We start from the raw sequence: 72,089 nt of genomic DNA, 5'->3' as shown, positions 1-72,089 counted from the left end.
TCTCCCATAATTTTCTTTAGGAAGAAACTTGGGACTGCTGTCTTATATAATTGTGGGACAGTTTCTGTTACCAGCTTACTGTAGTAGGAAGAATGTAACAATCACAGTTGTCAGCTCTACCTGTGAAAAGGTGGAAGAATTGCAGTTTAAGTTGATAGAGAGAGATCTTGTGCCTAATTTAGAGATTGAGTGTCAGCTCCTTGGGGCTACACCTCCAGATGGAGTCAGGGTAGTAAGGTTTTTAAGATGGCCAGCTAGGAGACGATGATGATGATGATGTGATGATGAAAAATAATAAATGATAAAAAAAGTTGATTTGGCATTGAATCAATATACATGAAGTGCAGATAATGAAAAGAACACATAGTTCGAAATAACAATTTCAGTTGCCAAGGATAACACAAAAAAGCATGTAAGCTTATTTCCATTGTGGTCTGACATCTACCTTGCAGGACTTCCACTTGCAGTTACCAATTGTTGGTCCCTGCAGTTTTTGTTTTACTCATATATTCTGGTCTGTTTCATATTTGGTGGCATTATGTAATATTTCTTGTTAGTTTTGCCACTTGTTGCGTGTAATTACGAATTGTAACTCATTTTATTTTCACTATGTGAAATGTTAATCAGAGACCAAAAAATAACCTGCAAGTGTTCCTATAATGTAGACATCAGAGGGAGTCCTCTCTCAGGTGCCCATTTTTCAAAACATTTCAGTACCCATCCATCTGGAGGTACAGCCTTACATGACTGAATTTCATTCTCCAGACTAGGCCCAATATTTTTCTCAGTCAATTTTATTTCATCCATCTTAGCGACTGATACCCTCCTACTAATACTCAAAGTTGGTAACATGGTAACATAGAAACATCATTGAAGAAGATGAAAGCTTATAAAGCACACAAGGTAAAGGAAGCATTGAGTGCTAAAACTATACATGACTTTAAGAAAAAACTGGTTGCATAAAGATACAATAGCGGTCACTACGAGCATAGCTCTCTTCCTGCAAAATACAACTAGGTAATAAATACATCAATGTAATGCAGACAGCAGCACAATGTTTCTTTCCTGAGATTAATAAGAGGGTCCAAGAATCATATCCAGTTTCCCATCAGTGAAAGTCAGTGCAATATTCATTATGTAAATCAAGTTTGTAGTACTAACTGTTCAATATCATTCTTTAAAACTGTTGGAATGTGAAGTTGTCCTGCCATCAGTGTGAATTTGCAAAATAAAGTAAAAAGCTGTCAGAAACTGTCTTAAGACATGTCTATATTTACAGGCATTTGCTAACAGATACTGTATAGGTATTTTTATCTTAAAGTAAGTATATTTTGCATTCTTCCCATATAAACTCTCAAAGTTTTTACTAGTGGAATTTGTATCATCCATCAGTGCCATTAATTTTCTGATGATCAAGATTGCTTCATCAGTAACAATAGTGAAAATATTACATTGGATGTAGGTAAATTATTAGAGCATGCACTAAACCAGGTGTCATTCCAAAATTTCTTCCAATTCCTGTCTCTTTGCTGAGTGACGTATGGTCATAGATGATTGGGGCAGTAGATTGACTATCTTACCTCCCTCTCTTTCTTTGTACAAACACACACCATTTGCCACTTATAATAATGTATAACATATTCTCACATTGGTACTTTATGATTATTTTATGTGATGTACTAGATTAAATGAAACTGACTTTTGAGGATTTTGTCAATAAGACAGTTTACATAGATATTTTGATTTATTATTATTTTTTTAAGTTACAAAAGCTAAAAGTTTATCAAGATTTAACCTCACATGAATGCCACTTCTAACATTTGTACATGGTTGTCTTAGTATGGGAGTTCTCAATGGGTAATAGCATTGAAGTACAAAAAGTTAATGTTATCTCATTTTTATTCCCGTGCAGTTAATGAGATTTGATTTACACTAAAGAGATTAATGTTCTTGTGTCTGCAGCTCCTGACGGATGAAATGGTGGATGTGTTCATTGTGGATGCACACACAGGACCAGATGTGGAGGCACAGCTCCAGAAGTTTCGTGAAGAAATTAGAAATATAAATGCCACATCTGCTACACATCCCAACACCAACGTTTCCGTTGTCACTTTTAGGTATTCTGCCAAACTGTACGTGTCATTGGGAAGTGTAGTGTTTGGCTCACTAGTGTGTTGCAGTATGCTATGTGTGTGCGCTGTGTTGAATTGTGGATAAATCACTACCATCTCCCCCTCCCCCCCTCTCTATCTTTCCATCTCTCTCCCTCTATATCTCTCTCATTTGTTTTTCCTCTTTTCATCTCTTTTCTTTCTTTTCTCTCTGTCTCTTCCTCTTTTCCTCTCTCTCTTATATATATATATGTATATATATATATATATATATATATATATATATATATATATATATATATATATGTGTGTGTGTGTGTCTATATATATATATATATATATATATATATATATATATATATATATATATATATATATATATATATATACACACACACACATACATACATACACATATACCAAGGGCTCTTTCCATACATTACTCATCCCAAGGAGGGGGAGAAGATTCTTCCTGGCTTGAATAAATTTTCCGCTACACTTACGTGATGCATATAGAACCAAGGAGCTTAATTCTTATTCTATCTCTGCCCCTACTCCTGCTACTCTGCTTATTTTGTTTTGTTTTTTATTTCCATTGCCATTTCCCTCTTGTGGTGTACTAGAAGCTTTATTGCCCTTTCCTATTCTTTCACTGTTTATTTTCATTCTTGTGGGACTCATAACAGGTGGTGGTTCTACAAAATGGATATCGGAGAAAAACACCTCTGCTGTCTGTTTTCAAAAACTGTCAACAACCTAGATGGAGGTGCAGCCTCAAGTGGTTGACACTTAATCTCTGGATGAAGTCCGAGATCTCTCCCAGTGAACTTAACACCTTCTGTCACCCTTTCACATAAGTAGAGCTGATATGTAGCAACTGTTCCTCTCTTCTTGCTGTTATGTCATTAACATACAAGTAGAAACAGACCCATGTAAACACAACATAGACAACATTTTTTCCCAGATAGATCTATGGTAGAATTTGATGACCATTGCCATACACTGTGGGACTGTGGGTTTTCAGTCATTGAAGACAAGCAGCACTTATTATTATTATTGATTTTTTATCTGTATCCCATTAAGTTGGTGACCCTTCCCTTTCCATCCCCTCGTGCAGAAATGGAGAAGACAGGGAGAAATACCTTCGGGCTGCGTCAATTTATTTTTCACACATACTCCCACAATCCCCCCCTCCCCCCATCCCCCACCCACTCCCCCTCATGTATCACAGTAAAACCCATTTATTGCCCCTGCCATCTCCTCATTTAGTGGATCAAGGGTCATCCCTTGCCCCCATGAAATTGCTGAGACCACAACCAGTGCTATGTGGTACAACACTTCTCCAGTGATACATTATCTACACAAATTTGAATAGTATCATTACTGAAGCTTGTAATACTTCACATATCATGTCACACTAAATTTTGTCCTCTTTTCTATGACTCTCATGTAGGACATTTGTAACCCTGCCATAGAAACTTGGAGGCTTTAGCATGCATGATCTTTCCAAACAAAAACCAGAGTATATGTTGGGCTTGTTGCTGTGTGTGTGGAGATATTGTTAATTTGTTTACAACAACAGATTTGTTTTGTCTTTTATTTGAAGAATTATAATTTGCTTTTTGTGCACTATATGTATATATAAGATCTTAAATTCTCAAACAAATGAGAGAATGATTTATAGCTTATGTTTTTTTTTTCTTCTTCTTCTTCTATATACCAAGAGTCTTTTTCCCCGTATTAGGAGGTTAGCCAGTCAAGGCATGCACTCACCTTGAACCCTTTCCACTCCCATCCACCACCCATTTGTTTCCCTCTCGTCTTAGCTCTACACTGCTCAGGTCAGAAGCAATGCAGCAAGACACAGCACATCCTGAGAAGGGCCAAACACTTCATTTACACAGGGACCTTCCCTTCTCATCCCCTCACGTGAAAAATAGAAAAAACAAAGAGAAATCTCTTTGGGGTGCATCAAATTATCATCCATACACAACCATTCCGCACTTACACCTATCCCCTACCTTCTCCATCCCTGCTCAATAGCCATTCCCCACTTTCTCAAGAGTATTTTGTCTTGTACACACATATACCAAGGGCTTTTTCCCCCTTACAAGGGAGGTAGCCAAAGTCAAAGGCATAAATCCACTCCGACCCATTTCATCCCCACATACTCCACTCCCATTCTCCTCCCCTGTAATAATAAGGGTAGTGGCCTGGAATTCCACTTACTGGAAACCCATAGACCCCCTGTAATCCACGCTGACTGGCAACAGCCATTGGGACTCTCTGGGGAAAATCAGTGTTGTTTTAGTGTGGGGCATTTCTATGTCACTGTCCTACAGTAGTAGGAAGAAGGAAGTAGTTGCTAGTTGACATTTCTCCTCATGTGAAAAGTTGGAGAAAACAAAGTCAAAGTAGATCTTGGGCCTTATCCAGAAACCAAATTTTAGTCCCTTGGGACAGTACCTTCAGATGAAGGTGAGGATGTTGTTGGGTCTTGAAGCCCAGTAGAGAGATCATTCTCTCTGATGTCCATTGCCACCGACAGGTGCCTGTTATTTGTCTCTACTTGTACTGTAACTGGACAGCGTTGAGTTTATATTCTTGTAGTGCCCTTTGAAATGTCACCATAAATTATTGCTGGGTCATTACAATCATTATGAATACAATCATTATTTTTTCCCCCCATTTTAGGATCACGTAATGATTTGCTTTCTTTTTCTTTTTCCTCTCTTTGGTTATATTTGTTTCTCTTCTACCTTTGGTCAGTTACGTGCATCAAATAAATTCATGTTTTTATCATTAACATTCCATTTGATACTTAATTCATTTCTACAGTGATGAGGGGCTTGGCCAGGATACGCTAAGTGAAGATGGCGATGACGCAAATGGTGGATTTGCACTTGTCATCAATGGACATTCCCTTGCCTGGGCCCTCAATGCCAAGTTTGAAAAGCTCTTCCTTGATGTTGCTAGCCAGTGTAAGGAAATATTTGCTTTGATGTTTGTTATGTAACTAATGGGAAATCTACATAGCTAGCTGTAAATGTTGGACTTTATCAGAAAATTGCCAAGTAGTAGTTAAGAATGTATTTAATAGATAATTTAGCCACTGAAAAAGTTATCTATGCTTTTTTATGAGTTCCTGAGAAACAAGAAGTAAAAAAATATATGAAACCTTTGAGCATAGAATTAAAGTAAATACAGATTTAACAAAGCATATATTTACCAGTAACTTATGGCGCATACAAATTATGCATCTAAATATTATCTTAATTGATAATGATATTGCAGGCCGAGCAGTCATCTGCTGCCGAGTGACTCCTTTACAGAAGGCATTGGTGGTGGATCTCGTCAAAAAGTACAAGAAGGCAGTAACGCTATCCATTGGAGATGGAGCCAATGATGTCTCTATGATTAAAAGTAAGGAGTATTGTTTTTGTCTTGGTTCTCAGTCAGGGATACAAGGATCATTGATTAGGACCTCCTTGTGGTGGTCCTGCAAAATGAAAGAGGATCCTCTTGTTGCTGTCCGTTTTTGAAACCTGTCAGCCTTGCAGCCTCAAAGGGACACCACCTCTAAACTGGGTTCAAGATTTGTCAGCTTTGGCTGTATTTCTTCCACCTTTACACATACAAAGAGCTGACAAATGGCGACTGCTCTTCACATCTTGCCACTTCCAGCAATTGAAATAAACTGTCCCACACTGATACAACATAGACAGAAGTCCAGAGTTTCTTCCCAAAGGGTCCTTTAGGAGGGCTTTAGGAGACCCCAAGGACCATTGCCAGCCACACTAAAACACAGGGCAACAACAATTATTATTATCAGGGATATGTGTTCATTTTTCAGTTGTCTATGTGTTATGCCCCATACTGGGGTCCTGACTTCATATGATAAAATGAAGAATCAGAGATCAGTGACAAGTACGAGTACTTGCTTATGGTGGAACTGCCCATTTTCAAAACCTGTCAGCTCCCTCACCTCCATCAGAAGGTGCCTGACACTTGGTCTCTTTATCAACTGCAGCAGCATTTCTTTTACCTTTTCACACGTAGAGAGCTGGTAACTAGCAACTGCTTCCCTTCCGCTATATCAGCCAATGGCATGAAAACAATCCCACTCAGACAACAGTCTAAAGTTTCATCCAGGAGAGATCTGCGGGAGGGCCGTAGGATTGTTGCCAGTCATTATGGGTCTGCAGGTTTTCCATGTAGTGAAACTCGAGGCAACAATTGAAGAATTGTATTTATTTATTTACCAATTCACATCAATTGATCAATTTACCAATTCACATCAATGATTCACATCATTTGCTATGTGGTACAAATTTTCAACTTGGAGATTCATGTTAAATGTGATGAAAATGAAAATTAAAGACTGTATACTATAAACAGGTAGATATGATTATATAGATATGTACATATATGTTATAGTACCAGAGGGGGGTCACCAATTTAATGAAGTGGCCTTGCTGTGGATGTGTTGTGTCTTGCGACACTGATTCAGACCCAGGGCAGTGGACAAGATGCAGGGATGACCCGTCATCCAGGAGGTGCCAAGATAAGAGGGAGGGTAGAGGGTGGAGGGGAGTGGAGTGTATTAGGGATGGAATGGGTGGGAATGGTTTATATGTCTTTGTTTTTTGGCTACCTCCCTTGTAACAGGGAAAAAAGCCTTTGGTATATGTATGTATGTATCAAACTTATACAATGTGGGATTTAATTTCAGCTGCTCATATTGGTGTTGGAATATCTGGTCAGGAGGGAATGCAAGCAACTCTGGCCTCAGATTATTCCATAGCCCAGTTTCGCTTCCTTGAAAGATTACTTTTGGTCCATGGGCGCTGGTCATACTACAGAATGTGCAAGTTCCTCCGTTATTTCTTCTACAAGAACTTTGCCTTCACTTTGTGTCACTTTTGGTTTGCCTTCTTTGTTGGCTTTTCGGCTCAGGTAAGGAATGAACATGTTTGATTTATGCGATGGCTTTAATGTAATGCACATTATGGGTCTTTGTTGGGCTAAGAAGGGAAGAATTTTATTTTCATGGATTCATGTTTGTGTTATGTGATATAGCTCCTTGTGTACAGAGAGATTTGTTATGAATATTTTTATGCATAATGATCTCTTAATTTGTATAGAAGCCTAGTAGTTGAATCGACTCCCTTTGCATCTGTCTATGGTTATCAAGTTTTGCCCTTTCAAGTTTTAGATATGATATTTGAAATTTCCTCTTTGAAGACTGAGATATTAAGAGTTACTTGTCAGATAAATAGAGCTTAATATGTTTATTTCTAAGGTACCAGTTTGGTAGTTTTTAACCTCTCATGCCCTTGAGATTCCTCTAAATTCACTGAAATTGTTTAACTTTAATCTGACAAGAATCTTTTGATTAGCTAAATTCATCCTAACTTGTAAAATATTAATTAAGAAAGTTTTATTTTTAACTCTTGAAAGGAGTTCCTCAAAACAGAATCAAATTATTAGGCATTAGCCATGACAAAATCCTTGGATGCATCATATGCTCCTTAGTACACAGGAAAAGATTAACGAGAAACGAAGTAAAACATTAAGATTTACTTGATTAGCAACCAGATGTCATGAAAGAACAGTATTAGGTTTATGTAGTCACCTATGAAGAACCAATAATGGGTTCCTGTTGGTGGTGGTCGTGCAAGATGGATGTCAAAGAGAATCATCTCCGAGTCACATATCTTTAAAACTTGTCAGTGCTTTCAGCTCCATCTGGAGGTGTAGCCCCAAGGGGCTGGCTAATGGTCCATGGGCCATGCCTAAGATATCTTTCTCTTCCTACTGTATTTCCTCCACCTTTTCACATGAAGAGAGTTGTCAGCATGCAACTGTTTATCTCCTACTGTATGCCACTGACAAAGACGTGTCCTATACTAATACAGCATAGACTACAGTCCACCATACCTCCCCAGAGAGATCTATAAGAGGGTTTGGGGACTTGACAACTACTGTAGGGCAGTAGGTACCCAGTTATTGAAACCGAATTTATTATTATTAAGACTTTGAGGACAAGGGTTTTCTGTAAAGCTTGATAAAGCCACTTACCATTACCCAGTATTGTAGTTTGTCGCTGCTGAACAGGGGACAGTAACCTTGGGGACAGGATTGTGGCAAAGAAGTGGTGTCATGCAGATAGTAAAGTTTCAAGGATATGTCAGTACACTCAGCTGTGTAGGAGAAACATACAGAGGAATTCCTAGTACCCTCACTCCATACTACTTAGTCTCCTGCAATACGTGAACACAATGGTGACGTTCTTATCCCCCACCACAGTGATATGGGTGGGGAGGGGTGAAGAGATGGAGACAAAGTAACAGAGGATATCAAGCAGGGAACAGAAAGGAGGGACAACGATAGTAAAAATACAGATCATTGTTCCTCTCTAAGTAGAGGTTTTGCTTTAACATAGGCAATCAATATGTGGGTGTGGTATATAGGGTTGCTCCAGAAACTCCCTAAAGTACACTACCCTTTGACCTGAACAGTCCATAATGAAAGAGGGTCAGCATTACAAAAGATTACAAAGGTGGAGCATGCCGACAGGAGACCTTTTGGTCCATAACTAGGTCAGATGTGGAAAAAAATAATAATAATGATAAATAAAAGGAAAATAAATAGAAATGATGATAATATAAATAATAATAAATAAATAAATACATAGGTATAGTAAATAATAAACAAACAGATAAATAGAAAATAGTGATAAATTGACAGATAACTAATAATGAATAAAAATCAAGCAAATAATAATAAACAAACAAATAATAACAATTAAATAAACAAATAATATAAAATAAATGGCAGTCATTACAGCATCTTCCTTAGGTGTTTATAACATTGTACATAAGGACCTAAGGAAATGTACCAGAAAGGTAGGCTACGTGCATCATTACCCAACACCAACGGGAAAACAAAATTAGGTTTACCTAGACCAAGACACCAGCTGAAATTGTAACATGTGACTGGACAAACAGGTGACTGAGATGGAACCATCAAAGGACCACACTGGGACAGGTCACATGCGATAGTTGACAGAGGGAGAAAGGGAAAAGGACCACCAGAACACACTGAGTTAGACTCAATGTTAAGACCCCAGTATTGCCCTTTGAGAAGGTCCTTTGTGATAAACTTTAGGGAATCAAAAGATCATACTTCCATCTCTAAGTTTCCTTCGCCATCAAAATGCGGAGTGTGTTGATTATCAGTGACATAAACAATATTGTCAGGAAAGTGTTAAAGGTGTGGTCGCACAATATCAGCTTGTTAAGGCATAGCTTTGAGAACCATAACCATACCATATTTTTGTGTTCTTTTATCACATGTGTATGGTACCTAATTTTTTTGGCTTGGCTTTTCCTCCTTGCAGACGGTGTACGATCCCTTCTTTATCTCGACCTACAACTTGTTCTATACCTCACTTCCAGTGCTGTGTCTGGGTGTTATAGATCAGGATGTAGATGAATATAACTCTAGACGTTGGCCCAAGCTCTTCACGCCTGGTCTCAACAACCTTTTTTTTAATAAATGGGTGTTTTGTGTCAGCGCAGTACACGGGGCTATTACCTCTTTCTTCCTAATGTTCATCCCTTTTGGTGAGTCATGGACCTTCTAAATGTGAACCCATCTTTTCCTCTGTGTGTGCCCTGTTGCAACTCACAACCAACTTGATTAGGAACAGCTTCTCCTCATAGTTTTGGTAAAGATTACAGTCATGTCAGTTATGTATTTTGTGATACATAGAAACCAGGATTCTGGTTGAACCTGTCAGGTTGGCACATGTTGCTGGGCAGTGAGTTTTCACCAAAGGCACAGTTCTGCACTTAAGCCCAGTCCTGCTCTTCCTTGGTTCAGGCAGAGGATTCATCACCAGTAAACATCCACAGCTACTCCATTTAACCATTTTAACTTAAGATACCATATCTACAACTATCCTGGCCTCAGAAATTAGTGTCAAATATAAATATTAAATTTATCAAATCTCTCCCGCATTATCTAATCTTTGAGTAATACTATTGTCAGTCCTTGATTATGACATGACACTAAATGAAGAATTTTTGTTTTTTTCTAGTGTAACAGCATCTTAATAATGCAGCTAGAATGACTTTCACTGATATCCATGTCTTGTTAATTCTACAGTCTGATGGCATTGGACAAATCCATCGTAGTGTCTCCTTTTCACATGTTAATTATCACAGTGAAACAGATGAACAGTATATTTCACTGGATTTTTATTCTTAGATCTCCTCCATGCCCTACTTTCTTCTTTCACTCTTTTCTCCCTTTTTCAGTTAATCCTCTTTTTTTATGCTATGGTTGTCCTTTTGTTATGACGTCACCTGTATAGATGTCAATTTCTCGCACTTAGTACATGTTTTTTCCACAGGGTATGAGTGGTGTATATGCATATGTGTAGTTTTATTTATCTTGTAAAGAAACCTTTTTGTAATGCACAGACATGGGAAAGATGGCACTGTCTGGGTGAGTGTTTTAATGTGGGACACTTGAAGGAAGAAAGGTGTCTACTTGCCAGTGCCTTACAGAGAACACACACAGCTATAACACGTTTAGAGATTTTTTTTTTATAAACTATTAAGTCTCGCAGAATTCAGAATGAGGATAACCAGACTACCAAGGGTTTCTCTGTTCATCAGAGAGAGACTTTAAACAAATGTTAATGGTACATATATACATATATCAAGGGCTCTTTCCCTCTTACCCGGGAGGTAGCCAAAGTCTAAAGGCAAAATGGTAAAAAAAATATATATAAAGAAACACAAACCCCAGACAGTGTGACTGCTGCACACCATCATTTTCCCAATGAAATCACAGTGTTTGGGCTATGTTATTATTATTTGTTTTCATCTTATGTTTTGGGTTTAGTTTGGCCCAGTGGTTGTGATGAGGCCTTTCAACTAGCAAGTATATATATTGTTGGAAACATCATAGAAATAGTGTTGGAAGAATAGGAAAAGGTAAAAGTAGCAGGAGAGAGTAGGTTTAGTTATAGGGAAAGAAAGGTACTAGTGTTAGGAAAGATTGTTGTTATCCTGAATCAAGGAATGTGGTAAGTTAGGAGGAAAGATAGGAGTTAAGTAACAAAGAATCATGTTGAAATAATTGACCCACTTCAACTCAGGCTGTGTACAATAATCACTCGGCTTCAGTCTAGATTCTCATGTTCACTAAATTTTAATCATAGTTTTGTTGTGCAAGTGTTAGTTACCTAAGTTTTTAGTAAATGTTATATATGCATCATTAAGTAAAAGCGAGAAGATACCAAAAGAATATGGCAGGTTAGCTTCATATGTGGGTTTTATGGTTGGTTAGTCATGTTAGAAGGAAGGAGTCAAACTTATATCCATGGAATAGTCTACATATTTCAGCTGTCTATCATTGTTTGTGTGAGTTTCTTACGAGTTTTGTAGAACAGCAAGAGACCATGATTAAAAATACTTATCACTGGTTATCGCTGGTTCTGCTAAGAACTTTATGGTGACTGATGTCAGGTTGAATAGAATTAATGTGAGAAAAGATAGGTAGAGATTGTGTTGAAGTTCAAGTAGTTAGTGAAAACAAGTTCATTGAACAAGAAAAAATTGAGGGATTAAACTTCATATTAGAATTTATGTAATTTGACAGAAAAAAAATTATCGGGCAGAAAATTAAATACCCTGCTAATCTCAGGTTTAACATGAAAATAGACTATCTGAGTTATTTTTGGAAGAGTATGTTAGGGTCGAGTTTGTTTTAGAGCGAGAAGATCAGAGGAGACTAGATTATACATTAGTAGAGGGATTAGAGTATGGTTTTGGGTGTTGGATTTAACAACATAAAATAATGAGTTGGAGGCCTGGATGGACAACTTGGACCCAGACAAACCCTACCTTTTATTTAGTCACAGCCTTGACACATCCACCGTGTGTTCTCTCCTCCACTTCAGACACTGTACGATCCCATGTTTATCTCGGTGTATAACTTGTTCTACACATCAATGCCCGTGCTGGCGCTGGGCATCTTCGAGCAAGACGTCAATTCGCTGAACAGTATCAAGTATCCTCGTCTCTACACACCGGGACTCAACAATGCTCTCTTCAACAAGCGAGAGTTTTTCCGCTCTGCCTTGCATGGATTCATAACTGCTTGTGTCCTCTTCTTCATCCCTTATGGTAAGTGCACTAGCACCTGCATACATGTGCACACACTACTAGGCAAATACAAAACACACACACACATACACACACACAAATTGGACAAAACAATAGTGTGTGCAAACACCATACAAGAATTTAAGAACAAACTAGATGCTGCGAGATACAAAGACGGGTCACTACCAGCATAGCTCCACTTCTCGTATAATAAACTAGGTAAATACAAACACATATACATACATACACTGAATGTGACAAAAGCCTCAGGACATGACAGGATCTCAAACTGGTTATTTAAAGAATGTAGGGAACAACTAGCGGACAAGATTCAGAGTCTTATTACATGTTCATTGAAAGGAGGCATTGTGCCACTTGATTGGAAAAGGGCAAACATGGTGCCAATTCACAAAGGTGGAACATCACTAAATTATAGGCCAGTATCACTAACCAGCACAATAATGAAATTACGTGAAAGGATTGTGAAAGATCAATGGACTGAATATCTTGAAAAGATGAACATTGTGACAGACCATCAGTTTGACTTCATATTTAGAAGGTCATGTGCATCAAACATTTTAAGCTTTTACTCAAGAGTGATTGATGTGCTGCGATAGAGAGAGGGCTGGGTGGACTGTGTGTACCTGGACCCAGAGAAGGCATTTGATAAAGTACCTCAGAGTTGATTTATGTGGAAATTGGAGCATGTTGGAGGACTGAGAGGCAAACTATGAGGAGGGATTAAAGACTTTTTGAAGGAAAGATACATGAGGACAATAGTAAAGGACAAGATGTCAAGCTGGAGAGCAGTAACGAGCAGAGTACCACAAGTTTCAGTGCATGTTAATGACATGATGCCAACATGTTCGCAGATGATGCGAAAATCATGAGAAAAGTGAAAAATGAGGACAGTAGAATATTGCAAAAAGATCTAGATATTTTTTCATGGAGCAAAGAATGGGAAATGTATTAAAAGAGTGCAAGTTTTTGCAGTGTATAAGTTTTGCATCAAGGCAGTTCTTTCGTGTGCTAGGTAGGAATATTTTCTTTTTCTTTTAACACTGTAACTTGCTACACAGTTTCTCAACACACCTGGGTTTAGCATGATTTTACAATGAACAGAACAAGAGACTCAGCAGATTTATTAGATTTATTAATATGTAAAGTTCATGTTTGAAAGGTGTAGACATAATTCCAGACATCCAGTTCCATGGCGAATTAAAAGGTTTGTGTGTTTATGGTAAGTTATGGAGAATTGCTTTCTATGGTAATAATCACTTTAGTGTGTTTGGACAGTGTTTAGTGGATTGTGTGCAATGAATATGTACTTGAATTATTACCTAGTTCAATTATTTGTATATATTATTCATTTTACAATATTTTATATAAATTTCACTGTTGTGCACAGTTGATGGACCAGCATTTCTTCACTTCACTATTTTGTTCAGACACAATTCTACACAGTTTACACATGCACCACTCAGTGTTGATAAATACTGATTAACTTTTGTTTAGGCTTTAGTAATACACATTGTGTAAGTTTCAGGATTTTTAAAATATATACCAAAATTTTATAGATGACTGTGTGTATATCCTTGTATGCATATATATATACATATATTTATATATTAAATATAAAGGGAGCTTGCTGGTTGAGGGGGTTAGGCCGTCATTACTTGCGGCGAAGGTTGAGGTGAGGGCAGTTCGAATCCTGCCACTGGCGAAGTTGAACCAAGGGCATGGTTCATAAAATTTCACTCTACAAAGCTCTCTGTGAGGGGCACCATCCTAGCCTCCCAATAGGGGGGGGGGGGGAGTGTGTGACATTAAACCATATCATCATCATCAAATACAATATATCTATGGGAGACACCAATGACAGGTACTGTAGTGGTCCTCCAAGATGGACTGGATAGGTGCCCATTTTCAAAACTTGTCAACCCTCTCACCTTCACCAGGAGATACAGCTCTTAGGGAGTGACACTTGGTCTCTAAATTGGGCCCAAGATTTCTCTCTGTCAATTTCAGCTGAGCAGGTTAGGGCGTCGTTACTTGCGGCGAAGGTCGAGGGGATGACGGTTCGAACCCTGCCACCGGCGAAGTTGAACCAAGGGCATGGTTCATTAAATTCCACTCTACAAAGTCCTCTGTGAGGGGCACCGTCCTAGCCTTCTGATAGGGGGGAGTGTGTGACGTTAAACCATATCATGTCTTACACCATTTCTAACATAGAGAGCTGACAAGATGCAACTGCTTCCCACCTGCTACCACTTTCAGCCAGTGACATAGAAACAGTCCCACACTAATACAATACAGAAAACAGTCCAAAGTTTCTTCCCAGAGAGATCATTGGGAGAACCCAAGGACCATTGTCAGCCACTGTGGGGCTGCAGGTTGTTTTTCTTAGTGAAACTCCTGCCAACAATTAATTGATTGAATTATCCATGGGGCCAATGATTGGAACCTATATAATATAGTCCTGCAAGATGGACGTAAGAAGAAATCATATTGTTGCCAATCTTCAATTTCAGCTCTGATATATCTGTTACTTTTTTATACTATTTAATGTTTGTTAAATCCTGTGGGGTTCTTTGGAATGAAATTAAAGTGTAGTGAAAACAGGTTTCTAGAACTTAATCTGTATTCCAGAAGAACTCTGTTTGACAATCCCTTATAAATACAGGTGCATATTACAATGCTGTGGATCAAGAAGGAAGAAGTATGGCTGACCATCAGACGTTTGGGAGCGTAGTAGCAACCATCCTCGTCATCGTCGTCACAGTTCAGGTAACAATACAACTTCTGAAGTTAACTCTGCAACCTTCAAGTATGAGTAATCATATTATGCATTTTTGATTATGTTTAGTGTTGTTAATGCAGACAAAGGTAAGATTGGGATGGGAGGTAAAGGGTTTTGTGAGTGTGTATGGCTCTGTAGGGAGAAAGTGAAGAGGAGTGTACATACATACATATACCAAGGCTTTTTCCCCCTTACAAGGGAGGTAGCCAAAGAGGAAAAGGCATAAAATCATTCCCACCCATTCCACCCCTGAATACACTCCACACCCCTCCACCCTCCCTCTTATCTTAGCACCTCCTGGATGACGGGTCATCCCTGCACCTTGTCCACTGCCCTGGGTCAGAGGCAGTGTCGCAAGACACAGCACATCCACAGCAAGGCTGCTTCATTAAATTGGCGACCCCCGTCTCCGTCCCCCCAAGCATAAAAGGAGAAGACAGGGAGAAATCCCTTCTCCCCGTCTTCTCCTTTTATGAGGAGTGTGCTTTTTGGATTAAGTGAGTAGATAGTATTGGCAGGAAGGTAAATGTAGTATTTTTGGTAGATCTCACTGCTAGAGTAGATGATGAGCTGATAGAAATACCAGTAGTAAGGAAATATGGGGTGTCAGGTAAGAACTATAGAAGAGGGTTGTTAGAGATGTGTTTAGAAAAGGAGTTGGTGATAGTTGACTGTGTGTATTTACCTAGTTGTATCTTATGGGAAGGAGAGTGCTTGTGGTGTCCTGTCTCTATATCTCACAATGTCTAAATTGTGTGTGTGCATGTGTGTATGTTTATAAGATCTCAAAATGTTTTATTATCCATCACCAGATGCAGTATTGAATAGAGTTTTTCGTGAATTTCACAGATTTGCCTGGATACTTCCTACTGGACATTGTTCAACCACATAACCATATGGGGTTCCCTTGTCTTTTACTTCCTTCTGCAATACTTTTACAACTACGTCATAGGGGGTGACTACGTGGGCACTTTAGCTAAGGTAAATGGAGATTTCACATTTTTTTTCTTTCTCTATTGAATCACAGAACATATGAAAACATTGAAATTAAGCTTTAGATATTTGAAGTACACATGTAACCATATGTATATGTTTACAGTATATTGATTTACATAGAAATTTAAGGTCAGTATGGATATTTCAAAGATTATGTGTGATATTACAGGCTATGGGGGAGCCATTATTCTATTTTACAACAATGTTAACAATGGTGGTGCTGATGTTGCCTGTCATGGCCTGGCGCTTCTATTGGATAGACGTGCAGCCTACATTGTCAGACAAAGCACGCTTCAAGCAACGCAGGGAAGCCAAAATGGCTAGTAAACGATCTGAACATGATATGATGCGCACTCCTTCTGCAAGGAGGTAAGCCTTGTTAAACCTTTTAATTTGAACCTTTCACTCATATTATCCTTGATGATACTTCACAATATGTTTATTACTTGTCAACAGTCACTCCTGTCATTCACTCACCACTCCTGACACCATACTCACCATACTTCCAAATTCCCCTTTTCCTTTCAGTTTTATTTTCATCAGTGCTAACACATCCATCTCTCTTCTCACCCTTCACCTATCCAACACTCATTTGTTTTCTCATTTATCTTAGTCAACTCATTTTGGATGAAGGACCACCCCTGTCTCCTGCCTAGGTCAGAAGCAGTGATGCAGCACCTCCACAGCATATATTTCTCTTGCATCCAGTGCCCTCTTCACCCCATCCATCCACCTTATTCTTGGTTTTCTGAAATTCCTTCCTTCCACTTCTGCTTTCCACACTCTTTATGCCAATCTCTTTTCACTTTTTTCTGTATGCCCAAACTATCTTGGTATTCTTGGATTAACCCTATTTACCAGCTCTCTTTCCTAAACTGCTCTTTCTCTCACCTCTACACTTCTTGCTCTGTCTATCCTTTGTAATTAATTCTTGTTCATCATAGACAATTTTGTAGTTTAATTGTAACTGTATTTACAGTTTGAATGCAAGATATTAATAATGTTTCTGTTCTCTATTTACAGGTCAAGACGCTCTATTCGGTCAGGTTATGCATTTGCCCATCAGGAAGGCTTTGGTCGTCTCATTACTAGTGGTAAAATTATGCGTCCACGCAACCCCAAACCTGGTTTTGTATCAAATGGTGCAGCAAACAGTCACAGCCAAGCAAGGGAGGACAAGAAGTCCCCTATGGCAGCTTCTCCATCCACTATTGAGGTCTAACAGTTGTATTGCCAGTGATTATTTCATGTATAGTCATTTGACAACTTCTTTTGTGAAGTGGTGCATCTAAGAACAGTTGATGCTGATTTCCATCCAAGCTTCTCCAAGTTATGTGCACTGATACAGGGAGATGGATCTTTTAATTGCTTTTCACAATGAAAAGGAATGGTTCAGCTTACAAAAAATCCAGACATTGAAGTGCATATACTGCTAAATACTTTTGGTCTCATTAGTGTGGCAAAGTGTTTCAGTCTTTTAGCTGAAACAGAAGCCTATGCAAGTATTGTCACAGACTTGGCAAAGATGATATTGTGTAAATAGTGACAGCATCATCGGAGCAATACTGGAAAGAAGACTCAAATGTGTGATAGGGAAGTAGACTCAAAACATTTGACACCAGTGTAACTTGTGGTGTTCCTTGCTCTCCCAGCACTGGTTCTAGAAGTACTAGAAACAAATATATTCAAGATATTTTTGTTGTCAGATTTTAAATGATTGTTAACATATTGTATTTAGTCAAAAACTATTTATAAATGTGTTGAAGTTGCAATGTTGGCATATCTATGCAATATGTGATTGATTCAGCAAAGGCAGGAGTGGAAGCCTTGCATACATGCAGAACATATGTCATGGAACTCAGGTGCTGCAGCAAAGGAAACCTGCCTCGGATAATTGAAGTTCTTGTCACACCAACACATGTTAGGTGTGGCTGCAAGCCAACCTTTTTTATAATGATGAATCCAGTGGCCAAGATGTAGATAAAATTATTTTTTAACTGATTCTTGAGAGTGTTATGATGGTGTGGTGGTTTATGTCCGAGGAAATGGCGGAAACTTTGCAATATTGCCACAGTGCATATATAGTATCGGTGCCTCGTAGGATACTTAAGCAAAGTGTACTTAGCAGTCACCTACAGCACTTATTTCCTGCAATAAAATCCAACTACATATCTACTAGTGATTTAACATGGAACACAAGCTTGCTTGCACACGAGCTGGTTTTGTTGATTACATGATAAACTGGTGAACTATTTTTTACAATTTTATGAAAGGATTGTTTTAAGTTAATTTGCCTGTATGAGTTTGTCACATTGAAAAGAATGTTTTGGTTGTAGATTGTGACCTTTATTTTAATTTCATTAACAGCTTTTCCTTTAATTTTCTAAATATTTTATTTTCTCACATCTTTTAAGTTTCCCAACTGCTTCAACAACAATTAGGTTTTAGTCCTTATTGAATGATTGGAATTTTATTTTCGGTTTTTATCCACACAAGTATTATTTGTAAACAAGAAGGATCCTTTATTGAGTGAAGCGGTAAAGTTAGGTTACAGGAGTGGAGATGCCCCTTGCAGGAGACCTACATGCCATACTTTGCAGCCACGCCGTAGTTTTGTCCTGTGCGTTGCTCTACTTGCAACTAGAAACTGAACTTACACTATGATGTGCCAATTCTGTAGCTGGAATGTAGCATCTAAAATGCACACATAGTAAATTTTTGTAGCACAAAAAAATAAAAGTATACATATCTATATATATATACATATATATATATATAGATACCCATTTATCCATTAGTTTTGTAGTTAATGAAGAAAAATATCTTTGAAGAGTTTAGTTCAAGCATATCACTTTACATTGGCTAAAGGTTGACCATGTGGAAGTGCCAGACTGCATCAGAATGTATGGTATAGAAAAGTTTGTTAATTCAGCAATGAAATAATTTCATTGCAGAAATACTGTGTCCCAGGATGACATTACATAATTTTGTATGCGATAAAACTTGAATGGTCGAACAGAATTACAACTTTTAATGAGTACTTGGTTATGCAATGATATGAGTGCATTTATATGCTGAAGTCTTGTATTACTATTGTTTTTAATAGCCTTGTAGGCAAAAAAAAATAAAGGAACAAAAAGTCATTTTAAGTGTTGGCATGTTGAGATTGGGCTACTTTCCTGTACCCTTGCTTCCTTCCCCTCTCATTCATTGCATCTAGTCTCTCCCAAGTTTTAGCCTTTGGCTTTCATTTGCTATATCATTCTTGTGTACTTTAATCTCATCTGTTTTGTTTTTGCAGCCTTGCCTTCCCATACATTCCATTTTTTGTTCCCATCCTCTCTTTCCCAACTCCTATCTTCACTTGAGGTCATAAGTTTCCTAGAATTTCAAAGTGACCATGTAAGCCCTCTCTTTTCCTCACATTCTCCATTCTCATGTATATGCTCTCAACTTATTTTCTTCCCAATCATAATATTTCCAATTTTATCATGACGTTTCTTGTTTTAACATCTCTCCGTACTTGTTTTTATATATCTACTCTTTGGAAGTTCTCTGTCTTCGACTGAATTTATTATTTGCTCATTTGTCCTTTCCCTCTCCTTTTTCATGAGAGCCCAAAGTCCCACATTGTGTCCCTGCCTATGTTTGAACTGTTGAGTGATTAGTAGTATTTTTCATTTATCAGATTACTTTGTTAACAAATGACTGAAATGTTGGTGATGGTTAATAAAACTGTACACTGACCTTTGAGTACTTAAAATCCCTTCCTATTTCAAAAGTGAGGAGACATTGAAAATGAATGTACGAACAAGTAAGGGTGGAGGGTACAACAGTTAATTTCAGTAAAATGACAAAATGGAACAAGTAAAGATTGATCAACATCTGGAAACTGATATACTGTACATCGAATGGAAGAATGAAGGTATTGTATTTCATCATTAATAGCCAGCATTTCCGTCCCCTTTACTTTACACAGCCCGAAGGGATTTCTCCCCATCTTCTCCTTATGTGCATGAGGAGACGGAGAGAGGAGGTCGCCGATTTAATGAAGCGGTCTTGCTGTGGATGTGTTGTGTCTTGCAACGCTGCTTCTGACCCAGGGAAGTGGACAAGATGCAGGGATGACCCGTCATGACCCAGGAGGTGCCAAGATAAAAGGGTAGAGGGGAGTGGCGTATGTAGGGGATGGAATGGGTGAGGGTGGTTTCTATTCATTTGTTTTTTGGCTACCTCCCGTGTAAGGGGGAAAAAAGCCTTTGGTATATGTATGTATATATTTCCGTCCCCAAGGATAATAATGTGCCAAAGCAGTGGTAGAAATGAAATTCAAGAAAGAGAGCAGAAAGATGGGGTAGAAGTGCAAGTTGTATGTATATGTGTGTATTTTTTTTCTTTTTTCTTTGTGAAGTCTCCAGTCATGAAAGAATACTCTATAGTCAGGGGTGTCACCAAGTCCCTATATTGAGTGAATGTATGAATGTTTGAAGTTATTCTGTCCATTGACACAGCTGGGATGGATCTCCACTGAGGCCTCCTGGGGAATGATGCAGCCTCTGTACCTCACCATGGTGGCTAAATCCTGCTTGGTAAGGTTGTATGCATGACGAGAAGTGCTTCATGTGAATTTTTTTTGGTAAGTTGGAATGGCTGTGATTGTGAATGAAGTCTGAAATCAATATAATCAGCTCGAGCATACCGATTAGGTGCTAGTATATATATGTGACACTGACCAACTGCACCTCTGATGTCTGCTGTTGTGGAGAGGGGTTGGAAAATCATGAAAGTACTTCTGCACTTATCGGGGATTGAAACTGGGCCTTCCATGTTTTGAAGCAGGAACATTATCCACTGCTTCACACAGGCTGATTGCATAAAGTTTATGAGAGCTGTATAAAGAAATGAAAAAATGGGTGAAAACAATAGAATGAAGCAGTAGTAGTATTTCTCTAATTGTATTTACCTAATTGTAGTATACAAGAAAGGACCAACACTCATTGGATCCTGTCTTCTATTCTCTAATTTTCTAACATATCTAGACTCAAATTCATGCACAGTTCCAACTTAATCTATATCTTTGATTTCCAATTATCATATTAAGATTTGAATTAGTGTATTGTTCAAGCTTGGACATATCACCTAAACTATTCTACATATATATATGGAAAATTGTATTTCTTCACATCCTTTTGAAATGTAGTCTTTCTTAATTCACTTTCATGACCTTTTAAAGTCCTCTCATCTTTAATCAGGAGAACACTTCTATCGATGCAATCTATCCCCTTTAGTGACTTGAGCACTGTAATCATGCTGCATCTTTCTCTTTGATCTTTCAAAGTTGGTAGACCCAGTGCATTTGGTCTCTCCTCATATGGTTTATCTGCCAGGCTGGGGACCAGTTTGGTTGCTACCCTATGTATTCTTGCGTATATCCTTCACTCTATGTGGGGACCATACTACTGACACATATTCCAATCTTGGACATATCAAGGTTTTGATGAGTTTTTTCATCATCTCTTCATCCATATAATGAAACACCACTTTAATCTTTTGCATTAGTCCAAATGTCTCTCCTACAATCCTGCTGATATGCCTGTCAGGTGACAGGTTGTCTTTTATCAACACTGTCAAGTCTTTCTCTTCTTTTGCTTTTGCAATGTGTACCTAGGAATAGTTTAAAGATGGCGTATTGCTGTTTTTTTGTTTTTTTTTTCCAGATAAGAGGGAGGGTGGATTGCTGCTATTGCTCATTTCCAGTACTTTGCATTTTTTGGTATTGCACTTCATTTCCCATTCTTGGCTCCATGAAAAAATAGTATCTAGATCTTTTTGCAGTATTCTACCATGTGAGAATCAACACCGTGTGAGATCGAAACCTTTATTGGTATGACGTTTCGCTTGTTACAGCTTTTTCACGTACAGACATAGGGCAAACACTCTGTGTACATATTGCCCGACGGGGACGTAACGGGGAGAGATTATCTGGGTGGGGTGGGTGGTAGGGGGCGGGGCGGAGGGGTGTGTGTGAGAGAAGGGGACGGGTGGGACTTGGTGGAGATATTCTACCATCCTCCTCATTTCTCACACCTCTCATGATTTTTGCATTATATGCAAACATGTTGGCATGGTTTGCTGTTCCTTCCATCATGTCATGAACATAGACAAGAAACATTATTGGTGTAAGCACTGAACCTTGTGGGACTCCGCTCATTACTGCCCTCCAGCTTGACATCTTGTCCTTTACTATTGTCCTCATGTATCTTTCCTTCAAAAAGTCTTTAATCCTTCCTAATAGTTTACCTCTCAGTCCTCCAACATGCTCCAATTTCCACATAAATCAACTCTGAGGTACTTTATCAAATGCCTTCTCTAGGTCCAGGTACACACAGTCCACCCAGCCCTCTCTCTCTTACAGCACATCAATCACTCTTGAGTAATTTTAGCTTAAAATGTTTGATGCACATGACCTTCTAAATATGAAGTCAAACTGACTGTCAGAATGTTCATCTTTTCATGTTTGGTTCATCACTATTGTGCTAGTTAGTGATACTGGCCTACAATTTAGTGGTGTTCCTTTGTTCCCACATATGCCCTTTCCCAATCAAGTGGCACAATGCCTGTCAATGAACATGTAATAAGACTGGATCTTGTTTGGTAGTTGTTCCCTACATTCTTTAAGTATCCAGTCAGGTCCTGATGCTTTTGTCACATCCAGTGATCCCAGAAGATTGAGCACTCCCCTCTATATCTGCTAAACCTGTTTTTTTTTGCTCCCCTTGCTTTTCTCAAAAAAGTTGCACTCTTTTGTGAAGACCGATTGGTTTCTCTCCACCGCTTCATCCTATGGTGCCCAGCTCTCCTCATTCGTTGAAAATAACTCATGAAGCTGTGGAGAACATCCCTTCACCCACTTAGTCTCCCTCCATTCACTCCCACCTTTTGCACTCTCTCTTCCTTGCTTGACACAAAAAGAAATCAGTGATCAAATTAAAACCCTGGATGTCAGAAAATCACATGGCCCAGATGGAATAGCAAACTGGATACTGAAAGAATGTATGGAGGAATTAACTGACAAAATATGTAATATAATTAAATCCTCACTTTAGAAGGAAAAGTACCATTGGACTGGAAAAAAGCAAACATTGTACCAATTTATAAGGGAGGTGATAAGGAAGATCCATCTAACTACAGACCAGTCTCACTAACAAGCACAATAGCAAAAATTTATGAAAGAGTGGTCAAAAACAGATGGGGTAAATACCTGGTAGAAAAATCTATACTGAACCCAAATCAATTTGGATTTAGACAAGAGAGATCCTGTACAACAAATCTGATCTGCTTTTACTCAAGATTAGTAGACATAATACAAGAAAGAGATGGATGGGCAGACTGTGCTTTTCTGGACCTGCAAAAGGCATTTGATAAGGTACCTCATAGGAAACTGATAAATAAGATAGAGTCAAAAGGTGGCATCAGAGGAAAATTATTGGAAAGCATGAAAGACTACTTGATAGGGAGGAAAATGAGAGTTGTAATTAGAGAAAAATTCTCCAACTGGGAAGAAGTAAAAAGCGGTGTCCCGCAAGGATCAGTACTGGCCCCGATCATGTTCGCCATATACATTAATGACATGAATGAAGGCATGGAGTGCTATATAAAATTTTTTGCAGATGATGCAAAATTACTTAAGAAGGTAAAAACGAAAGAGGACTGCAACTCATTGCAACAAGATTTGGACACAATATGGAATTGGACTCAAAAGTGGGAAGTAAAATTCAATATTAAGAAATGCAGTATAATGGAATTTGGAAAGAATAAAAACAGAATATCAAAAGATTACAGAATTGGGGAAGAAAAAATAGATAAAACAAACTATGAAAAAGATCTTGGAGTGATGATTGGAAAGGACATGAAACCAGATAAGCATATAAATAGAATATTCGGAGAGACCTACAGCTTATTGAGAGCAATCAAAGTGTTATTTGCTTATATGGACGAAGAAATGATAAAGAAAATACTAACTACCCTAATAAGACCAAAACTTGAGTACGCAGCATCACTTTGGACACCCAGTACCAAAAAGAATATTAAGAAACTAGAAAGATTACAAAGAGCGACAACCAAACTAGCACCGACACTCGCCGAACTAACATATGAGCAAAGACTATCCAAATTGAACCTACCAACTCTGGAACAAAGAAGAGAAAGAGGAGATTTGCTGACTATCTACAGAATAATGAAAGGAATGGAAGTTTTAGACAGGAACGACCTGTTAGTGTGGGAAAACAGTAAAACGAGAGGACACGGAAAAAAATTGAAAAAGAATAGTTATAGAAAAAACTTGAAAAGGAACAGTTTCCCACACAGAGCGATAAATACATGGAACAAATTAGACAACAAAACAGTATGTGCAAACACTATACAAGATTTTAAGATAAAACTTGATGCGGAGAGATACAAAGACGGGTCACCACGAGCATAGCTCCCCTCCCGTATATTACAACTAGGTAAATACAACTAGGTAAATACACCCCATTCATCCACATTGTTTTCAGTCTTCCACGCTCACTCCAACTTCTGCTTCCTACACTAAGTTCCTTGTTCATTCTTTCCGTCTACCCAAACTATCTCAATACTCTCTTGTGTACCATTGCCAACCCCTCCCTGTCTTATCTTCATAGCTGCCAAGATATGGGGAAAAAAATGAAAAATGCAGTTTGAAGATGTGTTTATTATGCCTTGTGGTCCTGATTTATCTTACATGTTACGTATTCAATAGCAATTCAATGGGACCTTTCGCAGTGAGCAAATTGATACCAGACACCACCAGATTTTGTAATTCTTGCCGGAAAATAAATACTTTTTTGGGCAAGAGGTGTATCGTTGTACATTATTGTGTCTGAAATTTAAGTAAATTAATTTCATGATTGCAAATGGCATATAGCATTGTTTGAGCCTCTATTTATAATCACAGATGATATTCGTAAAACAGCCTATAATTGTATCAAGCCAAGCAATTTGTCATTTTCTACCGACTTCAATGGACGTATACTGATATATACTTTCATTTGAATGCACCAAGCAATAGGCAAATCCATGTAATGTATCGAAAATATAATTTTGTATCGAAGACTTAATTTTTTCGGTACGATAAACTTTGTCTTAAGTTATATTTTTTTTAATCTGACGTGCAGTTTGCCACGGCACACGTAAAATTAGTCATATTTGTTTGAAAATAGCTCCCAGCAGATATAAGAGGCTATTCTTTACAAAAATGTCGTTAACTTCGTACGTCCGCCACCACTGTTGTTATTTTTTATCTCACTGATTATCTTCATATACAGGACGTGACAGTGATATCCATTATTTTTCAACACTCAGATAAAATGCACAAACCGAAATCAACATCATCTTATTTTTACTGCTCATAGTTACTTCAGTAAAAATAATTACCTATTTTTAGTTTTACCTTATAATTAAATTAACAAAGCCTTATCGCACACCAGTAAGTAAAAGTTATAACATTATGAGTCATGTTTTTTATTTAAATACATTTATGCAGCAATTTCTGGCGTATCTTTTTTTAAATTTCGGTTTCCAAATTAGCTAAGTCACCCCTTTGCCTCTTGAAATCCGAGACAATTGGAAATTCTAGCGCTAATAGGAATCTACGAGCCTGACTGCGAAAGGTCCCATTAAATCATTACCAACAGATAATTACTTTCCAGTTTTCTTTTGAACAAAATATGAATTAACTGTGATATGGGGACCGTACATTAAACACCAACACGATTTTTCCAAAATTTTGTTTTTTCATACCAATACTCCTTAAGTCGGGTAGGTCCTCTCATTATTGGCCAAGGTTTTGACGACTTTTGTTAAACTTCTCCCACAATACACTGAGTCTCAATAGACATCGTTTATAACACAAAACGTGAGGATTTTTCCTAAATTTTGATTTTGATTATTCACAGAGCCAGTCGTGTAGCTCCTCAACTGGCTGAGGTTTGGCAGCATTTGCTCCTTCCACCTCAATATAATTTGATTTGATTTTATTCGGATTCAATCATATATACAATAAAATACAATACATGTAAGACTCATATTATACATAGTAAATACAATTGTATATCCGAGGATGGCACAGAAAGTCAAAAGACTTATTTCCACTGTGGTCCTCACAAAAATGACATATCATAACTAGGAAAAGATTGTCATAATACAAGCTAGGTTGACTAGAAAAAAAAGTCAAAATTGACTAACATGAAAAATATGACTGTACTGACTAGAAAAAAATGACTTAGAAAAATGACTAGCATAAAAGGTGTAAATTAAACATATAAACTATTTTCCTCAGAAAAAAGTGTCTAAAAGATAACATTTAACTGATTCTTTAAAACTACTTTTAGAAACAATTGATTGTATGTTGATCGGTAAAGAGTTCCAAGCAATAGCACCAGTGTATTTGAACGAACTTTTCCCTAACAAACTATTAAACCTTGGTATGATAACGGATGACCGACTAGATCGAGTTCTCTAGGTACGAGCAACAAGTGCAAAAGTATCTGACAAATAACTGGGACAAGAGTCGTTTACAATTTGGTGAACATGATTAAACTTTAACTGAACACGTTTTTCAACAGGTAACCAATTTAACAGTTTAAAATTAGTATAATCTAGATGAGTACGAGGATGGAGTTTCAAAACAGTCCTGATTAGTTTGTTTTGACATATTTGAAGATTAATTTTAGATTTTTTTAGTTAGACCACTATACCAAGAAGAACAAGCATAATCAATATGACACTGTACCAGGGCTGAAGACAGTAACTTCATTGTCTCTACGTCTAGGTATTTTTGTATTCTTGCAAAAAAAAAAAAAATAATAATAATAAATAAATAAATAAATAAATAAATAAATAAATCTGGAGCTGACTTTTTTAATTATTATTATTATTATTATTATTATTTTTTTTTTTTGTGCCATAACTTCTCCCGATAAATTTTGATCAATTTCTGTTTCGATATATTTAACAACAGATTTAAGTTGAATACTAGTATCATTACATTGGATATTTAAGTTGGGAGCATTATTGAGTTTTTGTTTAGAGCCAAAGAGAATGGATTCTGTTTTACCTAGATGTAGAGATAATTTGTTATCTATCAACCACTTGCTGACATTCAATAACTCTTCACTATGTAACGTCTCAATCCTATTTACATCTTTACCAGAAACTATAGTAGACGCAACGAGAACTGGCCGCTAAGGCGGGGTTAGGGAATTTCCCGGTGATGCCACATCTCCACAGATAACACGGCCCGCACGGATCACCCGCCCGCTCTCTCTCTCTCTCTCTCTCTCTCTCTCTCTCTCTCTCTCTCTCTCTCTCTATATATATATATATATATATATATATATATATATATATAATATATATATATAGATGCATTTATCCATGGCGAGAACGTACGTGTGGATGCAATGCTTTCTGAATGCAGTGTGGGGGCGTGGCCAGAGAAGGGATGGAGTGGCAACGTCGCTATCTTTCGCTCACGACTCGAGGAAACGAAACCTTTGTATAGAAAATTTTGCTTTGATTTTTACCTCGGTGGTGGTGTGTGACAAAAAATTATAATATTATATGTGGCACCATTATAGAATTATAAAATAAAATTTAAAATAAAATAAAAATTATAAAATGATTATATGTGGTACCACGGGGAAATCCCCGTGCTCCCCCTTAACGGCCAGTTTTCGATGCATCGAGTACATGTATAGTAAGGCTGAATCATCGGCATACAACAGCAGTTTACATACAGGCAGCTTTCATGTCATTCACATACAAAAGAAACAACAGCGGACCTAAAATGCTGCCCAGTGGGACACAAGTTATTTTAGCTGATTTTGATGCGTTATTGGATTTGCTTATCAGTAGAACCCATAAGTCGGGAAGCTCTTCTCACTATTGGTCGAGGCTTTGGCGGGCTTTTATTAAGCTCCTCCCACAATACATGCGCACGAATGATTAGAATAAGTCGGGTACCTCCTCTCGCTATTGGCCGATGTTTTGGCGGGCTTTTGTTAAGCTCCTCCCACAATACACTGGGTACTGGTTTATATGACAACAACGTGGTTTATATGACAACAACGTGGAGATCATCTTTCCAAATGTTGGATTTTGCTTATCAATAGTGTCCCATAAGTCGGGTAGCTCCATTCACTATTGGCCGAGGTTTTGGCGGGTTTTCGTTAAGCTCCTCCCACAATACACTGGGTGCACTCAATAGATGGCGTTGTTGCTTATATCTAGACGTGATGACCTTTTCAAAATTTGGATTTTACTTATCAATAGTGTCCCATAAGTCGGGTAGCTCCTCTCACTATTGGCCGAGGTTTTGGCGGGCTTTTGTTAAGCTCCTCCCACAATACACTGGGTGCACTCAATAGATGGCGCTGTTGTTTATATCTAATACCAACGTGGGATGACCTTTTCAAAATTTGGATTTTACTTATCAATAGTGTCCCATAAGTCGGGTAGCTCCTCTCACTATTGGCCGAGGTTTTGGCGGGCTTTTGTTAAGCTCCTCCCACAATACACTGGGTGCACTCAATAGATGGCGCTGTTGCTTATATCTAGACACCAACGCGGGGATGATTTTTCCATAATTTGAATTTGGTTATCAATAGTGTCCCATAAGTCGGGTAGCTCCTCTCACTATTGGCCGAGGTTTTGGCGGGCTTTTGTTAAGCTCCTCCCACAATACACTGGGTGCACTCAATAGATGGCGCTGTTGCTTATATCTAGACACCAACGTGGGATGATCTTACCAACGTGGGATGATCTTTCCAAAATTTGGATTTTGCTTATCAATAGTGTCCCATAAGTCGGGTAGCTCCTCTCACTATCGGCCGAGGTTTTGGCGGGCTTTTGCTAAGCTCCTCCCACAATACACTGGGTGCACTCAATAGATGGCGCTGTAACGCTGTTGCTTATATCTAGACACCAACGGTTGTGGTCTTTCCAATTATTGTTTAATCTAGACAACAACGTGGGATCTTTCTATAATTTGGATTTTACTTATCAATAGTGTCCCATAAGTCGGGTAGCTCCTCTCACTATTGGCCGAGGTTTTGGCGGGCTTTTGTTAAGCTCCTCCCATAATGCTCTGGGTGCACTCAATAGATGGCGCTGTTGCTTATATCTAGACACCAACGCGGGGTTGATCTTTCCAATTATTGGATTTTGCTTATCAATAGTGTCCCATAAGTCGGGTAGCTCCTCTCACTATTGGCCGAGGTTTTGGCGGGCTTTTGCTAAGCACCTCCCACAATGCTCTGGGTGCACTCAATAGATGGCGCTGTTGTTTATATCTAGACACCAACGCGGGGTTGATCTTTCCAATTATTGGATTTTGCTTATCAATAGTGTCCCATAAGTCGGGTAGCTCCTCTCACTATTGGCCGAGGTTTTGGCGGGCTTTTGCTAAGCTCCTCCCACAATGCTCTGGGTGCACTCAATAGATGGCGCTGTTGCTTATATCTAGACACCAACGCGGGGTTGGTCTTTCCAATTATTGGATTTTGCTTGTCTATAGTGTCCCATAAGTCGGGTAGCTCCTCTCACTATTGGCCGAGGTTTTGGCGGGCTTTTTTGTTAAGCTCCTCCCACAATGCTCTGGGTGCACTCAATAGATGGCGTTGTTGTTTATATCTAGACACCAACGTGGGATGATCTTTCCAAAATTTAGATTTTGCTTATCAATAGTGTCCCATAAGTCGGGTAGCTCTTCTCACTATTGGCCAAGATTTTGGCGGCTTTTGCTAAGCTCCTCCCACAATACACTGGGTACACTCAATAGATGGCGTTAGTGTTTATATATAGACACCAGCGTGAGAATTTTTCCAAAATATTTATTTTACTTATCAATAGCGCCCCATAAGTCGGATAGCTTTTGGCGAGTTTTTGCTAAGCTCCTCCTACAGTGATGCCAGATGCCCTCTAGAGATGGCAATACCTCTTAATTAATCTATCAAATGGTCGGATTTTTATAACCAATAGCAAGTCATAATACTTAGTTTCACCCACTTCCGGCTAAAGTTTCAGTATTGATGCTACCCCTCCTAAAATGTTTTGGGTTCATAGATGAATTCGAGAGGTGCCAAAGGTCGCATTTTATCAATAGTACCACATGAGTTTGGTCGTACCTCTTTATTGTTGCGTTCAGTAAAGCTGCATAAGGTTATAATTTTCCCCATTTTTTTGCCCGAATTTTGGCATCTCTGAGCCAGCTCTTCCCATAGACAGACTCATTGCGGAAGTCGAAGAGAAACCTCCCATGTGTACACCGGTACATGACAGAAAACAGTATTACAGTGGCAGAAGTATATTCAACACATCATTGAGGGTAAATCTTTAAATATGTAAAATTAAGTATTACTTTTGCCCAATTTTCTGAAAAAAAAAACTGAAAGTGAGAACATATATTTCAATTTATATTTAAAACCATCGTATTCTACAGAGTACATCTTTATAAGCGTCATCTATATTTAAAAAATTGAGGTCATCCCCCCCCCGCCAAAAGCGTGATCTACATTTACAAAATTCAGGTTAGCCCCCCCCCCCCCCCCACCCAATCTTTTATCCTGGATTCAATATTACCCACACCCACTACAGTCTGATAATGTTGTCTATTGCATGTAATATCCCTGAACTTTTGATAAAATGACAATGTGTCTATGGTGGCAAAAGATTATTGAATCACCATCGTAATCATTCAATCGATCTACAGTGATACCTTGAGATACTGAATTAGTTCGTTCCGTGACCGCCATCGTAAAAAAAAAAAAAAAAAAAGTATCTCACAAAATTCTTCTCATTTGAATCAATGAAATAGAATTAATCCGTTCCAGCGATACGAAATTTTCCCAAAACAATATTAAATTACACAAAACAAGCACAATTTATAGATAAATACATGACTTATAACAGTGATGAAATAATAAATAACAATGACTGTTATTTATCATATCATACCACGGAGACAGGTGATAGTGGCGAATGGAGGTGTGAGCCAGGAGGGCAATAGCCTTTTCCGAGATTATAGTTTCCGTAACAGTCACCAGCCAATCCTTCTTAATCCATATTAAAAGTAGGCGCTCCATCTCATTATGTTGTTTCTGCTTAATGATCGTGGATATTGCTGACGCATTGCGTCTATATTCTTTGGCTAAGTCACTCACCCGCACACCACGCTTATGTTTTGCAATTATTTCATATTTTACCTCCAACGGGATAATTTTTTTTTTCACTATCCTTGTCCTTACCTTTGGGACCCATGGTTATGCACAAAAATCAAAATAATACACACAACAGGCATAAATACGGCGAACAAACAGCAAAGATGTAAACGAGAAGACAACACACGAAATGAAGTGTCAGGAATCGTCGGGAGCTGAGAGAACAGTCTGCCACCTACCGCTGGCGTTTCAAATTATCGCGCATCACCACATCGTATATAAAAAATCTCGTATGTTAGGGCGTCAATTTAAAAAAAAATACATCGTATCTCAAATTTTTCGAATGTTAGGGCTATCGTATCTCAAGGTATCTTGCAGAAGACCTACAGCCTTTAAGTTACTGGTGACAGCCTCTGACTAGATCCACAAATCACTACTGGAAAATATATTTTGTTGTCTACGATGTAGGGGCATTGTAGCATGATTGTTGTGTCATTTATGTGAAACCGAGGCAAATAAAATCTTTGGCCAGGCCTGTTCTATGCTCATACCATTTCAATGTTGGATGATGTGAACACCAGCATACCAGTGGTATTTTTTTTTCACATGGGGCTTATATCTGGGTAGCTGTTGCAGTATTGAGTTTGTTGGTCTGTCTTGGTGAGCTTGTTTTATGAAATGAGTATGTATTTTTGTGTAAATCTCTTGTGTGGTACAGGTGTCAGGTTGTCATAAATGTTTGAGCAGAATTATGCTGTTTTTTTCTGCATTCTGTTGGTGGTGCTCAAGAGATGTAGTGTGATGGTAGTGTGGTATCATGGGTTCTGGCATACTGTTCCTGTCATTTTCATGTGGCGTGTGTGAAAGAAGGAAGCTGAAGATAAATGTGGGTAAAAGCAAGGTGATATGTACAAAGGGAGAGGATGGCAGCAAATTGGATGTATGAAGGGAGAGACTGGAGGAAGTGGATAGCTTTGGATATTTGGGTGTGAATGTGGTGGAAAAGGGAGGAGTGGAGGTAGAATGTAGATTGAGAGAAGCAAGTAAATGCCTTGGGGGATTAAAAAATCTAATGAGAAATAGACATTTGGGAATGGATAAGAGATCGTATGGAGGAGTGATTGTGCAGACAGCACTGTATGGGAAAGAAACATGAAACATAAGGGAAGAAGAGTTTAAATGTGCTTGAGATAAAATACCTGAGAAGTATGGTAGGGGTTACTAGGCTGGATAGAGTGAGAAACGAGGTGAAGTTAGGGGTTGGGAGATAGGGTTGATAAAAGAGTATTGGAATGGTTTGGACACATGGAAAGAACGAGTGAAGAAAGATTAGTAAAAGAAGTATGTGAGGCAGAGGTGGAGGAAGCAAACATGAGAGGGTGACCAAGGAATGAATGGATGGGAAGACAGAGGTGAGTGGAGAATGGTTGTGTATGGATGATACTGTGATGCATGGAAAATAGTGGGTGGGGAATGGTGGGGGTGAAGAAGTACGTATGAATATTTTGATACAGCCTGAAGGGATTTGTCCCAGTCTTCTCTTTTTCTGCATGAGGGGATGGAGAATGTGGGGTCACCAACTAAATGAAGCTGCCTTGCTGTAAATGTGCTGTTTTTCTGCATTCCTTCTGACCCAGGGCAGTGGGTGAGATGCAGGGATGACCGGTCATCCAGAAGGAGCTAAGTGGGAGGGAGGAGTGGTCAATAGGAGTATGTGGGGGATGAAATGGGTGGGTGTGGATTTATATCTTTGATTTTGGCTACCTCTCTAGTAAGGGTGAGAAAGCTGTTGGTATATGTATGTTTGTTTTGTGGTGAGGCTTTTTATTTCTATATGCAGTTGTTCCCTAGATTGTCTGTCCTAACAGTCCCAATTGGGGTGTTTTTGGTGCATACTGTCTCAGTACTCCATTCTACAATACTGTATATGCAAGCTGCTTCGTGTTCATCTTGCCAATTGATGGCTTGTAATGACTTAGGTGTATTTTCTTGCTGATTTTAGCTATCATTATAGCAAATCATTGAACCACTTCACAGTACCACCAATAGGCTATTGTATTGTCAATCCACATACACTTGTTAATAAATTCTCTATTCTAAAATTTTCTATGCTGCTGTATCATTTGTCACTTGTGGCAGTGCCGGTGATACATTTTGGCATCATATGATGTCACCCACAATTAAGGGCTTACACCCCATAAGGATATTAAATCTTCTACATAAATATTGAAACATGGAAGCTTTATTAATATTAATCCTTAAACACTAATCAATTGAAAGAATTCACTATCATCTAGATCAGTAGTTCTTAACCTGTGGGGAATTCCCCACTGGTGGGGAATGGCGGAGTTGCCAAGTGGGGAATGACCGGTCGGACAGAAGAACCACGGTCTTTTCATATGTATTTTATTTCCATGTGATAACTGTTAGTAAAAAATCTAATATATGCAAACAAAAATTAAGGGCCGTAAAATGGCACAAAAAAGCAAAGCGTATATTTACATACTAAACACTGCATGGGTTAAAATAGAATTTGGCAAAGACCGATGCTGTGGTGGGAAATGGAGAGTTGGCTCACTAAAAAGTGGGGAATTGGAGAAAAAAGGTTAAGAACCCCTGATCTAGATGAATCTAAGCAATGTCCTACTGTGTATACGTCATATCTAAAAAAAAAATTTATTTACTTTAATATCAAGTTTCCTCTAAAAGGAAATTGTCAATTATGAACTTTAACTAGTGAAGCTGAAAATCTACCTTAATAACTGCATCCAAAAATAAAAATCAACACAATGAAAGATAACTACCAAAGGATTACAAAGGTGGAGCATGCTGACAGCAGGAGACCTTTTGGTCCATAACCAGGTCAGATGCAAAAAAAATATATATATAATGATAAAAAAATAAAAATTATAATAATATAAATAATAGTAAATGAAATAAATGCATAGGTATAGTTAAATAGTAGACAAACAGGTAAGTAGTAAATAATAATGAACAGACAAATAATGACAAATAAACAAATATAAAATAAATGGCAATCATTGTAGTATCTTGGGTGTTTATCTAAATGAATCTTAAAGCTTTGAACTGAACTACATTGCACTGCCTCTGCAGGAAGTTTATTCCATTCATTAACTACACAGTTGGCAAAATTGTTTCTACCCACTTTCAAATTAAATCTATTTCTTGACAGTTTGAGACCATTATTTCTTGTTGGATTCTCATTCAGTGTGAAAAAATTTTCACTTCTGATGTTGTCAATTCTCTTTAGAATCTTAAAGACCTGTATCAAGTCACTGCTTTTTTAGGGAAAAGATTCATATGTTTTAGTAGATTTTTGTATTATTTGTTTTTGATATTTGGAATCAGTTTTGTGGCTCACCATTGTACTTTTTCCAATCTGTCAATGTCTTTAATGAGATTTGGTGACCACATGGAAACAGCATATTCCAACTGTGGACGAACAAACAATTTATATAACTTGTTAGAGATGGACTTCTGAAGTAAAAAATTGCACAATCAGTCCTAGAATCTTATTTGCTTTCTCAGAGGCTGAAATACACTGCTTAGATGATTTAAGATCATTACTGATAATTACACCAAGATCCTTTTCACTATCCACTTTTGTTAACAAATTTCCATATAACTTGTAATCGTACTTACTGTTATTTTTACCTACGTGCATTACCTTACTCTGTGTTAGATTTCATTAGTCACTTTTCAGACCATTGTTGTAATTTATCTGAATCTTCTTGAATATCTAACTGGTTTAAATGATCATTTGCCATTCTGCAGTTTTGTATCATCAGCAAATTTGGAGTCCAGCCTATATCATTTATATATATACTATGAATAGAAGTGGCCCAAGAACAGAACCCTAAGGAACTTCACTTGTAACATTTTTCCATCTAGAAGTTTTGCCTTTTAGAACAACTCTGTTTTCTATCGTTTAACCAATTACTAGTCCAACTTAATAGGCTACCACTTACTCTGTGTGAAGCTAATTTAGTAAGTAGTCTTATGTGGGGGGACGGTATCAAAAGCTTTTGCAAAGTCTAGATATATTAAATCTATATTAATTCTTTTGTCATAATTCAAGATGACTGTGTTGTAAAATTTGAGTAAATTAGTCACACAAGAACATTTCCATCTGAATCCATGCTGGCTATCATTTATCAAACAGTTACTTTCTAAATGATGTTCGATATAATCTCTGATGATAGTTTCCATCATTTTTCCTTTGTCACCTTTCTTGAATATAGGAGTAATGTTACCTAGCTTCCATTCTCTTGGAACATCTCCGGATATGATGAATTTCTTGAAAATAATTTCTAATGGAACAACAATCTCATTTTTCATTTCCTTCAAGATTCTTGGATGCCAACCGTCAGGCCCTGGTGTTTCATTAACTTCGAGTTTCTCTATACACCTTTTAATTTTTTCTTTTGTTATATTTAATGTAGTAAATTTACGCTAGACTTTTCATAGATTTCAGTTTGGAGTTCACTTTGAGGTGTTTCGTTTACGAATACTGAGCTAAAATAATTGTTTAAGATATCACACATTCCTTGTCTTGTGGGCTCTTTTACATGCTGAACTAAGTAATTATCATCAAGAAAATCTATTAAGTGACTACCTATATGGCCATGTTCTAGGGTCATCCAATCAATGTCAGTAAAACTGAAATCACCCATTATCAATAAGTCCTGGTTGCAGAAACTAGATAGTTCTTTAAACAACAGTTTGTCATCTGCTAATGATAATGTTTTTGGCCTATACATTACACCTACATTCATTTTTTGTCCATTTGTTTGAGTTAATTCTACCCACAAACTAATATGCATCCTGTTTCACTTTCTCTAAAACACAGGCATGGACATTGCTTTTAACATACAACAGAACACCCCTACCTTTCTTGTGGTTTCTATCCAAATGAGCTAAGTAGACATGGAAAAACATTTGTTCAAATTCTAGATACTTCTGATGGGATTTCAATAATCTACCGAAACTATATTACCAATATCCTATCCAAAAAGTTCACATATTATCACACACACACACATATTCGTGTGCATGTACCAATAGCTTTTCCCCCTTTATAAGGAGTTACCACTAAAATATCCTAAATCTACATAAAAAGAATCACAATACTAAGTTTAGTGTTTCTAGGAAATTATTCTACAAGTTCAACTTGCTAATCTGAGTCAGTATCTTGGAGGCTGGCTTTCTGCACTAACTACTGTGATATTCACATCTTTTTTACTGTAAATGACTATTTTTAGCTTAACATCTTTATGAGTCACATTAATCTACACATCAAATTAATATCACTGGGAGTGAAAGACATCCGTTATATTTGAAAGTACAGGGTGTACTTTGTGCATTACAAGGAGTGCTTTTCTTTTACATATTTCACATTTGTAGGTGTTTAAATGACACAGTATACAATCGTAAAGCTAAAATGATGATATACTAATGTTGACTGGTACTTAAAACAAAACTAAAGCAATATAATAATAATAATAATTGTTGTTGCCTAAAGTTTCAATGACTGGAAATCCAGAGCCTGAAAAGAGCTGGCAATAGTTCTCAGGCTCTTCCACAAACCTCTCTAGGAAGAAATGGATTGTTGTCTGTGTTGTACTAGTGTGGAACCATTCCATGTCAATGGCTTATAGTGGTAGGAAGTGAGCAGTTACCAGTAGTCAACTCTCCTTATGTGAAACAGTGGTGGAAAGACTGTCAGCATGGAGTTGAGGGTGTTACAAAGTCTTGAAAGTGGATGACAAGATTCTTTTTGACATCCATCTTGTAGGACCACCACTTGTAAGTACATTGTGGGTCCCACAATACATAAATTTAAAATAATCAAGCACTTGGGAAAATAGGTGCAGAAATTGCCAGACCTAACCTTGGTAAAATCTATAAAAACAAGAAACACGACTATAACATCTATAAAATTAATTTCACTCAAATGGCACAAAGATTGGCTCTGTCTAGTATGTAGCTATGTCAATGTTTCTAATCATATAAAAAGGGCCAGCCTGATAATGAGCAGCTAATGTATCAAACCCTAGATGGCACAGAATACAAGCTTTAAAGAGATCAATAAAAATGTTGCAGTACTTATGGACACCTGAATTCATGAACACTGGTTTGACTGAGCAAAAAATATGATAAAGATCTTCTTGGACACCTTTCAAGATCCTTACCTGTGACTCTAAGGCCAGCAAAAGGCTCCCTGTTCATTTACAGGTAGCTCATGACCACTTATCTATCAAAAACTGCATAGCTTTTCCACCTTGACAAAGATATTGCAAAAAGACAGGGGAAATGAGTACATGTTGATAACAAGGACGAGATCCATCCTACAAGTGAACTTAAATTGCAGGACTAAAACAACTTTACTTGAATATCCCAGGGTATTATCACAGCACCCTATTAATCTAGAATCTTGCAAAGACAAGTTTCATAATACCAATTGTAGTCAGCAGGAAAGGTAGCTAAAAAATTACCCTTCCTCCTAGATCTTCATGGGGTAATGGGACTGATCCTTTCAAGAACCTGGGTGGAAACATTTCCCCATGGGGAAATCTTACATAGCTAATGAAACAACACTGGAACTATTTTGTCATGTCCATATATAGTATGTGAACACTTACCGGTACAACCTAAAATAGTGTTGGTCTTATATCAGCAAGTAACCAATAAGTTAAATTGATACAATGTAAGCTAATAAGTGTATCTAACAATCTGCATTGTGGCCTGCATCCATCCTCACTGTGCTGCACCTATCCTTGGCATCAATTTTAGACAAAAGAAAGAAGATGAAAGGGATTGAAAGAAGATGAAAGGAACAACTGGAGAATGGAAGGGAGAATAAGTAATGAGGTCTCTCTCAAGAAACAAGGTGGATGGGGTTAGGGGGAGAGACAGACAGACACACACACATACACAGGGAGAGAGAGAAGGCAAAGGGGGGGGGTGAATCCTATGTAGAAGGAAAATAGGAAGGATGGGCAAGGGGAAAGGGAGGGGTTGACTAATCACAAAAATTGAAATATACAGTGAGACCTCTTATTAACGGATGTTAATTGGCTGTGTTTGCAGAGTTTTCGCTGTATTTTTGGTATTTCTGGTGCTGTTGTTTAGTGTGTGCAATCACTATGTTACCCAAAAAGCACTCAAAAAAAAAAAAAAAAAAAAAAAAAAACAGCTAATTAACGTCTGTTAATGAGAGGTCTCGCTGTACTGCACTCCCGAGCATTGTTACATGGGGCCGGGATGACCCATCATCCGCAAGGTGCAAAGATGTGAGGGGCAATGAAAATGTGTAAACTTTGACTAAGGCACCCTCCTTTATAAGATGGAAAAGGTATTTTGGTTTATGTATGAAAGATGAGAAAAAGGGAAGTGGAAAAGATGAAGGTACAAATCATGAGGCAAGTGTGGGGGTAGAGGAAAAGAGAGTACCAGATCTTATACTAATATTCTTATTGGTATGCTGATATTTTCAAGACAACCTCCAGTTATGGTACTGTAATTAATACCCAAATTCAACCTTACAAGATTAACTAATACTTAAGTTTACAAATTATATAATGCAACTTGCATTCACAATAAAAATGCTCATAACAAACACAAGGAATTTTGTGCAAATCTGATACATTTAAAAGAAGCGTATGAATATATAGAAGCATATAAAAACTCTTGTCCAATTAGTCTTCAATATTCCTTTGCACATACCCTGACTTGAGGCACAAAAATTTAAAAAATCTGAATCCTACATTCAGACAAGTATCCAAAGCATTTGACAAGTACTCTAATTACTTGCATATCCAATATACTGGCCTCCATGCAAACCAAATAAACACTATGAGTATGTATATAAGCAAATTATTTAAAAGGGGGTCTTACACTTTAATTCTGGCTGACCCCTTAGTATAAAAGACCATTAAGTTGGACATTCTGAGGTTAGAAAGCAGCATACTATGGCAGGACCTACTGTTGCACACTCCATCACAAATGTGACAGTATAGAGTTAGTCTTGATAAGGCACTTTTGCTTGGCAGTGGAAATGAGCCTTTAAGAAGAGCAAGATAAGCATACAAGTTTAAACAAAGCTTATCTTCCATGATATGTAATATGTCTTGAGAGGTCCACAAACAATAAAAACATATGAAGCATCAAAATCTATGAGGATGGAGTCAAACAATCATATTGTACATTAAGAAATGGGGCATCTTTCTGTAAGTCTTCTAAATTTTCTTTTAATTTACTGTATTTGGTTTCTGGTCTGCTATGGATTGGCCTTAGGAACATCAATTTTTTTTATTCAGGTGAACATCTCGCATCAATGTTGAAAAATAATATGCAGTCTGCACCTTGCCATTCATGTCCTCTTGTGCTGAAAAACAAATTGAACAAGTCAATAATTCATAATTACACCCCAAAGGCCCTTTCACTTCTATAAGGGGGGGGATGGCCAAGTCTACCTATACAACAAGGGAAGTAGCCAAGTCAAAAGGCATATACATACTACCATCCATTCCATTCTCATCAAGTCAATAACAGTGTATATACTTACCATACATCCATCCCACAACCATCCAAATCCCATCTGTCACTCCCCCCCCACCCTCCCAACATCTTAGCACCTTATGGATGAAGGGTCATCCATGTCTCGTGACATACTGCTCATGTCTAAGACAAGGCAGTGTAACACAGCACTTCTACACTAGCAAATGACAGTTGGAGCTGGATTAACTCCCCTTTCTCATCCACTTCAAAAAATGTATGAAGCAACACAGAACATCCCCTTCAGCTGTATAATTTCTTCGTTCCTTTAGAACTACTCAGCAATCATTTCTATCTTTTACATTCTCTTCTTTGCTTGACACATTTTTATTGCATCCAATGCCCCATTCACCCCATCCATCTTCCTGATTCTTTGTCTTTCTCTCATGTTTAATTCATCCACTTTTGTTCACTATAAACCCACTATCGGAGAAATAATATTGGAAGTACAGGAAAACTGTATATTTCGACTACTATCTGTAGTCCTCTTTATTCTGCTGAAGAGGACTACAGATAGTAGTCGAAATATAGTTTTCCTGTACTTCCGATATTATTTCTCCGATAGTGGCTTTATAGTGAACATTTACAAATGTGTTACAACATACCAATTTCCAATCATCCACTTTTGCTTTCCACTTTTTTGTTAGTCTTTCCTCACTCTTTCCATTTGCCCAAATCAAGCCAGCATTCTCTGGTCTATCTTATCCAGCAGGTCTAAACCCAAATTTTGTTCTTCACCTCTTACTCTATCAATGATACATACGTAAATATACTGTGGGTTTTCCCCCCTTACAAGGGAGGTAATAAATCTGCTCCCACCCATTTCATCCACACATATTCCACTCCCATTTACCACCCCTCCCTCACCCCCCTTTTTCTTGGCTCCTCCTGGATGATGGGTCATCCTTTCATCTTGCCCATTGCCATGGGTCAGAAGCAATGCAGCCAGACAGCACATCCACAGCAAGGTCAGTTCATTTAATAGGTGATCCCCCCTCTCCATCCCCTCATGCAGAAAAGGAGATGGGGAAAAATCCCTTTGGGCTGCATCAAAATATCATTTACACATACCCCACCCACCCTCTTCCATGCATCACAGCATCATCCATACACAACCATTCTCCACTCACCCCTATCTTCTGTCCTCTCCCTTCCATCCTCAACACATTCTCCTCTTTCCCAAAGCCCCTTTTACCCCGTTTGTCCATCTCATCATTGTCACCCCCTCATGCTCACATCTTCCACATCTGCCCTCCACACCTCTTTTACTAATCTTTCTGAACTCATTCTTTCCATGTATCCAAACCATCCCAATACTCCTTTATCAATCCCATCTCCCAACTCTCTTTCCACCCCCAGTCTCCTCCTCATTTCTCACTCTATCTAGCCTAGTAACCCCTATCATACTTCTTGGAAATTTCATCTCAAACACATTTAAACTTTTCCTCTCTTATGTTCCATATTTATACCCCATACAGTGCTGTCAGTACAATCACCCCTTCATACAATCTCCTCTTAGCATCCATTCCCAAAGGTCTTTTCTTATTACACTTTTTTTTTTATCCCCCAAGGCATTTACTTGCTTCTCTCAATCTACATTCTACCTCCATCCCCACTCCTCCCTTTCCTGCCACATTCGCACCAAAGTATCTAAAACAATCCACTTTCTCCAATCTCTGTCCCTTAATGCTCATTTCCAATTTGCTGCTACATTCTCCCTTTGTACAACTCATTACCTTACTTTTACCCACATTTATCATTGACTTCTTTCTTTCGCACACCTCTCTGTCCCTTAATGCTCATTTCCAATTTGCTGCTACATTCTCCCTTTGTACAACTCATTACCTTACTTTTACCCACATTTATCATCGACTTCTTTCTTTCGCACACCTTCCAAAGTCATCAGCAAACAACAACTGGCTTATCTCTCATTTTTCTCCTTTTTTTTTTTTTAATTATTTCCAATCCCCAGCACATTACCCTTACACCTCTTGCACCACCCCATCCATGTATAAATTGAACAGCCATGGTGACATAACACATCTCTGGTGAAGTCTCACCTTTACCTCAAACCACTCACTCTCTTCATTTTTAATTCTAATAAAGGCCCTATTACTCTCATAAAAACTCTTGATGGCTTTTAACAGCTTTCCTCCTATCCCATACATCTGCAATACCTCCCATAGTGCCTTCCTGTCTACCCTATCATAAGCCTGTTCTAAATCCATAAAGGCCTAAAAAACATCCTGACCTTTTTCTAAAGCTTTCTCACATATCTGCCTTACAACAAAAATCTGATCCATGCAACTCTTACTGTCCTAAACCTACATTGTTCCTCACCAATTACTCCCTCTGTTCCTCTCCTAATCCTCTCAATCAAAACCCTCTCATAAGTCTTCCCAGCTACACTCAACAAACTGATCCCTCTGAAACTACTACCCTTTTCCTTTGTACAGTGGAACTACACAAGCACTCCTCCAGCCCTTTGGCACTCTACCCTCTTTTAAACAAACATTAAACAACCTCACCAGACAGTCCACCATCACTTTACTTCCCTTTCTAGACACACCACATGACACCTAACTTGGGTGCCTTATCTGCTCTTATCATTCTAATAACTGCTTTCACCTCATCTTTTCTTATTTCTCCTCCATCACTGTTATCCCTGCAAACAAGGTGTAGGGATGACCCGTCATCCAGGAGGTGCTAAGATAAGAGGGAGGGTGGAGGGGTGTGGAGTGTATTCAGGGATGGAATGGGTGGGAGTGATTTTATGCCTTTTCCTTTTTGGCTACCTCCCTTGTAAGGGGAAAAAAGCCTTGGTATATGTATAAGTATATCACTGTTATTTTCTTAGTGCTTCCCACTGCAACTACCTTTCCCTATTCTCCTTCACATTTAGCAACTCCCTAAATTACTCTGCCCATTTTCCTCTTACTGCTGTCTCTTCCATCATCTCTTCATCTGCACCTTTTACCTCTTTTAATTTCTTTCTAAAATATCTATTTTACTTAAAAAAAAAAAAAAAAAAAAAAAAAAAAAAAAAAATCCACAATTTCACATCTGCACTCCCTTTTGCCTCTTTTAATGCTGTACTTCTCTTTTCTTTGTACCCCTCATATGATTTTCTTGTCTTATTTTGCAACCAATCTGTGAATGCTAATTTCTTCTTTTCTATAACCTAGATTTACCGACTCTGGAGCAAAGAAGAGAGAGAGGTGACCTACTGACCATCTACAGAATCATGAAAGGCATAGAAATACTTGATAGAGAGGACTTGTTAAATTGGGACAGGAGAAGCACAAGAGGACATGGAAAATAAAAAACATAGCTACAGAAGAGATCTGAAGAAAAACACTTTTCCACATAGTGGTAGACACTTGGAACAAACTGGACAAGGAAATAGTGTGCGCAAAAACCATTCATGAGTTTGAAAGCAAACTAGACACTGCGAGATACAAAGGCGGGACACCATGAGCATAGCTCTCCTTCCCACAAAATACAACTAGGTAAATACAAAACGTTCTGCAGACGCTGCTAGAGTTGAAAAGGCGAAGCAAAAGGAGTAGTAGTCTGACATTGGAGGTAAAATTAGATATTTTGAAGAGGAAAGAGTGAGAAGGTATATCTGCCATAAGTTAAAACTTGGGCCTAGCCCAATTGACAGTCTGGACGGTGTTGAAGAATCATGAGGCTATAAAAAATAGCTGGGGAGAATACAATGCATATGCAGAGCAAATTGCTAACAAAACACTGTGAGCCAATAATGGATAAGATGGAAAGTTTGCTTAAATTGTGAATTGATGACCAGAATCATCAAAATGTGGCTCTGTCTTTGAATTTAATCTGTCAGAAAGCATTGTCCATTATTGAAAGACTGAAGGTAGAAATGGGAGTGGAATACTTTGAATTTTAAGCAAGCAAAGGACGGTTTGATAAATTCAGGCGACGTTCAGCTCTCCATAATATCAAGGTCACAGGTGAGGCTGCAGACAAATTCAAGCCAGACAAAGAGGCTGCAAACAAATTCAACCCAGAATTAGAAAAGTGCATTGATGAGAAAGGGTACGGCAAGAAACAAGTTATAAATTATGATGAAACAGGACTTTACTGGAAGAGGATGACCGGTAAGACCTATATTGACAAGGAAGAAAAAAGTGTGAAGGGGTTTAAAGCCTCTAAGGACCACTTAACCCTGTTACTTGGAGGCAATGCAGAGGGGGATTTGAAGCCAAAGCCACTCCTCATATACCACTCAGAAAACCTGAGACCACTCAAGGGGTTACTGAAGCAATACTTACTTGTGGTATGGAAATCAAATCCGAAGGCATGGCTGACCACTTCAATTCACCAGGACTATTTTACATCATATCTGTCTCCAACTCTTATGGAGTATGCATCAGCTAACAACATTGCCAACCGATTCTTACTGATAGTTGACAATACTTCCAGCCACTGGGCGGATAATATCGAGGTGATGTTCCTTCCCCCAAACACCACAGCTCTGATCCAAAACACTCATCAAGACATTCAAAGCTTATTACCAGCGGCAAACCATACAGCAACTGATAAAGGGCACAGATGGGCCTGGCAAGCCCACTATCAAAGAATGGTGGAAGTCTTATAACATTAAGCATGCCTTAGACAACATCAAGTCATTATGGGATGAAGTGAAGAACTCTACCATGAACTTGGTGTGGAGGAAAGTATGGCCAGAATGTGTGCATAACTTCCCAGGCTTCGCTGAAGACAACATCGGTGCAATCAGAGATGACATCGTAAATCTGTGCCATAAGGCTGGCTTCGATGGAGTTGATGATGATGATGATGATGTTCAAGATCTTTTGGAAAGCCATGGTAAACTTCTCACAAATGATGAACTTACAGAGCTCGACAAGGCATTACAGGAGGCAGAAAAAGAGGGAAATGAGGAAGAAGAACCTGCGCATGGCCTGGACATCAAACTCTTAGAGAATGTCTCGGAAGTGTCAAAAAAGCCCTGGAAAACCTGAAGGAACGTGACCCAAATCCTACCAGGAGTGGCAACGTGGCTCATGACATAGAGAAAAGTGTCAAAATTTATCAAGAAATCTATGATGAAAAAAGAAGAAACGCCAAACAGTCCTCCATCTTCTCGTTCTTCAAGCCAGTCACACCTGCCGTCCCTGTCACACCTGCCGACCCTGCTACAATTGACCCTTCCACATCTGCTGCCAACGGTTCTACAGCTGGTCCTTCCTCCATATCTTCTTTTTTCAAACCAGTCAAACATGCTGACCCTGCTACAGCTGGCCCTTCCACATCTGCTTCCAACAGTGCAGACGACGAAGTGTTTGAGGGTTTTCAGCCTCCTGCCTAACCCTCATCTTTTTCTGCCCACTTAGCAAAAGATGAGAAAGGGCTGAGATCCCTACTGTCCCTTAGCCTTGGGAGGGACATCATCTGATAGAATACATGGCGAGTGAAAGGTAAATAAAAACATTTTCTGTTTATTTCTTTTGCGCAGTACTTTACATTTTCTTATGTGACTATTTTCATGTATTTTTGTGTCTGTAGGGGTGACTTTCGACATGCTGGAACACATATCCTATTATTACATGTTATAATGGGTTCAGTATACGGTAATTTCAATTTGCAGTAAGGTTTTCAGGAACGCATATGTACTGTATAACGAGGACTTACTGTATTTATAGAATCATGAAAGGCATGGAAATTATTGATAGAAAAGATCTAATAAAATGGGATGGATGAAATACAAAAGGACACAGAAAGAAAATAAAAAAGACAATTATAGAAGAGACCTGAAAAAGAACAGCTTTCCCTACAGGATAATAGATGTTTGGAACAAGTTAGATGAAAATGTGGTGTGTGCAAAAATGATACATGAATTTAAAAACATACATACATATACCAAAGGCTTTTCCCCCCGTACATGGGGGGTAGCCAAAAAGAAAAAGGCATAGTAACCACTCCCACCCATTTCATTTACCATATATTCCACTCCCCTCCACCCTCCTCCCTCCCTCCTATCTTGGCACCTCCTGGATGACGAGTCATCCCTGCATCCTGTCCACTGCCCTGGGTCAGATGCAGTGTCGCAGTCTAGATAAAATGAGATATGGAGATGGGATACCATAAGCATAGCTCCACTTCCTGTAAAATACAACTAGGTAAATACACACACACACAGTAAATAAATGAATACTTACATGCACTGGACTTAAAGTTGGCTATCATATACCTGTTGACAGATGTAAGCATTGAGACCACATCCTTGTGACCATGTTCACGGCGAAATATTTCAACAACAGACTGAACAAACCATGATCCATATGTTTTGTTCCTCCATGAATAGTACCCTATTGTAAAAGAACAATAATAAAAATAAATCTTATTGATTTGTTTTACACATATATGGTATATAGTACTTCATAATAAGGGTAGCAGAGTCAAAGTACAAAACAAAGCATATGCCCATTCCCCCTCATAACAGGTGTGGCTAGGTAGAATCAAATACCAATGTCAAATATAAATAAAATCCATTCAACCATCCCTTCCCATCACAGCAACTTAGGGATGAAAGGTTGCCCTATCCTCAGCCACATTGGTTGGGTCAAAAGCAATTTAATAAGGCATGGCAGGACCCAATAAGCCAGAGCTACTTTTTCCCACTGCTTCATCCTATACTGACCACCCTCCTTCACGCAAATTAACCCCTTCGATACGATGATGCCTATGTAGGCGTCATGAGGAGCAAGGGGGTTGGCGAGGATGCCGATGTCGGCGTCTTGATTACAGACGCTCCTCAGCTTACGTTTTAGTTACGTTCTGAACGGCCGAACGTAACATGAAAATGAACGTAAGTTGTTACTGTACGTTCCACTAATGTATGACTGATCATACTGTACTATACATCCATAAATTCTATTACCGTATATTACAAAACACCCCTAAATCATTAATTATAAACATAACATTGTAAAATAATAACATTAATCTCTAAATCAAATTCAAGCAACATAAATTGAGATGATGGAGGAAAAGGAGGAGGGGAGGAGGAGGAGGAGGAGGCAAGGCATGTTCAGTCTGTCGTCTGTGCCATGTAAACAATGGACGCAGCGTCATGCGTAAGTATCGTCTGAACTACGGAGAGCGCGCTAAAAAAAATCGCTAAAAAAATTTTTTTTTTACAGTCAGTTCAAACGTAAAATCGAAAAAACGTAAAACAAATGAATGTAAGTAGAGGAGCGTCTGTATATATATTGTAGTTGTACCTGCATGACCCCCATACTCTGTAAACTGGCTTCATCATATTTTCTATGGTTATCAAAATTCACGGGTGAAAGAGAACAAGCAATACAGCGGTAACTTTATTTTTTATAATGCGAGTATTATGACGCAACATGGCACATCTGGCAGCTAATGCTGCCCACGAGATTTTGGCCCGGAGTGAAGCGGTTAATGTGAGTCCCTCAAGGCACAATACTTTCACCATTTAAGTATTGTATTCTAATTCTGTTAACATTATGCATAGATGTACAGGTAAACGTCGACTTACGATGGCCGCGACTTACGATTGTTCGACTTTACGATGACGACGACGACGATATGATAATTTAACCCCTTCCATACGGTGCCGCACACGTAGGCGTCATGAGGAGCAAGTGGATTCGCGACGCTGCCATATCGGCGTCTTGATTATATTTATTGTAGTCGCCCCTGTGTTTTTACATTCTCTCAAATGTGCCCTAAATCCCATTCTCTGTGGTTTTCAAAATTCGCGGGTGAAAGAGAGAACGATCGATATAAGCGGTGACTATATTTTATGATGCGAGTCTTATTACGTCACGTCGTATGGCTGGCATTGGCTGCTGCCCGCGAGATTTAAGTTCCGTACTGAAAATACATATTATAGTGTTTGAATATGGTAAAAAGGATAAAAATAATTAAATAAACTACTGTACATGTTTAATAGGCTATATTCAGTATCTCTGGTGGTTAATATACAGGTAGGCTAGGTACAGTGACCACGGAACAGTGATACACAAATTGGGGATCGACTTACGATGAAATCGTCTTACGATGGCTCTATCGAAACCTAATGCCATCGTAAGTCGACGTTTACCTGTACTGTACAACGAAAATTGATGTGTCATTCTGTATGTGTGCACATACATGCGTGTAACAGGCGTGAATCTTCTAGAACATTCTAATTGCCATTTCTGCTTACTTAATTATAATTTTATTTTTGTAATGCAAAAGTTGAATAAATGAGATAGATTATTAATATTATCAAAATTGAATTATTGTATAACTGAGATTGGATGTATGTAAAATTTCCGTGTGCAAGGAATGATTGTGGAAATTAAAATTAATAATTAGCAACTGTTTTGGGCACGCCATCCACAGCATGAAGTCACGCATGGTCAGTCACAAGCGAGCAGACATTGATTCAGTACACGTGTTTGAGAGTGAGCCAGTGAGAACTTATATTGTACATTCCCTGTGAAATTACACTTTGGAAATACCTTCAGCGTTTTCCTTTCCACCTTATTGGACAACCAATATAAGAAAAAACTTGATGCTGAGAGATACAAAGATGGGTCACCACGAGCATGGCTCCCTTCCCGTATAATACAACTAGGTAAATTACTGTTCAACCAACCGCAGATCCAGAACTAAACACTGTACAGTAGTATAGTGCACTGGGCATAGGACTAATGTGAACTAGTGCAAGGGTGGTTTACTGCGTGCCCGACTCGCAGATGCCTCCCACTACGAGGACCCCTTTCATACTTTATACAAAGCCCCCCTCTATGTACGCGCGCCTACGGTGCCCAATGCCTTCGTCCACGGACAGTTGCTCTTTAGATTCCATGGGCACATGACGTGCCCCCTCTGTATACATAACCTACCGATCAATAAACCCACGAACCACACAACTTGTTTCACTGCCGCCCTTGCAACATGCTTGCGAAGAAACACCAATGTTCTCTCATTGGCAGATGACATGGCAATAATAACCCACCACAGTATATACAAAATAGCAGCAAAGAACACCCAAACATACTTAAATTGGAACAAAATCTGAAAAAAAAAAGGAAATTTCACCCAAGAAATTAACAGTGACATCACTCAACTAACAAGCACAAAAAGAAGATTTTTTTTTTTTTTACCCAATTGCAAAATTAAATAGCCAATTCCTTCCACTAGAAAAGAAACCTAAAATCTGTCCTCACATTTGATACTCACATGACTTTCAGCCCAATTATCGAAGACCTGAGTGTAAAAGTGAAAGAAACAAAAAAAAAAAATCAATAAATCCATAACTAGCACTGACTTTGGACAACAGGAAGAAGTTCTAATAACCTTCTACTAGTAATTCATGAGAACCACCCCAGACTATGCCTCCACAGCATGAATCCCATCAATGAGCAAGACAAACACAAACAATTTACAAACTAACAGAATGGAGCACAGAGAGCAATAACTGGATGGATCAGAACCACCTCTATTGGACACCTACATAACGGAACCAAAATTCTCCCTATAGAACACCACATGAAAATGACAAGAACACAATTCTACACCAGAACCTAAACACCACATGACCTTCACACTACATTTCACATGCACCATAAACAGAATACAAAAAAAAACTGGACAGCAGCATACCATTCAAACATCTTTAACAACTTACCTATACCATACAAATCATCCATACAGAAAAAGAGTCAGATATGGGAAGTGGACTTTAATACTAAGAAGTGTAGCATAATGGAGTTTGGAAAAAGCAAAAACAGAATATCAGGACAATATAAAACTGGAACCAAGGAGGTAAAGAAGGAAGGATCCGAAAAAGATTTGGGTGTAATTATCACAAACGATTTGTCCTATGACAAACAGATTAACAAAATTGTCAGGGAGTCTTACAACTTGCTAAGATCAATAAAAGTGGCATTTGCATACTTGGACAAGGACATGATAAAAAAAAATTTGGTTACATTGATAAGGCCTAGACTAGAATATGTGGCGACATTGTGGTCACCCAGTACCAAAAAGAATATAAAAAATAGAAAGAATCCAGAGAGCAGCAACAAAAATGGCACCTGCACTTGCAAACTTATATGAAGAGAGATTGGCAAAACTGGAGTTACCGACACTGGAGCAAAGAAGAGAGAGAGGTGACCTACTGACCATCTACAGAATCATGAAAGGCACAGATATTTGATAGAGAGGACTTACTAAACTGGGACAAGAGAAGCACAAGAGGGCATAGAAAGAAAATCAAGAAACATAGCTACAGGAAAGAACTGAAGAAAAACAGTCTTCCACATAGAGTAGTGGACACTTGGAACACACTGTGCAAAAACCATTCATGAGTTTAAAAGCACACTAGACACTGCGAGATACAAAGGCGGGACACCACGAGCATAGCTCCCCTTCCCGCAAAATACAACTAGGTAAATACTCAGATTAGTATACTAAACAAGCCCTTCAACAAAGACCACCCAACTTGATACTCCAACAACCCAGACAGAGGCCTCAACAGAAAAAACCCTCCCACACCTGACAAGGTTCCCACTGACACACCTGCAGTCAGGGCATCATCCAGCATTAAGACAATACCAACTCAAGAGTAGGCCTGGCCATATAATCAAACTGCCCCATACTATCTTCATATCAAGGACCTTTTCCCCCTTCCAAGGGAGGTGTCCAAGTCAAAAGGTAAGTACCTACTCCCACCTATTTCTCTACCATTCACCACCCTTTCCTACCTCTCATCTTAGCTCCTCATGGATGACTTTAAATTTTACTAGTCATGACAAATGTCATGAAAAATAAGTGATTGATGGACGATTTGGTTTAAAGTCACAAAATCCTCCCTATCAGGTGGCTAGGATGGCGCCCCTTATAGAGAACTTTGTAGTGTGGATTTTAGTGGACCAACCCCTTGGTCCAACCCATTGGTGGCAGGATTCAAACTGCCATCACCTCAACCTTTGCCTAAAGTAGCAATGCTCTAATCCACTTGGCCAGTGAGCATCTCGAAAAATTGGTATCTGGGGGAAAATGCAGTAATGTGTAGAACAAAGACTTGAAATATGAAGAAGACTGAGAGGAAGAGCTTAAAGGTATTTGAGATGAAGTGCTTAACAAGTATGGTAGGGGATACAAGAATTGATACTCATAGTGAAAAATATGAAACAAAGTGGTAGACAGGATGGACTGAAGATGGCCAAGATGATTTGGGCATATGGAAGGAATAAGAAAGACTAGCAAAATGTATGGAAAGAACAGGTGGATAGAGGGAATTTGTGAGAAAGACAAAGAATGAGAATAATGGACTGGGTGAAGGGGTTTCTGAATGCCAGAGGAATGTCTGTTATGCAAGATGGAGTACAACTAAGAATGGTTGTAAATGATGAAAAGATACAACCCAAAAGCATGGTTTTGTCTGCACATTTTTGCCGAGTGAATGAAGGGTAGGGGGGGGGGAATTGCCAAATCGAAAAATACTGGGACAGTTTGGGTATATAGATAAAATACATAAAGAAAAAATTAAGAAAAAAAAGTGTGGAAGGCAAAGGTGGATGGAGTGAACTTATGTGGAAGACCAAGAGTGGATTGGAAGGATGGGATGAAGGGGCCTTGGGTACAAGGGAAATGTCAAGTGATAAGTGTGAGTGGAGAGCAGCTGAGAATGGATGATAAACTGACACAGACCCAAAGGGACTTCTTGTCTACTCTGTCAATTCTGGAATGGATAAGGGGAGAAGGTTACCATGTAACTCAACTTTGGCTGTTATGCTCTGCTGTGGAAGTATTGTGTCTTGCAGCACTGTTTCTGACCTAGGCAATAGACAAGGGATAGAGATGGTTCTTCATCCATACAAAGCTAAGATAAAAGGGAATACAAACAAGTGTTGGATGGGTGAAGGATGGGTGCATGCTTTGACTTGGCCACTTCACTTATAAGGGGGAAAAGGCCTTTGGTACGTGTATCAACATATGTATGTATGCACGTACTGATATATCTAAATAAAGCTGTTATTCTTTCAAATGATTATGATACCTTAAAATAGCCTTTATCAGTAAGGCTGGATTACAGTGAATTCTGCTTACCAGGAAATGTCGACCAACTTATTAGGAAGTCTGTTTGTGTAGGAATCTTGTACATGAATTCTCCTCCATCAGTCTGATGACGTGGAACTTTAACTAAGTTCACACCATCATCTACCTTGCCTCCCCGGCAAGCCTGCGAGAATTTTCATTAGATTTTTTTTCCCATCCTTAGAATAATATTACATATATTACACTTACAAACTCTAACACCAAGTCACACTGGCTTTTACCACAATAAAGAAGAGTTTAGGCTTCCCAGCAAGACTTTTGCATCTGTCAGCTGTAAATTCTGACCAAATTTTTTCTGGTTTGAACTGTGCATCCCATCCATAGAGAAGATTCTGTTCCCCATGAGACATAAACACCACCACTAAGCTGTCACAATCCGTATGATCTGTTTCCTGGCCAACTGTCAAGTATAAAAAGAGTAACTATAAGATATTTATATCATAAAATCATTTCAATCTTGATTTACATTAGGTAATGGACTACAAAAAATTATTTTCAAAACCCATCAACACCCTTATCTCCAATTGGAGGGGCTGACAATGTTTCCAGACTGGGGCAAACATTTCTCTCCATCAACTATGACTATATATCCTTCACCTTTTCACAAATGGAGAGCTGACGACCAGTGAGTGTTCTCCTTCTACTATTATAAGCCATGAGCCAGTGACATAAAAATGGTACCATACTAATATATCACAGTTTATATTCAAATTTTTGTCACAAGAGACACTGAAACCAAAATCCTTCCCATAGAACAGCACTTGAAAATGATAGGCCTTTTCCAAATCCATGAAAACCCTTTGCCAATTCTTGCATATCTTTTACTATGAAAATTTGATCTACACACACACCCTCTTCCTTTCCTAAACCAAAAACTCCTCTTCCCCAAGTACTCCCTGTTACCCTTCTAATCTTCTCAATTAACATCCTCCTACTTCCTATGTCTTACCAACTACACTTAACAGACTGATCTCTCTAGACTTCATATCTATATCAGTTTCCTTTGTATAGTGCAGGCTTCACAATTTTTTTTTTTCATAGCAAACCAGATGACAGAGAAAGAATACTACCACCAAGAGTTCTCACTTGAGCCATAAAAGGTGACAAAAATAGAATGGGGATTGGATTAGGCATCCTACTCTCTGTAGCCCCAAAGGGGACATTCCTAAATAAAGCAAAGGCATACAAGGATCTGGGAGGGGTTGTCCAACCAGAACCCTAAGGTTTGGGTCTCTTAATGTGCATGGATGTAGTACAGATGAGAGTAAAAGGAAAAAAATAGGCAGTATGTTTGTGAGGAAAGATGAAGTAAAGGGAGCTGTTAAGATGATGAGAACAGGTAAGACAAGGTTGGATGGATGCCATGCAGAATGTCTGATAAAAGGAGGTACAGTGATAGTGGACTGGCTGGTGAGGTTATTTAATATTTGTTTAAGAGAGGGTAAAGTGCTAGAGGACTGGAAGAGTGCCTGTATACAAGGGAAAAGGGGACAAGTGTGAGTGTAGTAGTTTCAGAGGGATCAGCTTGTTAAGTGTAGTTGGGAAGGCTTATGGGAGGGTCTTGATTGAGAGGATTATGAGAGGAACAGAGGGAGTAATTGGTGAGGAACAGTGTGGGTTTAGGACAGGTAGGGGTTGTATAGATCAGATTTTTGTGGTTAGAGAGATATGTGAGAAAGCTATGGGAAAAGGTAAGGATGTATTTTGGGCTTTTATAGATCTGGAAAAGGCTTATGACAAGGTAGACAGGCACTGTGGGAGGTATTGCAGATATATGGGATAGGAGGAAAGCTTTTAAGAGCAGTCAAGAGTTTTCACACGAGTAGTAGAGCTTGTGTCAGGATTAGAAATGGAGAGAGTGAGTGGTTCGAGGTAAAGGTGGGACTTCATCAGGGATGCGTTATGTGGCCCTGGCTGTTCAGTTTATACATGGATTGGGTAGTGCGAGAGGTAAATACAAGGGTAGTGGGTCAGGGATTAGAGATTGTTAAAGAAAATGGAGAAAAGTGGGAGGTGAGCCAGCTGTTGTTTGCGAATGACACTGCACTTGTGGCAGGATCGGAGGAGGGACTGAGGAAGTTGGTAACAGAGTTTGGGAGAGTGTGTGATAGAAGAAAGCTGAAGATAAATGTGGGTAAAAATAAGGTGATGAGATGTACAAGGGGTGAAAGTGGCAGCAGACTGGAAGTGAGCATTAAGGGAGAGCGACTGGAGGAAGTGGATAGTTTTAGATACTTGGGTGCAAATGTGGCAGGAAAAGGTGGAGTAAAGGTGGAGGTAGAATGTAGATTGAGAGAAGCGAGTAAATGCCTTGGTGGATTAAAAAGTGTAATGAGGAATAGACATTTGGGAATGGATGCTAAGAGGAGACTGTATGAAGGAGTGATTGTGCCAACAGCACTGTATGGGGCAGAAACATGGAACATAAGAGAAGAAGAGAGAAGGAGTTTGAATGTATTTAAGATGAGGTGTCTAAGAAGTATGATGGGGGTTACTAGGCTAGATAGAGTGAGAAATGAGGAGGTGAGGAGGAGAACAGGGGTGGAAAGGGAGTTGGGAGATAGGGTTGATGAAAGAGTATTAGGATGGTTTGGACACATGGAAAGAATGAGTGAAGAAAGACTAGTAAAAGAGGTATGTAAGGCAGATGTGGAGGGAGTGTACATGAAGGGACATCCTAGGATGAGGTGGATGGATGGGGTGAAGGGGGCTTTGGGGAAGAGGGGAATGTCTGTTGAGGAAGGACAGGAGAGGACAGAAGACAGGGGTGAATGGAGAATGGTTGTATATGGATGATGTTGTGATGCATGAGATGAAATGGGCAGGGGGATGGGGGGTGAGGTAGTATGTGTGAGCAAAATTTGACGCAGCCCGAAGGGATTTCTCCCCGTCCTCTCCTTTTATGCATGGGGGGACGGATAGGGGGGTCGCCGATTTAATGAAGTGGCCTTGCTGTGGATGTGCTGTGTCTTGTGACACTGCTTCTGACCCAGGGCAGTGGACAAGGTGCAGGGATGACCCGTCATCCAGGAGGTGCTAAGATAAGAAGGAGGGTGGAGGGGTGTGGAGTGTATCCAGGGATGGAATGGGCGGGAATGATTTCATGCCTTTTCCTTTTTGGCTACCTCCCTGGTAAGGGAGAAAAAGCCTTGGTACATGTATGTATGTATGAAATTAAATAAAAAATAAAAAGTGCATTAACTTATCTCACTTGTTCTCGCAGAACCCTTAGGGACCTTTTGCGGAACCCTGCTTGAGAAACGCTGCTAAAATACATAAAAAAGAATCTCCAGCAATGATGCTTAACCACTTTGGAACGATGATGCCTATGTAGGTGTAGATGTTGGTGTGTTGATATATATATATATATTTTTTGTAGTGGTACATGAGTTACCCCCAGATTCTGTGAACTGGTTTGATCACATTTTCTGTGTTTATGATTACTCAGAGTAAAAGAGAATAAGTAATACAGCAGTAACTTTATATTTTATAATGCGTGCAGTGTGATGAATTGTACATATGGCAGCAGATGCTGTGCTCGAGAATTTGACTTGTACTGAACTGGTTAAGCATATCGGTACAGACACTTACGTTCCAGTAGTACATTGGTCAGCTTTTGAACAGTCAGGTTGTTGTATACTTTCACATCATAACCAATGTCAGAGAACAAATCTTTCATCTGGTCTCTGTCTCGGTCCGATCCTTTGCGATCCTGATGTCAAAAAGAACAAATTTCAGTGTGGATTAAATTACATGAGAGGTACAAAGAAAAGAGAAGATTAGTAAAGCATAAGATAAAGGAAGCAAAGAGATCAGATGTAAAATGGGGTAAGAGTATGACAGAAAATTTTGAAAGTAATAAAAAGATGTTTTGGAAAGAAATTAAAAGAGGAAGAGGAGGCAAATCAAGTAGAGAAGAAAAGATACAAGGTGCAGATGGAGAGATGACAATGAAGATGGCAGTAAAAGGAAGATGGGCAGAATATTTTAGGGAGTTGCTAAATGGGAAGGAGGATAGGGAGGGAAAGGTAATTGCAGTGGGAAGCACTAAGAAAATGACCATGATGAGTGAGGAAAATGGAGGAGAAATAGGGAAAGATGAGGTGAAGGCAGTTGTTAAGATGATGACAGCAGGTAAGGCACCTGGGTTGGATGGGCATCATGCAGAATGTCTCAAAAAAGGGAGGTACAGTGATGGTGGACTGGTTGGTAAGGTTATTTAATGTTTGTTTGAGAGAGAGTAGTGCTGGAGGACTGGAGGAGTGCCTGTATAGTTCCACTTTACAAGGGAAAAGGGGACAAGTGCGAGTGTAGTAGTTTCAGAGGGATCAGTTTGTTGAGTGTAGTTGGGAAGGCTTATGGGAGGGTCTTGACTGAGAGGGTTAGGAGAGGAACAGAGGGAGTAGTTGGTGAGGAACAGTGTGGGTTTAGGACAGGCAGAGGTTGCATGGATCAGATTTTTGTGGTAAGACAGATACGTGAGAAAGGTTTAGGAAAAAGTAAGAATGTTTTTTGGGCCTTTGTGGATTTGGAAAAGGCTTATGACAGGGTAGACAGGAAGGCACTGTGGGAGGTATTGCAGATATATGGGATAGGAGGAAAGATTTTAAGAGCAGTCAAGAGTTTTTAAGAGAATAGTAGATCTTGTGTTAGAATCAGAAATGGGGGGAGTGAGTGGTTTGAGGTAAAGGTGGAACTTCATCAGGGATGTGTTGTCTCCTTGGCTGTTCAATTTATACATGGATGGGGTGGTGCAAGAGGTAAATGCAAGGGATATGGGCCAAGGATTGGAGATGGTTAAAGAAAATGGAGAAAAGTGGGAGATAAGCCAGTTGTTTTATACTGATAACACTGCGCTTGTAGCAGGATCAAAGGAGGGATTGAGGAAGTTAGTGACAGAGTTTGGGAAGGTGTATGAAAGTAGGAAGTTGAAGATAAATATGGGTAAAAGTAAGGTGATGAGATGTACAAGGGGAGAAAGAGGCAGCTGATTGGAAGTGAGTATTAAGGGAGAAAGACTGGAGGAAGTGTACAGTTTTAGATACTTGGGTGCGAATGTGGCGGGAAAGGGAGGAGTGAAGGTGGAAGTAGAAGGTAGATTGAGAGAAGCAAGTAAATGCCTTTGGGGGATTAAAAAATGTAACGAGGAACAGACATTTGGGAATGGATGCTAAGAAAAGATTGTATGAAGGAGTGATTGTGCCAACAGCACTGTATGGGGCAGAAACATAGAACATAAGAGAGGAAGAGAGGAGTTTGAATGTGTTTAAGATGAGGTGCCTGAGAAGTATGATAGGGATTACTAGGCTGGACAGAGTAAGAAACAAGGCAAGGAGGAAAATGGGGGTGGAAAGATAATTGTGAGATAGAGTTGATGAAAGAGTATTGGGATGGTTTGGATACATGGAAAGAATGAGTGAAGAAAGATTAATAAAAGAAGTGTGGAAGGCGACAAGGATGAGATGGATGGATGGGGTAAAAGGGGCATTGGGAAAGAGGGGAATGTCTGTTGAGGAAGGATGGGAGAAGACAGAAGATAGGAGTGAATGGAGAATGGTTGTATATGGATGATGCTGTGATGCATGAAAGGGAGTGGGTGGGGAATGGGGGGGGTGAGGGAGCATGTGAAAAATAAATTGATGCAGCCCAAAGGGATTTCTCCCCATCTTCTCCATTTCTACATGAGGGGGACGGAGAGGGGGGTTGCTGATTTAATGAAGCGGCCTTGCTGTGGGTGTGCCATGTCTTGCGACACTGCTTCTGACCCAGGTCAATGGGCGAGATGCAGGGATGACCAGTCATTCAGGAGGAGCCAAGATAAGAGGGAGGGAGGTGGGTGGATGAGAGTTTGTGGGGACAGAATGGGTGGGAGTGGATTCTATGCCTTTGTTTTTTGGCTGCCTCCCTTGTAAGGGGGAAAAAAAACTTTGGTATATGTATGTACTACATCTTCTGTAAAATATATATGTCTATAGATACAATGTTAACTTCTTGAATATGATGACACCTATTTATACGTTATGAGCTGTGATTGGGGTATACAAGGATGCCGGCATCGGCTTCCTGATTATATTTATTTTGTAGTTGTAGCTGAGTGACCCCCATGTTCCGTGAATAGGCTTGATAACTTTTTCTGTGATGTTATATTTATTCAGGGTGCAAGAGAATGAGTATAAGATCAATAACCTTATATTTTGTAATGCAGTACACCCACTCCTCGTTTAACGACCTACTCATTTAACAACAACTCAGAGTAACGACGGGCTTTATGACAGACCAATATTCGTTTAACGTAAATCTCCCGAAGTTACGACGTCGTGTACGATAATTAAGTTGGCCGAGGCAAATTTGTATGATGTTATAAATGAACTTGTACGGTGGATATTAGCTGTGAGGTAAAGTGTTCTGAAGCTTAGGTCTACATTACCATCCTGCAAGCTGGAAAAACTACCTGGGGTACAATATATACCGGTAGTGGTAAATTTTTAGTTTCGACCAAGGGCGCAATATAGCAATAGAAAATTAATTATTAATTTTGTAAATTATAATGTATCAATGTAATATGCAATTTTGTGAGTGGAAATAAAAAAAAGGTGCTAAAACAAATTTCGTAAGTAATGAAGTCATGTCGGACGAATGGTACACCATGTTTGTTATAATATATGCCGATGTCGAGGAAATGAAAGGATGATAAATTCGCCTAACCTAAACTAAACTAACCTGTGTTTGATAAATCATTACTTGCAAATTAAATGTCATCCGGCTCGTTCTTGTTGTCGTCGTCGTGAGAGACGTTGGCAGACGACAAGATGGCATCCCGATCCTATGCTACTGACTTTGTTCATTAGCATATTTTCTTGTAGCATGGTATTTTTTACTTTCATTTCCGCCCACAAAATTGCATATTACGTTGATACATTTTAATTTACAAAATTAATAATTAATTTTCTATTGCTACATTGCGCCCATGGTTGAAACTAAAATAATAACCCGGTATTCAATATGGAATGTCAGCATACGTGGATTTGGTCATATGCGGTAATTTCGGGAACATAACCACTGTAAATAAACTGTATAAAAGAGGGAAATACACAAAAATAAAGATACATGTATTGCTGGACAATTGTCGTCGTTAAACAAGGAGTGGTTGTATAGTGATGCCTCACCGTACATCAGGCAACCTGATGTGCATGTGAATATTTGACTCATATTGAAGAGGTTAATCAAATTTAACCACACCAACTACAATTTAATGTACACATGCTTCTCAGTGTATTCAGGGATGGAATGGGTGGGAATGATTTTATGCCTTTTTCTTTTTGGCTACCCCCCTTGTAAGGGGGAAAAAGCCTTGGTATATGTATGTATGTAGGCATGCTTCTCAGTACCTTGACCTAGAGCACAAGTTTAATTGCATAGGCCAATAGAGAATCTTTAATATCAATGTTAATCAATAATATAAACACAATACCAATCTCCCAATACTTACTGTCTGCTTTAGCCCAGAGTCATAAGTGTCGTGGTTGAATATGACACAATAGCCTATGTGCTTGTGAGTCATTTTATAGTGGGTGTCCTCAAGGGCTGACGATAATCTTGCAAACCCAGGGGGTAGAGGTGGGTCTCTGCGACAACAAATTCCATAAAATATTAAACCAATTTCTAAGAGATAAAATTCATGTGAAATATTAATCACACCTGCATGGCATCTTGCCCTAAAATTTCCTGGATTAGCTGTGACAAAATCAATTAAATGCAAAATATAACAATGGAGTTACTTCAGATTGCCTTCAGCCCTTCAGCGTGAAGTCTTGCCTCCAGCTGAATGATACATATTATCATTATTACCTGTAGCACCAAAGGGGACATTCCTAAAAAAGTAAAGGTATAAGAGGGTCTAGGAGTTTTCCAACCAGTACCCTAAGGTTTGGGTCTTTTAATGTATGTGGATGTGGTACAGATGAGAGTAATGGGAAAGAGATAGGCAGTATGTTTGTGAGAAGAAAGATGGATGTGCTGGCCTTGAGTGAAACTAAATTGAAAGGGAGGGGCAAGTGTGAGTTTGGGAGTGTAGCTGGGAGGTTCTCAGGAGTGAAGAGGGGACGAGGGAGAGAAGGGGTGGCTATAATAGTAAGTGAAGAGATAGATAAGCCTGTAGTAGACAGGAAGGAGGTTTCTGCAAGGTTGACGTGGATGAAGGTGAAGCTGGGAAAGGATTTTTGTAAGTGCGTATGGGCCTGGTAGTGAGAAGAGTGTAGAGGAAAAGGAGGCTTTATGGGTAGATTTAAATGAATGCATAGAGGGATTTGGGAGAAATGTCAATGTAGTTGCATTGGGAGACCTAAATGCTAGGGTAGGAAATGAACCCATTGACAGAGTGATTGGGATGTATGGAGTTCCAAGTAAAAAGCATAGTGGAGAATTGATGGTGGAGATGTGTCTTGAAAGAGAGTTGATTATAGCAAATACAGTGTTTAGGAAGAAAGTCAAGCATAAGTACATATAGGAGAGGGTGGTGGATGGAAGGGTGGAAGATAGAGCGTTAATGGACTATATAGTGGTGACCAGGAGTATGGTAGGAAGAGTTAAGGATGTACATGTTCTAATGGGAGAGAGTGGGGGAATATCAGACCATTTTCTGGTGGAGGGTAAATTGTGAGTGGAGAATAGGTGGAGAAAGAGGAAAAGGGCAGAAGGTAGGGAGGTACTTCGAGTGAACTGTTTAAATGAGAAAGAAAAGGAGAAGTAGTATAGGAAAAAAAAAAAAAAAAAAAAAAGGCTGAGAGATGAGTGGGAGGGAGTGAAGTGTTAGAGTAGAACTAGGAGTGGAGGAGGAATGGGGATGGTTCAAGGAGGGAGTCATAAGGTGTGCAAAGATGGTGTGTGGAACAAGGGGGGCAAGAGGAAATAGAAGGAAGGGTAGTGAGTGGTGGGATGAGGAAGTAAAGAAGGGTGTAGAAGAGAAGAAGCAGGCTTTCATAGATTAGCTACAAATTAGGACGAGGGAATCGTATGAGAGGTACAAAGAAAAGAGAAGGGAGGTTAAGCATAAGATAAAGGAAGCAAAGAGGAGAGCAGATGTGAAATGGGGTAAGAGTATGACAGAAAAATTTGAAAGTAATAAAAAGATGTTTTGGAAAGAAATTAAAAGAGGAAGAGGAGGCAAATCAAGTAGAGAAGAAAAGGTAAAAGGTGCAGATGGAGAGATGATAATGGAAGAGAAGGCAGTGAGAGGAAGGTGGGCAGAGTATTTTATGGAGTTACTAAATGTGAAGGAAAAGGTAGTTGCAGTTGGAGGCGCTGAGAAAATGAGAGTGACGAGTAAGGAAAATGGAGGAGAAATAGGGAAAGATGAAGTGAAAGTAGCTGTAAGATGATGAGAGCAGGTATGGCACCTGGGTTGGATGGATGCCATGCAGAATGTCTGAAAAAAGGAGGTACAGTTATGGTGGACTGGTTGGTGAAGTTATTTAATGTTTGTTTAAGAGAGGGTAGAGTGCCGGAGGACTGGAGGAGTGCCTGTATAGTTCTGCTTTACAAGGGAAAGGGGAACAAGTGTGAGTGTAGTAGTTTCAGAGGGATCAGCTTGTTGAGTGTAGTTGGGAAGGCTTATGGGAGGATCTTGATTGAGAGGATTATGAGAGGAACAGAGGGAGTAATTGGTGAGGAACAGTGTGGTTTTACGACAGGGGTTGTGTAGATCAGATTTTTGTGGTAAGACATATATGTGAGAAAGCTATAGGAAAAGGTAAGGATGTTTTTTGGGCTTTTATAGATTTGGAAAAGACTTATGACAGGGTAGACAGGGAGGCACTGTGGGAGGTATTGCAGATATATTGGATAGGAGGAAAGCTGTTAAGTGCAGTCAAGAGTTTTTATGAGAGTATTAGAGCTTGTGCTAGGATTAGAAATGGAGTGAATGGTTTGAGGTAAAGGTGAGACTTTGTCAGGGATGTGTTATGTCACCCTGGTTGTTCAATCTATACATGGATGGGGTGGTGCAAGAGATGAATGCAAGGGTAGTGGGTCAGGGATTGGAGATGGTTAAAGAAAATGGAGAAAAACAGGAAATAAGCCAGTTGTTTTTTGCTGATGACACTGCACTTGTAGCAGGATCAGAGGAGGATTGAGGAAGTTAGTCACAGAGCTTGAGAAGATGTGTGAAGGAGGGAAGCTGAAGATAAATGTGGGTAAAAGTAAGGTGATGAGATGTACAAGGGGAGAGAGTGACAGCAGGCTGGAAGTGAGCATTAAAGGAGAGAGACTGGAGGAAGTGGATAGTTTTAGATACTTGAGTGCGAAAGTGGCAAGAAAGGGAGGAGTGGGGGTGGAGGTAGAATGTAGATTGAGAGAAGCAGGTAAATGCCTTGGTGGATTAAAAAGTGTAATGAGAGACATCTGGGAATGGATGCTAAGAGGAGATTATATGAAGGAGTGATTGTGCCAACAGCACTGTATGGTGCAGAAACTTGGAACATATGAGAGGAAGAGAGGAGTTCGAATGTTTTTGAGATGAAATGCCTGAGAAGTATGATAGGGGTTACTAGGCTAGATAGAGTGAGAAATGAGGTGAGGAGGAGAACTGGGGTGGAAAAGGAGTTTGGAGATAGGGTTGATGAAAGAGTATTGGGATGGTTTGGACACATGGGAAGAATGAGTGAAGAAAGATCAGTAAAAGAGGTGTGGAAGACAGAGGTGGAAGGAAGGAATATGAGGGGGCGTCATAGGAAGAGATGGATGGATGGTGTAAAAGGGGCACTACAAAAGAGAGGAATGTCTGTTGAGGAAGGACAGGAGAGGACAGAAGATAGGGGTGAATGGAGAAGGGTTGTGTATGGAAGATGCTGTGATGCATGAAGAGGAGTGGGTGGGGGATGGGGGGTGAGGAAGTATGTATGAGAAATAATGTGACACAGCCCGAAGGGATTTCTCCCCATCTCCTTTCTTGCATGAGGGAATGGAGGGGGGGGGGGGGGTCGCCGAATTAATGAAGCGGCCTTGCTGTGGATGTACTCTGTCTTGCGACACTGCTTCTGACCCAGGGCAGTGGACAGGATGCAGGGATGACCCGTCATCCAGGAGGTGCCAAGATGGGAGGGAGGGGGGAAGGGTGGGGGAGAGTGGATTATGTAGGGGATGTAATGGGTGGGAGTGGTTCCTATGCCCGTGTAAGGGGGGAAAAAATCCTTTGGGATATGTATGTACCATTATCATCTAAAAGCAAAATATGAATTAATATAGAAAAAGTATAAATTCAATTATTCTGTTACTTACTTTTTTCCTCCTCTACCAGTATCCCCCTCATCTTGCATCTCAGAGGACTCATTATTCTCAATCTCCCCTTTATTTTCAAGATCCATATTGAATAGTTTAGTTCCAACCTCTTCAGCCATGCCTTACTGAAAAATATGATAAAAACTTATGTAATGTCAAGTGAATACAAGATTTGTTTTCAATTTCCTGTGCCATCATAAAATCCACTACAATAAGATACACTTTTATGTTGTTATCCATGTAATCTCATTTGCAGAAACATTACTTGTCTACCTGCCTCCTAGGACTATGGTCCTGCAAGATGGACAGCAATGCTGCATTTTCAAAACCCATCAACCCTCTTACCTGCATCAGGTTATGCCCATAGGGGCTAATACTCAGTCTCTAGAATGAGCCCACACTGCATCCCACATGTGGGCAACCCTTCCAGGCCTGGATTGGTCTCATCAACCAACTCCAGACCCATAGTCACAGATTCTAAATCTGAAGCCAAAGCCATGGTCATCTTCATCAATGAAGGATGAACATTATCATTATCATTAAAATGAGCCCAAAATTTCTATCTACTTCATTTGCATATATTACATGTTGTCACAAATGAAGAATTGACAACTAGCACCTGTTCCTCCCGTCCTACCATTTTCTGCCAGTAACATAGAAACACTACAGAGGGACCTGAACAAGGTTTGGAAATGGAGCCAAAAATGGGAAGTAGATTTCAATATAAAGAAATGTAGCATAATGGAGTTCAGAAAAAAAAAAAAATTAATAATAATAATAATAATATTATATATATATATATATATATATGTATATATATATGTATATATATATATATATATATATATACATATATATATATATATATATATATATATATATACATATATATAGTAAGTGAAGAGATAGGTAAACGTATAGTGGAGTGGAAGGAGGTTTCCTCAAGGATAATGTGAATGAAGGTGAAACTGGGAAAGGAGATGTGGGTTTTTGTAAGTGCATATGGGCCTGGTAGTGAGAAGAGTGTAGAAGAAAGGGAGGCTTTTTGGATAGATTTAAATGAGTGCATAGAGGGTTTAGGGAGAAGTGTAAATGTAATAGTACTGGGAGACCTTAATGCTAGGGTAGGAAAGGATCCAATTGATGGAGTGGTTGGGAAATGTGGAGTTCCAGGAAAAAATCGTAGTGGAGAGTTGATGGTGGAAATGTGTCTAGAAAGAGAGTTGATGATAGCAAATACAGTGTTTCGGAAGAAAGTCAAGCATAAGTACACATGGGAGAGGGTGGTGGAGGGAAGGGTGGTAGATAGAGCGTTAATGGACTATGTAGTGGTAAATAGGATTATGATAGGAAGAGTTAAGGATGTACATGTGCTAAGGGGAGAGGGTGGGGGAATATCGGATCATTTTCTGGTGGAAGGTAAGTTGAGAGTGGAGGACAGGTGGATAAAGAGGAAAGGGACAAAGGGTAGGGAGGTGCTTAGAGTGAACTCTTTAAATGAAAAGGAAAAGGAGGAGTACAAGAAGATGAAGGAGGAGTGGGAGGGAGTAAAGGATAGAGTAGAGGTAGGTGTGGAGGAGGAATGGGGATGGTTCAAGGAGGGAGTCACAAAGTGTGCAAAGATGGTGTGTGGAACAAGAAGGACAGGAGGAAATAGAAGGAAGGGTAGTGAATGGTGGGATGAGGAAATGAAGAAGGTTGTAGAAGAGAAGAGGCGAGCTTACACAGATTGGTTACAAAATAGGACGAGGGAGTCATATGAGACGTACAAAGAAAAGAAAAGAGAAGTAAAGAAAAAGGTAAAGGAGGCAAAGAGGAGAGCAGATGTAAAATGGGGTAAGAGTATGACAGAAAAATTTGAGAGTAATAAAAAGATGTTTTGGAAAGAAATTAAAAGAGGAAGAGGAGGCAAATCAAGTAGAGAAGAAAAGGTAAAAGGTGCAGATGGAGAGATGATAATGGAAGAGAAGGCAGTAAGGGGAAGATGGGCAGAATATTTTAGGGAGTTGCTAAATGTGAAGGAGGATAGGGAGGGAAAGATAGCTGCAGTGGGAAATGCTAAGAAAATGACCGTGATGAGTGAGGAAAATGGAGGAGAAATAAGGAAGGATGAGGTGAAGGCAGCAGTTAAGATAATGAAAGCAGGTAAGGCACCTGGTCTGGATGGATGCCATGCAGAATGTCTTAAAAAGGGAGGTACAGTGATGGTGGACTGGTTGGTGAGGTTATTTAATGTTTGCTGGAGAGAGGGTAGAGTGCCGGAGGACTGGAGGAGTGCTTGTATAGTTCCACTTTACAAGGGAAAGGGGGACAAGTGTGAATGTAGTAGTTTTAGAGGGATTAGCTTGTTAAGTGTAGTTGGGAAGGCTTATGGGAGGATCTTGATTGAGAGGATTAGGAGAGGAACAGAGGGAGTAATTGGTGGGGAACAGTGTGGATTTAGGACAGGTAGAGGTTGTGTAGATCAGATCTTTGTGGTTAGACAGATATGTGAGAAAGTTATAGGAATGGGGAAGGATGTTTTTTGGGCGTTTGTGGATCTGGAAAAGCCTTACGACAGGGTAGACAGAAAGGCACTGTGGGAGGTTATGCGGATATACGGGATAGGATGAAAGCTTCTCGGAGCTGTCAAGAGTTTTTATGAGAGTAGAAGAGCTTGTGTCAGGATTAGAAATGGAGAGAGTGAGTGGTTTGAAGTAAAGGTGGGACTTCGTCAAGGATGCGTTATGTCACCCTGGCTGTTCAACTTATACATGGATGGGGTAGTGCGAGAGGTTAATGCAAGGGTAATGGGTCAGGGATTGGAGATGGTTAAAGAAAATGGAGAAAAGTGGGAGGTGAGCCAGCTGTTGTTTACGGACGATACTGCGCTTGTGGCAGGATCGGAGGAAGGATTGAGGAAGTTGGTAACAGAGTTTGGGAGAGTGTGTGATAGAAGAAAGCTGAAGATAAATGTGGGTAAAAGTAAGGTGATGAGATGTACAAGGAGTGAAAGTGGCAGTAATCTGGAAGTGAGCATTAAGGGAGAACAACTGGAGGAAGTGGATAGTTTTAGATACTTGGGTGCAAATGTGGCAGGAAAAGGTGGAGTAAAGGTGGAGGTAGAATGTAGATTGAGAGAAGCGAGTAAATGCCTTGGTGGATTAAGAAGTGTAATGAGGAATAGAAATTTGGGAATGGATGCTAAGAGGAGACTGTATGAAGGAGTGATTGTGCCAACAGCACTGTATGGAGCAGAAACATGGAAGGAAGAGAGAAGGAGCTTGAATGTGTTTGAGATTAAATGTCTGAGAAGTATGATGGGGGTTACTAGGCTGGATAGAGTGAGAAATGAGGAGGTGAGGAGGAGAACAGGGGTGGAAAGGGAGTTGGGAGATAGGGTTGATGAAAGATTTTTAGGATGGTTTGGACACATGGAAAGAATGAGTGAAGAAAGACTAGTAAAGGAGGTATGGAAGGCAGATGTGGAAGGAGTGAACATGAGGGGACATCCTAGGATGAGGTGGATGGATGGGGTGAAGGGGGCTTTGGGGAAGAGGGGAATGTCTGTTGAGGAAGGACGGGAGAGGACAGAAGATAGGGGTGAATGGAGAATGGTTGTATATGGATGATGTTGTGATGCATGAGGTGGAATGGACGGCGGGATGGGGTATGAGGTAGTGTGTGTGAGCAAAATTTTGACGCAGACCGAAGGGATTTCTCCCCGTCTTCTCCTTTATATGGGGGGACGGAGAGGGAGGGTCACCGATTTAATGAAGCGGCCTTGCTGTGGATGTGCTGTGTCTTGCGACACTGCTTCTGACCCAGGGCAGTGGACAAGGTGCAGGGATGACCCGTCATCTAGGAGGTGCTAAGATGGGAGAGAGGGTGGAGGGGTGTGGAGTGTTTTCAGGGATGGAATGGGTCAGAATGATTTTATGCCTTTTCCTTTTTGGCTACCTCCCTAGTAAGGGGGAAAAAGCCTTGGTATATGTATGTATGTATATATATATATATATATATATATATATATATATATATATGTATATATATATCAGGACAATATAAAATTAGAACAAAGGAAGTAAAGAAAGTGGGATCTGAAAAAGACCAGGGAGTAATAATCTCAAATGTCATATCCCCTGATAAACAGATAAACAAAATTGTCAGAGAATCTTACAACTTGCTAAGATCAATAAAGGTGGCTTTTACCTATCTAGATCAAGAAATGGTTAAAAAAATACTAGTCACACTAATAAGGCCTAGACTGGAGTATGCTGCAACATTATGGTCACCCAGTACCAAAAAAAGAATATGAAGAAAATTGAATGAATCCAGAGAGCTGCCACAAAAATGGCTCCAACACTTTTAAACCTGTCATATGAGGAGAGACTGGCTAAACTGAAATTACCGACTTTGGAACAAAGAAGAGAATGGGGCGACCTGCTGACCATTTACTGAATCATAAAAGGCACAAAATTCCTTGATAGAGAGGACTTACTAAATTAAGATAAGATAAATATAAAAGGACATGACAAGAAACTCAAAAAGGATAGTTATAGAACAAACCTGAAAAAAAAGTGGTGGATATCTGGAAAAAACTGGATAAAACAATAATGTGTGCAAAAACTATACACAAATTTAAAAGCAAACTAGACACTGTGAGATACAAAGATGGGACACCACGTGCAAAGTTCCCCTTCCCATAAGATACAACTAGGTAAATACACAAATTCAGCACTGTAAACAGACCATACTCTTTCTACTTTCAGCGAGTGACTCAGAAACAAATTCACACTAATACTAAATGGAGAAACAGCGAGTGCCAAAACTATACAAGATTTTAAGAATAAACTGGATGCAGAGAGGTACGGAAAAGGGGCACTACGAGCATAGCTCTCGTCCCATAAAATACAACTAAGTAAATACATTCCAAAATTCCTTCCTGGAAAGATTTGTGGGAGGGCTAGTGGGTCTGCTGGTTTCCAGTCAGTGAAACTTGAGACAACAATTATTATTAAAACCCCAAAAATCAATCCCTAGATGGACCATGTCCTAACCAACAACTTGATTTGGTTATCTTCTTATCAACAGATCTGTCACTTAGATATACTTAACTAAAAATTGAAACCTATCCAAATTAATCAGAATTTAATGTAATACAAGCACCTCTTACAATAATGTGACTCGGTTTTTCGTTAATATTAACAAAATCAATTAATTCTCCCTAACGATAATGAATTTATTAAATTCACCTTACAGTAAAGAACACATGCATTTCAACATGCAAATTTCATAGTTTTCTCAGTTACTGACCAATTCTATGAATATGATTACCAATTTGCATTGCCAAATAGGATCTATATACCAGGGGAATGCTCAGTACAAACACATTAACTGCTGACAGTGCAACCATGAACGAGAATTCAAATAACATCAAATATTAAACCATCCTTCACTCATTTTCTCCAGACGGCAACACAATATCTCTTCACTAAGTGACTTATGGGTCAAACAGGTGGTTGTGTCTGGTTTCCTGGGGGTAATGAATTGACTACTCAAACTTTTCACAATTCATCTACAATGATTTCTGTCATATCCAAACTATTTGAACCACAGTGTGTTCTAATTTGGGGAGTTATTAAGATATATGATGAAATCATCTCTTCTTCCTAAGTCTTCACTCCAAAAGGTAAAATTCCATAAACACATAAATATAGATATTCAACATGAAATTTAGTGTCCAATAACTCTACCTAACCATTCCATAGAAAATAATAATCTTTCAAATGGAAAAAAAAGAAAAAAAATTAGCATGTTACTGGAACAGAACTATGATACTGCAGTGCTAAAATTTGAATTATGAATGAACAAAAGCAGTATATAATACACATGAATTATGTTTGGATAATGGCACTTTGGATATGGGAGGGACTATTATACTCTCTTATGAAGGCATATAGATGTATATTCTTGCCATCTGAACACTTAGATGCTGTGGTCATTTACTATAGTAACAACTAACATCAGTAGATCACCACAACTGCTGGCAGTCAGTATAGACTCTAGTCTATCTATACAATACATCAATGCCTTTTCCTTCTTTCAAGAGGGGCAGCCTTTTGACTTGGTAAAGATCCCAAAAATGTTCATGGAAAACAACTGAAGGCATGATGATTAAATTTTGCTACTTTTTTTTTTCTTTTTTTTTATAATGCCCCTTATAGGCTGTATACATATGAAGTGTTCTGGCTCCACAAGGGTAATAAAGTACAGTACTGTACTTCATTACCCTTGCTCAGATACAGTACTGTGCATAAATATTTGTGATTGGTGCCAGTCTTATTTTCTAAACTGTACTAAATTTTTGTACATTATTTTATATTCATATTGCAGTGGACCAGTGGCTGGGTGAGGTAACATGAAGGTGCGATTGCTGTTGCAGTGCTCTCTCTCTACTACCAAGTTTTCATTCCGCTTATTGTCAAAAGTGAAATATAAAATGAATTGAAACAAATACAGTTTATGAAATAATATAATTTGCATTTTTTCCTTTATATACATGATACATCATGCTACAGTATTATAATCTTGTATATATAATCTTGTGTATCTCATGAAGATTGTCCACCCAAAGCGCGTTAGGGTGGACAATCTTCATGAGAGCGAGACTGGGTGGACAATCTTCTGCTGACCCGACCATTCCTTCACCTAACCTAAGCTTTGGTTCTGAAGTAATTGTTGATTCTTCTGTAGGAAGATTTGTCTGTGGCGCGGCCGCCTGTACAATGTACACAAACATACGGTGCAATGGGCCTTCGTCCAAAAACATCTGTCGTTGGTTAATAAGTACTCCTAAAAAAACATACATACGATATCTATGTGCTATCATGATACTCTATTAATAAATTTTGAACAACTGCATTAATAACACTGTTTTATGTGTGCAATTTATAATACGTCCACTTATATATTCATAAGCTGCTGACTTTAGCCTTGTTTAGTGGGACTTGACAAACAACAGTTTGCTAGGTAACATTTGCTAGTTAAGCATTGGTGCATTACTTTTACTAAATTTCTGTTAGCTAGCAGAGATTGTTAAGGCTACCAAAAAAGTTTTGTGTATACGGCCCCAGGTCCACAACGTGAGAGCCATCGCCTGATAATGACTGGACTGGCATGACGTTTGGATCGTTTTCTAACGGCTTCGTTCGTTAGAAAATTTGCTTGTAGCGAGATTTATTCCGCCAAGAAAATCGCATATTACGTTCATGTATTATAATTTACAAAATTAATATTTAATTTTCGAATGCTATATCGCGTAGGTGTGCACAAATAAAATAACACCAATGAATACAGATGGAAAGTACACAGTTCGAAATTACAACTACCAGCAGCGGTAGTCCACTACGGCTGTGAGGAATTGACCTCAGAACTTCACTAAGTAAAGTAAAATTGCCGAGTAAAACTGTGCCGGTCTATTCAAACAAATGGGGTTAATGACCACATTCTCCTTCAGTGTTTACTATACCTCTTAAGACTGAAACAAAAAGCAGTATTCACGTTCCCTACGTTAGTCACTCCCTTTGATAAGAACCTGAAACTAAGTAATTGAGATTCTGCGTGATGCCGCGCCCACCCCTGCCACTATGACCCTGTCACTAGAAAAGAATACGTCCCATTTTGAAATATTACTGGAAAACCTGTATCCAATTGGCATTACTGAAACGTTATCATACTGGAGAACATGTACAAATGAATAATAATTAACTGAAATGAATATAATTGCCAGATAGCAATTTTATGGACGCAAGTGACCGCGAAATTCAAAATCGCCTCGAGCATGTATCCAATTGGAAGCTGTATTCCTTAGTATATATATATATATATATATATATATATATATATATATATATATATATATATATATATATATATATATGACGTAAGCGGAATAGGAAACACAGTAGTCTTGATCTTGAGTTTATTCCTGACTAGTTTCGCAGGTATGCTTTGAAAAAGCATACCTGCGAAATCAGTCAGGAATAAACTTAAGACCAAGACTCCTGTGTTTCCTACTCCGCTTACGTCAACCTGTCAGAATTTCTCAGCATATATATATACAGTATATATACAGTATATATATATATATATATATATATATATATATATATATATATATATACATATATATATATTTGATATATATATGATATATATAAATATATATACAATATATATATATATGTATATACATATATAAAAATATATGTATATATATAATATATATAAATATATATATATATATATGTATATATGAAAATATATATATATATATATATATATATATATATATATACTCCTGGGACCTTTCCTCTAATTCTGTGAAGTTGCCAGGAGTTGTCTGAACTCTGATTAAGAATATCACGTACACAGAATCACTGACTCCGTTAAAAAAGAATTGTGCTTAACACTTTAACTTCGCCGGATACGATTCATTTCCTTTACTTATTACAAAGATAATTTTCTCACAAGAGGTATCTGGCAAGTATGGAGTCGTTTCCCGTCGTAGCCATGACATCACCTTCACAAGAGAGAAGTTATTTTCGGGAACATAGAATGTTTGGAAATTAATGCATCGGATCACTGTCATTTATTATCCGGCACCAGCGCCATTTGGGGAACAACTAGCGTTCAAGATTCACAGTTCATTGAAAGAATGCATTGTGCCACTGGATTGGAAAAGGGAAAACGTGGTACCAATTCACAAAGGTGGAAACACCACTAAATTATAGGCCAG

The 72,089-nt window shown here is 38.9% G+C and overlaps 2 protein-coding genes across 12 annotated transcripts in view; one reads left to right on the top strand and one right to left on the bottom strand.

Annotated features, from left to right (window-relative positions):
• The window catches only part of ATP8B (ATPase phospholipid transporting 8B), a 209,078-nt gene extending 189,243 nt beyond the window's left edge, over positions 1-19,835 (top strand). For 6 of the 8 annotated variants that reach the window (XM_076203224.1, XM_076203217.1, XM_076203219.1 and 3 more), the window contains 9 exons: positions 1,963-2,132; positions 4,950-5,092; positions 5,406-5,534; positions 6,844-7,067; positions 12,088-12,313; positions 14,976-15,079; positions 15,942-16,073; positions 16,258-16,457; positions 17,112-19,835. In XM_076203224.1, coding sequence (XP_076059339.1) covers positions 1,963-2,132; positions 4,950-5,092; positions 5,406-5,534; positions 6,844-7,067; positions 12,088-12,313; positions 14,976-15,079; positions 15,942-16,073; positions 16,258-16,457; positions 17,112-17,310 — 1,527 coding nt within the window. In that variant the 3' untranslated portion in view covers positions 17,311-19,835. Of the gene's footprint in view, positions 1-1,962; positions 2,133-4,949; positions 5,093-5,405; positions 5,535-6,843; positions 7,068-9,513; positions 10,844-12,087; positions 12,314-14,975; positions 15,080-15,941; positions 16,074-16,257; positions 16,458-17,111 lie in introns of those variants that run through there. The other 2 variants (XM_076203218.1, XM_076203223.1) reach the window with 2 other exon arrangements.
• A 14,474-nt stretch (positions 19,836-34,309) lies between these two features.
• Positions 34,310-70,943, bottom strand: LOC143035958 (caspase-1-like). Of its 4 annotated transcripts, none has more exons than XM_076203212.1 (8): positions 70,853-70,943; positions 63,311-63,435; positions 59,526-59,661; positions 55,628-55,748; positions 52,258-52,436; positions 52,028-52,160; positions 46,111-46,260; positions 34,310-39,731 (listed from the first exon to the last, which is right to left on the bottom strand). In XM_076203212.1, exons 2-8 carry the CDS (start codon positions 63,427-63,429, stop codon positions 39,646-39,648), a joined length of 924 nt encoding a protein of 307 aa, XP_076059327.1. In that variant the 5' UTR covers positions 63,430-63,435; positions 70,853-70,943; the 3' UTR covers positions 34,310-39,645. The 4 variants fall into 4 exon arrangements, with proteins under 4 accessions (XP_076059327.1, XP_076059329.1, XP_076059328.1 ...); XM_076203214.1 differs by lacking the exon at positions 70,853-70,943 and adding an exon at positions 70,355-70,373; XM_076203213.1 differs by lacking the exon at positions 70,853-70,943 and adding an exon at positions 70,006-70,266.
• Positions 70,944-72,089: the final 1,146 nt, after the last annotated feature.

This window comes from Oratosquilla oratoria, chromosome 19 (genome assembly GCF_046742065.1).
Source record: "Oratosquilla oratoria isolate Oo_2021 chromosome 19, ASM4674206v1, whole genome shotgun sequence".
NCBI classification, from domain to species: Eukaryota; Metazoa; Arthropoda; class Malacostraca; order Stomatopoda; family Squillidae; genus Oratosquilla; species Oratosquilla oratoria.
This window is presented reverse-complemented; position numbering and strand designations above follow the sequence as displayed.

What these genes read in the sequence shown, in the direction of transcription:
- LOC143035958 (XM_076203212.1), bottom strand. Translation starts at nt 63,429, where the DNA reads ATGGCTGAAGAGGTTGGAACTAAACTATTCAATATGGATCTTGAAAAT. An exon ending in ACTGGTAGAGGAGGAAAAAA is followed by an intron (nt 59,662 to 63,310) that starts GTAAGTAACAGA and finishes TTGTTGTCGCAG; the next exon opens with AGACCCACCTCTACCCCCTG. An exon ending in CAACTTTAAGTCCAGTGCAT is followed by an intron (nt 39,732 to 46,110) that starts GTAAGTATTCAT and finishes TTTGTTTTTCAG; the next exon opens with CACAAGAGGACATGAATGGC.